Here is a 72,089-nt window from a genome sequence, read left to right as displayed (position 1 = left end):
CTACATGAGGGGTATAAAGGGTGCAGCCACCCCCGACCTCAGTTCCTTCTTACTGGACAGAGTCCAATAGAGAGGGGAAGGAGGGTAGGTTGTGGAGTAGACACCTGCAACACATACTGAACAATAGTTACAGAACAGGTAGCTGTTTTTTCTTCAAATGATTGCACATATCCATTCTACTTCAGATGACACACAAGCAGTTCAGTATGGAGGTGGGTTTTGGAGTGTACTTGAGTAATGTCTAAAGGACTACTCGTCTGAACTTGGCATCATTCTGGAATACTAAGACGTGGCACGAGTAGTAAAGGTGCATACCGATGACCAAGCTTCAGCCCTACAAATGTCTATTATAGGCACCTTAGTTAGCACACTCAGCTTCTATTATCACCCTACTTGGCAAGGTTATGTTGGCAATGTGATAGCACATATATATATATATGCAGGAAGAAATCCATGATGAGACTCTCTAAATTGAGACTGGAGCACCCTTCATCCTGTCTGCAATTACTATTAACTGTTGGGATGATAATCTAAACAATCTGCCCAAGTAAAAAGCATATCTTTCAGAAGTGTGTTAGGAGTCTTTCTTCATCCTTATGAGAATGAGGGTTATGAAAGAAAGTTGGTAAGTACATTGCTGGACTGAGCTAGAGGGATAGCTCAGTGGTTTGAGCATTGGCCTGCTAACCCCAGGGTTGTGAGTTCAATCCTTGAGGGGGCCATTTGGGGAACTGAGGTAAAAATCTGGGGATTGGTCCTGCTTTGAGGGGGGATTGGACTAGATGACCTCCTTAGGTCCCTTCCAAACCTATGATTCAACACTACTTTAGTCACAAATTTCAGATGAAGACACAAGTAAACTTTGTCTTTATAAAAGACTTTGTAAGGAGGGACAACGACCAACACTTGTAATTCCCTCACTCTTCTCATTGAGATAATAGCTACCATAAATGCTACTTTCATGGACAGAGCAGGTAACCATCAGTTGAAAGGGTGGACCCATCAACTCAACACCAGATTCAAGTCTCAGAGAGGGATAGGATCCACCTCTTGGGGATATAACTTGTCCAGACCCTTTAAAAACCTAATTGACATCAGATTGGAAAAAACAGAACATCCCATGATCAGAGGTTGGAAATGGAGATAGCTGCCAGGTGAACCCTCGTAGAACTAATGGATAGGCCTTGTTGTTTCAGTTAGAATAGTTCAGGACACTGCTGTATAGAGGCCTAGGGGGATCAAACACCTTTTTGCTGTGACCATAAGGAGTAAGTACATCTAGTAGAAGGCTTTCTGCTCTTCAGGAGAATGTTTTGCACATTCTCTGAACAGACCTCCTCCTGAGGCGTTAACCATGGAGAAGCAGCAACCCAAGAAGAAGTGTCTGTAATTAGAGTTAATGTGGGTAGGGAGAGGCGAAGGGAACTCCCATTACACACACTGGCCTGATTCGTTCACCAATTCAGGGAGGCTAACACTCCTGCAGGCACTCAAATCAGCATGTCTAATGGGTGACAAGCCAAGAAGTACACTGAACTTACCCAGCTCTACTACTTCCTGAGACTAAGTCTGGCACACCAAACCACATATGTGCATAAGGCCACTTGCCTCAGAAGTCAGTTTCTTCTAGTGGTGACTGGATAGGCTTTTAGGTCTGTGGAGATGGTTAGCACTGTCTGGCTTGAGGAAGGAAAGCCCTGGCTACTGTAGAATCCTATAAATTCTATCCTCTGAACTGGGAGAAGACTCATTTGTCCCCATTGATTGACAGACCCCAGAACACTGAAGACAGACCAGAATCTTGGACATACTGAATTCACCCTGGCTCTTGGACCAACCTCACACCAGCCAGTCCTCCAGCTAGAGAGAGAAATACTTGCACCCTATGTTCCTTAGAAATTTGTCCACCACCACGACGCAAATACTTGTGGTGCTTTGGGAAGGCCAAAGGGCAGGATTGTAAATGAATAATATATATTGATGAGGAATTTTAGAAATTGCCTGTGGCTTTGATGGATAGCCACATGGAAATATGCGTCCCTCAAGTTGAGGAAAGTGTATCAGTCGCTGGGTTCCAGGGAGGAGATAATGGAGGCTAGGGTGATCATAACCTGTATTTTCTTTATATATCTGTTTAGCTCTTGCAGGCCTAGGATGGGTCTGAGACTTTTACCTTTGGAATCAGGAAGTAGCATGAATAAAACCCTTTCCCTTGGTAAAGAGGAGGAGCCTGGAGGACAGCCTCGTGAAAGTGGTTCCTGAAGAGGGATGGGGTTGTGAGGGAGGAACTGAAAAACTCCAGTTCCCCTTGCTTAGAACCCAATGATCTGTGTTAATATGGGCCCAAGCACATAGGAAGTGGGATAACCTGCTGGAAAAAATCAGGCTAGGAGGAACTGGTGTAAGAGAAACTGGTACACTGCCCTCAACCAGACAGTCAGACTGTTTGGCATTCCCAGGCTGCCTAGAAGAACTCATTGAATAAGAAGAATGAGGAAGTAGAGATCTCCTCTTATGATTTTTCCCATTCTTTCTGGGCTGGTCAGGTTGTCTAGGAGTGAAAGGCAGCTATCACTGAAACAAGTGAGAGCAGAATTATTTCTTTTTAGGAAATGGAGTGTAAATCCCAAAATACTTCAACATAGCCCTCAAGTCTGAGATTGAAGTTTCTTATCAGTCTGCTGTGAAAAGAGGGTTAGACCCTCAAAGGGGAGATCCTGTATAGTCTGCTGGACCTCCTGTGGAAGACTCGATGACTGAAGCCATAAACATCTGTGCATCATTATTGTGGATGTCATGGCCTTGGCTGCCACATCCACTCCATCCAAGGCAGCTGGGAGAGAGCTCCTAGCCACCAACTTGCCCTCTTCCAACATGGCCTGAAACTCCTGCCTGGCATCCTCTGGTAATTTGTCCACAAACTTGACAACACTGTCCCAAGGGGAAAAATTTTATCTGACCAGAAAGGCTTGCTGGTTCGAGAGATGAAACTGCAGGTCAGCCATAGAACAAACCTTTCTACTGAAAAGGCTATGTCTATTTGCACCTTTCACCTGTATGGTAGAAGGCTGTGCTGATGTTCCCCTTCATTTACTGCTGAGACAACCAACAAACCAGAGAAGGGAAGGTGTAGACTTGTTCATATCCCTGTGAAGGAATGTGGTACGTCCCGTTGGTCCTCTCAGCTGTTTGTGGTAGAGATGATGGCATTTGCCACAATATTTTTCTGGGCTTCAATATGGCATCATTTATAGGCAGAGCCACACGGGGAGGTCCTGCTGACCCCAGTCTATAGGAGCTCTTTTCACTACCTCAACCTGAATGTCCAGAGAGGAAGCAACCTTCTTTAGCAGGTCTTGGTAGGCTCTGAGGTTGTCCTGAAGAGGGCAGGATACCCCAGACACCATTGCCTCATCAGATGAGGAGGAGGAGCACAAAGGAGGCTGAAATGGAGCCTCTTGTTCCTCGTCTGAGGAAGGCTCTGGTAGGCAAGGTTGATTCTGTTTGGTACCAATCTCAGTCCCTGTATTAACATCCTAAGTCTCTTCATGATAATATCCTGACATATGCTTAGGGACCTAGAAGGAGGAAGAACCAGGGAGGACCTGGTGGGAGGAAATCCCCATGTGTTCCAGTACTGCCAGTGGTAGGACATAGGATCCCACCTCTACCAGAGGAAGGATCTGGGTCCCTAGACCACAAGGGGACCTTTGCCCAGTACCGAGGGCAGAATCCTCTTGATGCAGGAGAGGCACCTTCTAGATTGGGAGCAAGTGGCATAGCAGCCTATTTCCAATTCTGACCAAGAGTCCAAGTTGCCAGAGCAGGGAGTTGTGGTACCCTGCAGCACCAAGGACCGGTCATGTGTCTTTGGAGACATCAATACTGACAACAGCTTGCTGGGCTTTTATGTGGGTGGCACTGGGTGAAAAGATGCAGGACGGTATGGAGTCAGCTGCAGTATTGAAGGCTGGATGCTACTCAGAAGTAAGCCCGAAGTCTGGGGAAAAATTGGTACAAGACAACTTGTCTCATACAGTTGGGGAATCTGGTACCAAGAGGCACAGGAGATTCTCTGATGATGTTGGTGCTGAAAGGTTACCTGGTATTGCTGATCTTGCGCTAAAGGGGTCGACCTCAATGGCACAGGCACTGTTGCTGGAGCAGAGGACCTTGTGTGAGACAAAGCATCTCTTCTTCAAGGACAGTATGTCCTGCCTTCCAGCCTGTTTGCTGATCAAGGTTCCTGGTACAATTTATCTCCTGGAGGAGGTTGGCGCCTTTGAAGCATGTTGTCTATGCTTCTTACTTCTTGCTGTCTATTGCTCCCCTTACCTGATACTGAATCTCCACAATGTCCAGAGTGGCACTTCTGAGTGAGGTCCTTGGTGCCCACCCCAAGCAGGTAGGCTCTGATGATGGACATAACACTGTTTCCATGAGAAGGTGACCTCTCTATCTTTCTTAGTCCGGGGCTTGAAGTTTCTACAGATCTGATACCTGTCCCAGATGTGATCCTAACTGAGGCACTTCAGAAACTTAGAATGATGGTCCTTCACCACCATTCACTTTTTGTAGCCATTGCAAGGCTTAAAGCTCAAAGACCAAGGCAGTACTGTGAGCCAGTACCCAGAACAAACAGGAACCAACTAAGTAAAAGTAAATAAAATAACAAAAGAAACTTATTCTAAAGCTCTACTAACTGTCTGATGAGTACACTAACTATATACACAAGAGAAAAATTCCCTGAAAGGGAGAACACTTGCAAATCAAGCCAAGAAGCTCTGACGACTGATCACGGGAGCTAAGAAAGAATGAAGGAGGGCTGGGAGTGGCTGTGCCCTTTATGTCATTGTGCAGCAGTGGATGCAGGCGCCGCATGAATGGGCATTGCTAAGGTAAAAATCTCTAGCTTCAGTGCATTGGGCATGCACACACGTGAAATTGAATGGACATATGCAATCACTTGAAAAAGATAGATTTATCATTAAAAAGACTCCAGCATTGTGGAAAGATTTGTTACTAATACAATTCTTGATAGTCGATATACTTGTAGAACTACGTATTTCTTTAGCTTTCAAACTCAGACATGAGATTCTGAAGTGGAGAGCAAGCAAAAAATTAGAACCCAGGGTAAAAATCATAGTTCCTGTGACCGGAGGGTCTTGCTAGATCAGAGCCAGATGCTAATTCCCTTTCAACCAATGACCCCCATGACAGTAATCCTTCCCCCACAAACCCATTTCACCACACAGAATTCTTAATTTCTAAGAGGAGACTCTAGATTAGCATAATTACTTAGAAATTAAGAATTTCAGGCACAGTAATCCAATCCAATCTCCTGCAAACTACCATATATTGAGAGGTCTCCTTATATTACTAAATATTTAGAAATGAAAAAAAGTAGTCAGGAAAAACATTTCCCAGGGAGACTAGAAAAATCATTCCCTAGAATGTTGGCATAGTGTAACCCAGGGGTTCTCAAACTTCATTGCACTGTGCCCCCCTTCTGACAACAAAAATTACATGACCCCAGAAGAGGTCAAACATATGATACTAAGGGCTGCTCCATTGTTTTTGTATTGCGTAAGTTTTTTTAAAATTCCAGTTGCATGAGAAAATGTCTTTTTTGGAAATGGGTTTGTTACCACTTTTCTTTGCCAATTTTTGTTGAGAAATAGTAATGTTTTCATTTAGCAAAAATTGGCAAAGAAAAATGGTAAACCCATTTCCAAAAAAGACATTTTCTCATGCAACTGGAATTTTAAAATAACTTACGCAATACAAAAAAAGAAAGCGATCCACTACAGAGTAATAAAATTGGAAAACAATGGAGCAGCCCTTAGTATCGTATGTTTGGAGACACACTGGACATGGATAAAATTACATGCCCAAATTTTTCAAACCTAGGTGACTAAAGTAAGGCTCCTAAATCAGAGTGGTCTGAATCTCAGATGTACTGAATGACTCCAGTAGGAGCTGTGAACAATGGTAAGAGGCAGAATGTAACTATCTTTTCACATCTGGGGGGCGGGGGGGGGGAGCTCCTTCCAAATAAGGGTAGAAACATTAGCAGTACCATGCAGCAAAGATAGTACTGTTATTCACAGTGTTCCTGTTCTGTGGATAGCAGACTCTAATACCTCTGATGCAGTGTCTTGCACAAGCATTAAGTTCACTAAATACACCATGCTATACATGAACATTGTGTTTGTAACATGGCAAACTAGTTTTCAGAGAGATGCAACTTGAGAAATTATTTTGAGAATAAATTGTGGGACATTTTTCTCTACATCTCTATGGCTTTTTAACACAACAGATAAAAACCCTGTAGCTCCCAGTCTATTGATATGAAATTCAGAGTGTGGAAGTCTGTTTGAATTCCTAATCTTTTGGACATCTGATTTCTAGAAGTCAGAAATATCCCCACACATCCTCATTTCCAAGATAGCAATATGGAACCTGGTAATATTAAATTCCTAAAGAGAGTATCCATGTACATGGGTTTTCCAACCTTTATGGAATGCATCTGAATATTCATTTGGACAGGCAGCACATGAAAGTATATGCCTCAACTGAGATTATCTACTTGAACCCACCAAATCCAGCCTCTGTTGGGAATTCTATCATGTGAAAGCAAACTGTCTGAGATGGTTGTGACCACTGACATCCTTCACGTGTACTGTAGAATAGAGTTGTCCTGGTTCAATCCAAAAATTCAAAGTGTAATATTCCCATTGTCTTTGAGCAGGTCATAAGGCATTTCATAAGCCTTATGTGCTGATCAGAGTCCAAAATAGGCACACAAAATTAAAAGATGTCTCCTGTGACAAGCATATGCCTCATTCTTAGCTGGCTATGAGGCATATGCCAGTATGTCCATATGAGTATTAGGCCTGGTCTACACTATGATTTTAGATCAAATTTAGCAGCTTTACCTCGATTTAACCCTGGACCCGTACACATAACAAAGCCCTTTTTTTGACTTAAAGGGCTCTTTTAAATCGATTTATTTACTCCACCTCCGACAAGGGGATTAGCACTGAAAATCAGCCTTGCTGAGTCAAATTTGGGGTAGTGTGGACACAATTTGACAGTATTGGCCTCCAGGAGCTATCCCAGAGTGCTCCATTGTGACCACTCTGGACAGTGCTCTCAATTCAGATGCACTAGCCAAGTAGACAGGAAAAGGCCCATGAACTTTTGAATTTCATTTCCTGTTTGGCCAGTGTGGCGAGCTGATCAGCACAGGTGACCATGGAGTCCCAGAATCGCGAAAGAGCTCCAGCATGGACTGAATGGGAGGTACAGGATCTGATCGCTGTATGGGGAGATGAATCCGTGCTAGCTGAACTCCGTTCCAGTAAACAAAATGCCAAAACATTTGAAAAAGTCTCCAAGGGCATGAAGGACAGAGGCTATAACAGGGACTCACGGCAGTGCCGCATGAAAATTAAGGAGCTCAGGCAAGCCTACCAAAAAACCAGAGAGGCAAATGGCCGCTCCGGGTCACAGCCTGAAACATGCCACTTCTATGATGAGCTACATGCCATTCTAGGGGGTGCAACCACCAGTACCCCAACCCTGTGCTTTGACTCCATCAATGGAGTAGGATGCAACACGGAAGCAGGTTTTGAGGACGAGGAAGATGATGATGAGGTTGAAGATAACTCACAGCAAGGAAATGGAGAAACCGGTTTCCTAAACAGCCAGGATCTGTTTCTCACCCTGGACCTGGAGCCAATAACCCCCAAACCCACGCAAGGCTGCCTCCTGGACCCGCCAGGCGGAGAAGGGACCTCTGGTGAGTGTACCTTTGTTAATATTAGACATGGTTTAAAAGAAAGCGTGTTTAATGATTAATTTGCCCTGGCATTTGCGGCCAGTACAGCTACTGGAAAAGTCTGATAACGTGTCTAGGGATGGAGTGGAAATCCTCCAGGGACATCTCCATGAAGCTCTCCTGGATGTACTCCCAAAGCCTTTGCAAAAGGTTTCTGGGGAGGGCAGCCTTATTCTGTAGTCCATGGTAGGACACTTTACCACGCCAGGCCAGCAGCATGTACTCGGGAATCATTGCAGAACAAAGCATTGCAGCGTATGGTCCCGGTGTTTTCTGGCATTCAAACAACATCCGTTCTTTATCTCTCTGTGTTATCCTCAGGAGAGTGATATCATTCATGGTCACCTGGTTGAAATAGGGTGGTTTTATTAAGTGGACATTCAGAGGTGCCCGTTCCTGCTGGGCAGTTTGCCTGTGGCTGAACAGAAATGTTCCCTGCTGTTAGCCACGTGATGGGGGGAGGGGTGAAGCCATCAAAATGCGACCTTGTACTGAAAGCACATGTCCTATGTAATGTTAATAGCAAGGTTTACCATGAAAGAAACAGTCTACCCACTGTTCTATAAAATATATCTTTTTAACTACCTCTTTTTTTTTAAAAAAAAACTCCAACAACTGCATATGTTACTCCTTCCCAGAGGCTAGCAAAGATTAGAAGGCCAAAAAAAAAATGCACTTGGGATGAAATGTCCTCTGAGCTCATGCTGTCCTCCCACACTGACAGAGCACAGCAGAATGTGTGGAGGCAGACAATGTCAGAGTGCAGGAAAGCACAATATGAATGCGAGGAGGTGGTGGGCTGAAGATGATAGGTGGCGTCAGCTTGCTGACAGAAGACAGGAGTCAATGCTCAAGCTGCTGGAGGATCAAATTCTTATGCTCCAGTGTATGGTTGAGCTGCAGGAAAGGCAGCAGGAGCACAGACCACCGCTACAGCCCCTGTGTAACCAACAGCCCTCCTCCCCAAGTTCCATAGCTTCCTCACCCAGGCGCCCAAGAATGTGGTGGGGGGGCCACCGGCCACCCAGCCACTCCACCCCAGAGGATTGCCCAAGGAACAGAAGACTGGCATTCAATAAGTTTTAAAGTGCAGTGTGGCCTTGTCCTTCCCTCCTCCCCCACCCCTTCCGGGTTACCTTGGCAGTTATCCCTCTATTTGTGTGATGAATTAATAAAGAATGCATGAATGTGAAGCAACAATAACTTTATTGCCTCTGCAAGTGGTGATTGAAGGGGGGAGGGTGGTTAGCTTACAGGGAAGTAGAGTGAATCAGAACTTTCACACCGTAGCCTGGCCAGTCATAAAACTGGTTTTCAAAGCTTCTCTGGTGTGCACCACGCCCACCTGTACTCTTCTAACTGCCCTGGTGTCTGGCTGGGCATAATCAGTGGCCAGGTGATTTGCATCTACCTCCCACCCCACCATAAACCTCTCTCCCTTACTCTCACTGATATTGTGGAGTGCACAGCAAGTAGTAATAACAATGGGAATATTAGTTTTGCTGAAGTCTATCTGAGTCAGTAAACTGCGCCAGTTTGCTTTTAAACATCCAAATGCACATTCTACCACCATTCTGCACTTGCTCAGCCTATAGTTGAACAGCTCCTGATTACCGTCCAGGATGCCTGTGTTTGGCTTCATGAGCCATGGCATTAAGGGGTAGGCTGGGTCCCCAAGGCTAACTATAGGCATTTCAACATCCCCAATGGTTATTTTCTGGTCTGGGAAGAAAGTCCCTTCCTGCAGCTTTTGAAACAGACCAGAGTTCCTGAAGATGCGAGCGTTATGCACCTTTCCTGGCCATCCCACATTGATGTTGGAAAAACGTCCCTTGTGATCCACCAGTGCTTTCAGCACCATGGAAAAGTACCCCTTTCGGTTTATGTACTCGCTGGCTTGGTGCTCTGGTGCCAAGATAGGGATATGTGTTCCGTCTATTGCCCCACCACAGTTAGGGAATCCCATTGCAGCAAAGCCATCCATTATGGCCTGCACATTTCCCAGAGTCACTACCCTTAATATCAGCAGCTCTTTGATTGCGTTGGCTACTTGGATCACAGCAGCCCCCACAGTAGATTTGCCCACTCCAAATTGATGACCAACTGACAGGTAGCTGTCTGGCGTTGCAAGCTTCCAGAGGCCTAGCGCCACTCGCTTCTCAACTGTGAGGGCTGTGCTCATCTTGCTATTCTGGCGCTTCAGGGCAGGGGAAAACAAGTCGCAAAGTTCCATGAAAGTGCCCTTACGCATGCCAAAGTTCTGCAGCCACTGGGAATTGTCCCAGACCTGCAACACTATGTGATCCCACCAGTCTGTGCTTGTTTCCCAGGCCCAGAATTGACGTTCCACGACATGAACCTGCCCCATTAACACCATGATGTGCACATTGCTGGGGCCCGTACTTTGTGAGAAGTCTATGTCCATGTCTATGTCCTCACCGCTCTCGTCACCATGCTGCCATTGCCTCCTCGCCAGGTTTCGCTTTGGCAGATTCTGGTTCTGTATATCCTACAGGATAATGCGCGTGTTTACAGTGCTCATAATTGCTGTGATCTGAGCGGGCTCCATGTTCCCAGTGCTATGGTGTCTGCGCTGAAAAAAGGCACGAGACAATTGTCTGCCGCTGCTCTGACGGAGGGAGGGGCGACTGATGACATGGCTTACAGGGAATTAAAATCAAAGGGGTAGCTTTGGATCAAGGAGAAACACAACTGTCACACAGAATGGCCCCCTCAAGGATTGAACTCAAAACCCTGGGTTTAGCAGGCTGTTGATTTCATGGAGGGGGTGGGGGTGGGGAGAGCAAATGAATAAAAAACAAAATCGGGTCTATTTCTTGTTTTGATCCACTCTATCTATGTTTTACATCTTAGGCTGGCAGCGGACCGTGCAGTACGACTGCTAGCCATCGTCATCTCCTGGGTGCTCGGCCGAAGATGGGAATGACCTGGCTGAGTCACTCCCATGTCCGCCCAGGTGCCCCTGACCGACCTCACTGAGGTTGGCTAAAAGAGCACCCAGGAGTATGATGACGGATAACAGTCATAATGCACCATCTGCTGCCAAAAGACAATGAGCTGCTGCTGTGTAGCAATGCAGTCCCACATCTGCCAGCACCCAGGAGACGTACGGTGACGGTGAGCTGAGTGGGCTCCATGCTTGTCGTGGTATGGCGTCTGCACAGGTAACCCAGGAAAAAAAGGTGCAAAACGATTGTCTGCTGTTGCTTTCACGGGGGGGGGGGGGGGGCCTGACGACATGTACCCAGAACCACCCGCAACAGTTTTTGCCCCATCAGGCACTGGGATCTCAACCTAGAATTCCAATGGGCGGTGGAGACTGCAGGAACTGTGGGATAGCTACCCACAGGGCAATGCTCTGGAAGTTGACACTAGCCTCGGTACTGGGGCGCAGTCCACCAACTTAATGCACTTAGAGCATTTTGTGTGGGGACACACAATCGACTGTATAAAAACGATTTCTAAAAAATGACTTCTATAAATTTGACCTAATTTCGTAGTGTAGACATGCCCTTACATGCCTATTGCACATAACTATTTCAAAGGAAATGCTGTTCCTAGAAATTGAAGACTTGTTAAGACAACACCCTAGGTAACCATGATGCCAAGTAAAAAAAAAAAAAAGCCTTATTGCAGCCTATTATTGCACCACATAAGCCATGGAAAGCACAGGTAGTTCACAGTGTGCCAGGAAGTGTCAGCCTTTTGGTTCCAAAACCCATAAGTGTACCTGAGCATAGAAAGCAGGAACAGTAAAGTGGTGTCAGTGCTACTGCAAGAAAAGTGCACTGAACTGCACTGAACCGTTTAGACATTCTGATATTTACTGAGCTGAGAAGGCATCAGAACATCTGCATACACCAGCATGTTAAGAAAAGCAATGAAGCCAGCACAGGCATCAAGGGGCTTGTATTGGGCCATCCATGTAAGAAAGTTCTAAGTCAGGCTAAGGCAACAACACACCTTGCTACACCTCAGCTAGAGAAGATGACGACCTGAAAAAAATGTTGGCAAACCTTTGAGACAGCATGAAATTTCTTCACCATTCAAATCTAATGTGCCACTCTGTATGAAGTCCCTGGTATTCAAAGGAGCTCTTCCCATTCTCTGAAGTTACATTCTTCTCTCCCTCTCCAATGCATAGTTTAGAACTGCATGCTAACTATCCACTTTCAGCTGGAAGATGACAAAGCAATAATGCACCAGACTGCAACAAAGTTTTGCAGGTTGTGACAAACTAGAAGATGTCATTTATGAATAAGGTGTATGGCTATGGGTGTTTGTTCATGATGAATTACTTGCTATGCTACTTCAAAAGGTGTGTTAGAGGAACCAAGTAGAAAAGATCAAACAATAGCCAAGAAAAGGAACATCCCACACAAACAAAAGCCAGGATATCAGGGAAAAGGCAACTCCTTGGCCCCAGCCCTGGTGACATAACTGTTTGGCCAAAGCTGAGAGGAGAGGGACCAAAGGGAACACTAAAATATTAGAAAGCTTCAAAGATCCTAGAAAAGGGAGGGGATTGTATTAGCTGGGGGACATTGTCAGGAGGTGGGGCTCAGTGAAAAGAGGACAGATGACAACTGACTGAGACACACAGGGTACAACTACAGAGCAAAACAAACCCCGTGGCAGCAAGTCTCAGAGGTCAGGTCAACTGACTCGGGCTTGCTGGGCTCACACTGTGGGGCTAGAAACAGACATTTGGGCTTGGGCTAGAGCCCATGTTCTGAGATCCAGGGTGGGTGGGGGAGGGAGGAAGGTCTCAGAGCCTGGGCTCCAGCTCGATCCCAAACACCCACAAGGCTAATTTTAGCCTCAGAGCCTGAGCCCTGGGAGCAAGAGTCAGTTGACCCAGGCTCTGAGACTGGCAGTTTTTTGCTTTTGCTATGTAACATGCCCAGAGTGAGACAGGTTTGCTGCAAATGTGCAATTTGCATTCTAGGCCAGACCAAAGAGAGAGCTGCCTAACTAAGCAAGGACAGTTATACGCTGAGATTTTGCTTTACTATTTTAACTCAATGTACCTAAAGACTGTATTCCTGTTGTCTAATAAATCTCCTGTTTTGAAAAGGCTGTCCTGCGTCAATGCAAACATCTGCTGTTTGCATAGCTCCCAAATGGCTAAGTCTCCAACCGGTGTCCAAATGCCTAGACTACTATAGTGAAAAACCAAACAATTCAAAAGCTCAAGGGATGTCTGGTCATTTTCAATTTACCTACAACGTTAGGAAACAAATTTGCCAAACTTTCACAAAAGCATTAAAAAAAAATCTGATTGGGGGGGGGGAGGAGGGAGTGTAGAGGAGAGGGAGACAAGAAAAAACATTTCTACTCTGCTCAAATTGCCAAAAGGTAAAATAATGAACATTCCCCAAATCTAGACCTAGTTAGAGGAAAATTCATGTCGTGTCCAAATGCTGTATTTTCCTTTCTAACTACAGGTTATTATCCTAAGCAATTCCAGCCTCACTTTCACAGGACTAAGCAGAATTATGCTGGGGAAAAAAAGAAACTATCCTATAAAACATACTATCCTGTCCAGTAAATATTGAGGATTGATCTGGGAACACTCACATCTTAGAGATTAAAAATATTCAAATTTTGAAAGAAACCAACAATTACCTACAGCAAGTTATAAATTTACATGAAAGCTGGAAGTGTGTGTCCTGGTTCTTACTCCAAGTCAACTTTCCCCATAAAACAGGAAACTATTTTTAAAATTCCATATGACAAGAATAAGAGTGGAAAAATTATCCACAAGACTGGAGTAAATTTTCTTCAAGTGTCAGTGCAGCATGTATCATGTTTTGTATAAAGAAGAGCCCACTGATAAAGTAAGATCTGAGCTGGAAAAGTTTGTAAATGGTGACTATTCTTGCCATTCTGTCAGTCAAGAAGAATTATAAATCAAATTAGGAATTGCAGCGCAATCATAATGAGAAAACTAATTTACCCCAGCAACATACAAAAATCATTGAAGCATACACACGGAGGAATTATTTAAAGCAAAGATGATTCAACCATACCAGTATCTAGAGATGTATATGTGGCAACACAATATTAAAATCAGTTGGATTCAGGTTTATAAAATTTTAGTGATCATTTGGCTTTATGGTGGGGGATTTAAAGGATCCAATTTTCCAAAGCCATTTCCTTTTGATGGTTGTGTGTTTGCCCTTCATTTATGATCAGTAGGAATTCAAGAACAAGTTGAAAAAAAACTTTGTTATTTTCAAATGTAGGAAAAAATTCACATTTAAGTACATCTCAGTTGTGGGTAAAAATGTTACAGCTTATGGGTATCTGGTTTCTAAATAGACACAAGTATAAGCTCCCTCACTTGCTTTGGCATTAAAGTGCATAATAGAATTTGCTCTGTTCTTACAAGGCTGAGATTTTGCTTTTATGCACATCTAATTTGGAAGATCACTGTTTTATTCTGGATGTAGTGCTTGTTAGGCTAGAATGATCAAGACAAAAGTTGCCGAAAACTATTCTTACAACAAGCATCCACTATTTTCCTTTAACTCCTCCAGCTAATATTTACCTGAGAAAAATCTCTTTTCTGCCTCTACCTCTGCATGTTAGCTAAGGTAGCTGAATTGTCTGGGAAGAGGGCATATTGATAGTAATAAGTTTAAAGTTAACAGAATTGACACCAGCACATACAATGCACCACTGGCACCAGGATTTTCAAGAGCAGGCTTAAGGAAGCCTACATATGTTGGCATCTACTACCAGCAACATAGATGGGCTAAGATTGTCTTTTCCGTGGAGACGTCACGGGACTTTTGCTGATGTTACAGGATCCACATGGTAAACAGAAAGACTAGTATCAAATACCAACCAAAATGGTATACCAGAAGAATATCCTTTTCCTGGAGGAGCAGTAGTAATATTTGTTCCTCACATTTAACTCATTTTGCACTACTGAAAAGCAAAATTGGAAACTTTAGGACCAACAGTCTGACATCAGTTATATGTCCAATGGTCTGTGATGGGATGTTAGCTGGGGTGGGATCTGAGTTACTACAGAGAATTCTTTCCTGACTGCTGGCTGGTAAGTCTTGCCCACATGCTCAGGGTTTAACTGATTGCCACATTTGGGGTTGGGAAGGAATTTTCCTCCAGGGAAGATTGGCAGAGGCCCTGGAGGTTTTTTGCCTTCCTCTGGAGCGTGGGGCACAGGTCACTTGCAGGAGGATTCTCTGCACCTTGAGGTCTTTAAACCACGATTTGAGGACTTCAGTAACTCAGACATGGGTTAGGGGTTTGTTACAGGAGTGTGTGGGTGAGATTCTGTGGCCTGCATTGTGCAGGAGGTCAGACTAGATGATCATAATGGTCCCTTCTGACCTTAAAGTCTATGAGTCTATCAGCCTGCCTTTGTCAGGCAATGACTCTTTCATATGTAATGAGAACAGCAAAATGCTAGTTAGGCTGCCAGTCTCAAGTTTGAGGTTATTTTCAGTTATGCTGTTTCCTGTTCTAGCATTTCTTCTAACACTTTAGTTCCAGAAGTATCATCATCATTAGAATAATTTCCTGAATCTCGAGTGCTCTGTTTTGAGTGTTTGTAGTCTTTAAAATCAGTTTGATCTGTTTCCTCTATAACAATACTCTCAATTATACAACAATTTTCTGTTGGCTCCTCTGAAGTTGACAGATATGGACTGTTGAAAGGTTGTCCACCAAGGCACTGCAGATGGGGAGAATGGAAGGAGAGAGGAAAAACAAAATTATTAGTTATAAGCTTAAATATGGCTTTGGTTAATGCAGCTGCTTTGCAATCTTGTTCCCATTAGATTCTGTGGTACAATGATGCCTCTACTTATAGTGATAGTATGGCACCTTTTTTTTTTTTTTTTTGGAGTTAGTAACTTAGCTATAAAAGTTGCTTTGGTATGTAAATACAGACAAGTATTACAAAATGTATTTAGATATGTTTCTAAACTAATGTAAATGGTGTAAATGGTGGATTCTTGGTAACTTGAAGTCTTTAGATCATGATTTGAGGACTTCAATAACCCAGAGGTTATGGGTCTATCACAGGAGTGGGCGGGTGAGGTTCTGTGGCCTGCAATGTGCAGGTCAGACTAGATGATCATGGTGGTTCCTTCTGGCCTTACAGTCTATCAATCTATATGGCCATAATTAATTTCTCATTTTTTTACTTTGCTAACAGTGTGCTCAGCAAAATACAAAAGACTATACAGACTCTAGCCCTTTGGAGCAGGGAGCTACTACACCAACACAAGTACACACTTTGAGACTCAGAGAAAGAACTTAGTGCATTTGGGGACAGGGCAGTGGTGGTAATAAGTAGGTACGTTTTTTGTTTTAAACTGATGTGGATTAGCATTTGCATGCTTTGCAAGGGAAGAAAAGGTTCTGAGGAAAAATTTGAAAGAGAGAGACAGTGGGTGCTGGGGCACTTAGATAAGGGAAGGAGTTCCATCCAGTCTTATGCCCCTCAGTACTTTACAAATAGTGAACTGTTAACTCAACCCTAGACTAAAATATTTTAAATCGTTTCCTCTGAAGGGGACACTTATAAATAAAAAAGCATTACATGAACTGTGTTGCCAGTCTACAGTTGACACAAACAGCTGAAATTTTGCCTTGCAATTCAATTTTCAGATAATTTGATCGTAGATATATTGTTTAATTCACAACTTGACTGATACTAATGTTTGTAAAGCACTATGTACCGTATGTGCTAAGGGCTTCATTGCAGCAGAAGTGCACTGGGAACAAGGTTCACTGTCCAAGTGACATTCCACCTTGTCAACAGCATAACGTTCTCAGAGGCAACTGGGAGAGTCCTGTGAAAGCTGATTCTTGCAACACTTCAGCATTTGAACGCTGTGAGCCATAACGTGTGCACCTTGTGAAGGTGCATGTGGAGGAAAAGGGCGCTCTCAAGCAAACCTAAGTTTTATGTGAACAACAATACAACTTCAAAAAGTATTTTTCCATACAAACACTACTTGAACATGTGCAGACTGAAGACAGTTTATAGGAACTACCCCATGACGGTGGGAACTATTTTGAGGTAAAAGTGGAGCTTATGATTTGGAAGGAAGAAAAAGGCTTCCTTTTGTTCCATGATTACTTGTATACAGTCCTCAACGTAGTTACCCCTGAGCCTGACCTACTCCTGGTTTCAGTCACTGCAGCTTAAATGACGACAGGGTTATGGTTTGGGTGGGAGAAAGTGCCAGTGGCATCCCTCCCTTACAAGATATTTGTGCTCTATCATTTCATATACTAGAGGATAGTAAGGGGATGTAACCACATTCCTTTCATCATACTGTTCCAGAACTGGACAGATGGGTGAAGTCAAAGAACTTCATCTCATCAACCCAGAAGGGAAAAAATGAAAATTACTTAATTGTAACTGGAGTTTGAGATGGATTCTGCATATTCACACCCCTGGGATGCACTGACTGGTGCAACTTGGACAGTGGATCTTCTCGTGGCAGTGCCAGAGTGCTTGTATGCCCTTCCTAAGCCTCCCATCAGCATTTGAGCATGTTCTGAGAGGGAGGCTATAAAAAGGGACACAGTCCCACCTATCCCCCATAGAGCAAGGAATTAATTGGGACTCCACAGAAGGGGGAAGGCGGGCAGGGAGTGTGAGTATACAGAATCCATGTCAAAGAACTTTGGTTATAAGTAACCAAATTTTTTTTTTTTAAATTTATTTTCCACTGAACATTCCCTCATGAGATTGTTAAATACTGCTTGCCAAACTAAGGATGGAGGCACACAGCGTCCTAATTAAATAAAGATTGAAACACTGCTCTATCAAACTGAGCGTGAGATCTAGATACCAAATTTAAACTATAATGTTTAATGAAAGTGAGACATGAACCCCAAATGGCAGCTTACATATTTCAAAAAGAGGAACATGCCTAACATGCCACAGAGGTACCAACCACTTTAGTTGAGAGAGTTCTGAGACCAGCAGGAGGAGAGAGAAGAGATCTTAACTCTACTCTATATGCTGTCTAGACCATCTAGACAAGGGCTGTGCAGAAACAGCTCAGCCCTTAAAGTTTCCAGCACAGGAAATGAACAATTTGGGAAAGGCCTAAACTCCCTAGTTCTAGCCAGATAACAATAAAACTATGTCTGAACGCTAATCTACACTCACCCTTATGAGCATGAGATCCAGGAAAGATAACCAGTATACTGATTAACATGAAAATCTGAAATTTGGGATAAACTTGGGGTGAGGTCTAGGTACAACCTTGTCCTTATGAAAAACAGTAGAAAGAGTCTACCATCAAAACACACAGTCTATCTAGAAGAATTATGGAACTGCAACTCCCATTATAAAGTTGTTTTTATGGAGAGAGGTTTGAATGGTGGAGATAACTGCATTAATACAAAGTTTAGATCCCATGGAGGAACTGGATTTCCTACTGGCAGCTACAAGTTCAATAAACCCTGCAAAACCTTTTAACAGTAATATGAAAAAAATATGTATCATTAATAGGTAAATGAAAAATTGCTACTGCTGCCAAGTGGACTAAGTGAGGAAACAGATTAACCCATAGATTTTAAGTGTAATAAATATTCTAAAATATATTGAATAGGAATGGATACAGGATCAATATCCTAGTCAGTCAGCCATAAAAAAATTTCTCCATTTAAAATCATAACATTTTTCTAGTCTACTTTTCTAGAATTGATTATTACATGTTGCACACCTACAGAACAAGGTTTCTTAAAATCTGTTTTAAGTCCTATCATCCATCACACTAGATATAGTGATTTTGGATCTGGATGAAAGATCCTCCCTCTACTGGGACAGCAAGTCCATCATTACTGGTAGAGGTTTGTATTTCCCTCTGCAGGAGTAGAAGGTTCATGTACTATTGCTGTCTTGGCCATGCTACAGTGACTGGTATCATTTTGGCCGAGTCTTGTGTTAACTTTTTCACTACCTTCAGCATTAGCAGGAAGGGAGAAAAAGTATACATTAAACCAATCCCTCACCTGAGTAAACAGGTAAAAATGGAACTAAGATGAATGAAGGAGCTAAAGACGGAAAACAGAGCTGTCTACAACAGCTACAAAAATTAAGCTCCTCATCCATCAACCACAGTGCAATTAGGAGTGTTCAGGGGCAGAGGAGAATGGAACATGAGTTGGAGACTCAGAGGAACTCATGGGAAAGGAGCACTCCTCATGAACTTCCTTCATTCTCATCTACTCCACTTATTCTTTATCCATCAGCTACTAGATGATGTAATGTCCTATAAAAAGTAGGTTTTTTTAAAGCAAAACCTGAAGCTTGGAAGAAAAACATTTGCACAAAGGTATTCCTTTATTTAAAACTAAAATTTGAAACGGACTTTTCCCCTTCTTTGGGTCAGCTTGACAAGGTAGAAATCTTAAAATGTTATTTTGTAACGGCTTTCAATAGGCTTTTCCCTTTTTTCCATACAAATTGAAATATCTGCTTATCACAGATTTAGAGAAATCAGTAATAATCACAAGATATCAGACTAATTCACATACTTTCACTAAACTCTTGGTATCTAATCTGGCAAGTCTCCCTGACACTATTCTTTAGAATAATGAATCAGATATATTATGTGATGACATTCTAGTGTTCTTTGATCCTTGAAAAGTTACATTCTTGGAAAGATAGTCAAAACCTTACCTCTATGTTTGAAGGAGGTTTGCATGATGGAAAGAATGCATATCTGATCCGTCTAGATATATAATATATACCAAAAATCAAAAATGATGCAAAAAAGAAGAAGGCAATCATGGCGATTACAAAGGTTTTCAAAATAGTCAGAGGTGAAGTTTTATCTAAAAAAAATAAGGAAATAATCATTAATCTAGATATTCATGAAGTGCCCTATCACCAAGATCTTTACATTTAAAGATCATATACAATGTAAAGGCTACACCATAAAACTTCACATTTACACAGTGTTTTACTTCTTGAAATCATTACATGAACATGAATAAATCTTCACACCATCCCAATAGCTTAGAGCAATCTACTGAAACAAAGCAAAAGATTTTCAGCACCAAATATAGGTACACAGAAACTGCCATTTTGAATCAAAGCCAAGGTCCATCTAGTCCAGTTCCCTGTCCGACAGTGGCCAGTATAGATGCTCCAGAGCAAAATATAAGAACCACACAGTAGGAAGATGTGGGACAATCTGCCTCTCACATAGGTGTCTTCCTGATTAATAGTTGAGATTGCCCTAAACTTTGAAGCATGAAGTTTAATACCCCTTCCAAAATTTGTCATCAACAACAATTCTGGATATTTTTTATATCAAATCCCTTTTGGAAACTTGTTAAATTCTTGGCTTCAGTGACTTCCCGTGGCAACAAATTCCACAATAATTTAGTTTAAGCATTAATGAGACAAACGTATTTTAAGAAATTCACCTGCTGAAGAAATACAAACTTAAAGAAATTAAGTTTAAGCTCAGATGGAAAGGGGTAGCACAGAGTCTCACAGCTCTAGGTATCCCCAGCAGTTTGTCACAGGACCATATTCTGCTGCCTTTAATCAGGATATTGTTTTCTCTATTTAAGGCTTCATCTCATCAGGTGCCTCAATCAGCAAAGCACTGCAGTGTGTGCTTAACTTTAAGCAGGTATGTAGATCATTGAAACAATCAGGGCTAGAATTCTCAGCACCTTGCAAGATCAAGTGGATTTTCCACTGGCATCAAGTAGATTTGTGGAGTAAGATACTAAGTGTTTTAACATGAGTAAGGGTGGCAGAATCCAGCTCTTAATTCCAAAGAATTGTAAGCATCAGAGAATAAGCTCTCTTTTGAGGAACCTGGGATTTACTAAAGTGTTTCATCCATTCTATATAAAAATTTCTGAACCGAGTTTCAATATATCCCAAACATATATTTAAACTTTTCATACCATTAAGCGTTTTAATACATTCCACATCACTAAAATGACCATCTTTTTTATATGCTGGTGAAAATGCTTGCACTTTCAAACAATATAAAACCAAGGGTGTCAAGTCAGAGATTGTGAATAATAACTGTTCTTCTTCTTTGATTTTCTCCTGAAAGAAAAATAAGAAATGCAAGTAAAAAACAGTACAAGACTGATTCAACTGTATTAAAAATTGTAGGCAATGCAATACTGAAAAAATAATTTTTGTATAATTTTAATTATACTTCACTCTCAAATCAAAAAAGTTTCAATTTGTAAACCACTGTGGAAGAGCTCTGAACTTGCTCCCGTGGGTCCTGCGCTTCTAGATGGTTTATGCTAGTCTCAGTGGCTCACTGTGACCCTCTACGTAGCCCTTCTCTCTCTAGGGCCAGGGTTACAGTCTACTGAGCCCTTTTCATCATAGGCTGCAAGGAGGTTGGTGAGAGAACTCCCACAGTCTCTGTTCAGCCTCCTGTCCTGACAGGGACCTGGCTTCCCCTTCCAGGAGCTGTTCCTGTAGTGGTGGGTTGGGGGGAACCTGGGCCCGCCCTCTACTCCAGGTTCCGGCCCAGGGACCCTAATGGTAGCAGTTGTTGGCAGCCAACCTTTCACTGCCAGAGTTGCTACATTTCCCTGGGCCACTTCCCCACAGCTCTCCTGCTTCTCCCTTCTTCACCCTTACCTTAGGGCTCCTTTAACGATGGTTTGAGGGTGTCTTCATTAACCAGCCCTTCAGCCGCACTTCCTCTCCCCTGGCTCTCCTCTGCCTGACTGGAGTGAGCCCTTTTTATAGCATCAGCAGGGCCTTAATTAGAGTCAGGTGGTCACATTAACTGAATGGCCTCACCTGACTCGTTACAGGTTAATTAGAGTCAGGTGTTCTCATTAGCCTGGAGCAGCCCCTGCTCTGGTCAGTCAGGGAACAGAAAACTCTTAATCCAGTGGTCAGTATATCTGCCTTCTGCTACTCTGCTGTACCCAACTGGCGTGGGTCTATCACACCACATTTAGAAAGTATTAATCCACAAACTAACCATTTTCACTATTTTGCAAAGGTACTTGCAAAAGTACACTTCAAACTTTGTGCTGTACAGACATCAAACTTTCTGGTATGTTTAAAGTGTTCTGATCTCTTTTCATATGTGCATTCTTATTGTAGTCTTGTAAAACAAAGTTAAAGAGTTTATTACACAAGTTTAAAAATGGAAAATCACATCAAAATGTCAACTAAAAATAATGTGTGAATTTATAAATGCAGAGAAATTCAGTCTAACCTTAGCTCTGAATTAACTAGAAATGCTATACAAACTTCAGTGCTGAGAATTTAAAAAAAGAATATCAATGGGAGCGTTTTCAATTACTTCAACGTGCACAGCGTCAGATCCTAAATAAACTGCTTCCAGAGAGCCATGCAGTCAACTATTCAAAAATGATCCCTCAGCAGCCATTCATGCAAGATTCCTAAAATGACTGTACAGATGCAATATCATGAAGGATAACTGTCATCAACCAACCAATATTACCATCTCTTTGCCTACTTTATGATGTATATATCCCAGCAAGATTTTACATTTTATGTGAGCTCTGCAACAAGAAAATCATATGCAAGGCTTTTTTTAAATTAAAAATTTTTAAGGGGGAAGGTAACATTAAATAGTGTAACATTAAAATCATGCTACTTATTACACCTTTTTAATTAAAAAAGTTTGAAAAAGTTTTTGTTACCTCAGTATCTGAAGAATTTTTCCAGTACAGAACGCGGTAAGATAAGTCATAAAATTCACTCATGGACTTATTTTCAGACTCTCCTGGAGGAGTGAGCTGGATACGAAGTGAATCCTTATTGGAGCTTACTGTTACGCTTGGAGGGCCAATTTCATCTTTAAAAGATTTCACACACACACACAAAAAAGTTAAAAATCTGTTAGCTAAAACAAGTAAGTAAAAAATGTTACGGCTGTGATTAAACCCATAACAGCAAAGGTTTTCAGATTTATGGCTAGAAATCTGGCTTTTACTAGTACCTTTACAAAAACAAATAGGGGGAAATGGGAAAGCAGGCACAATGATGTAAACGTTTAACCCTAATGTTTCAGCGTTAATATTGTATTTGTTGTTTTTGAGCTTTCGGTCACACTCTGAATGATATTTTGAAGTTGTGATATATATCAGTCAAAATAGAGCTATTGAAATTTTAAAACATGCATTGCAATATCGACTGGATAGTTTAATTTAATAGGGAGAGCTAATGAAAACATTTTTATTTATACTAGCATGATAAAAACAAGTATGAGTCACCAGATGGCACTGTTAGACTTAGTTATTTTTTCCTTAATGTGCAAACACTATCCATTCTTTGAAGAATTGCTGTATTATTGTTAATTTTTGAGGTAAAGTATGTATTCTGTTGGGGAAGCTGTTGCAAACAGCAGGAGAGTTTGCACTCTTGTCTTATTTCCTCTGTCTAAAGTCAATTCTTGGGGCAGAGCTTCTTCCTGAAAACCAGACACTGATCTATATACTGCGATTTCTGAAAGGGGACATGCACGCTATTTGTGATCACCTGTGTTCAAAAGACTGGTGTATATAGCATAAAACAAACAAGTTGAACTAATATACCCAGACTCCATACCACCAATTTCTTCTCCAATGGGAAGCCCGCATGCAAAGCTCTCAAATCTACCACTCAGCAACAATTACAAGGACTATGACAGTCTTTGTGCTTCTTAAACTGATCAACTGGATTAGGAACAGTTCCTTTTTTACCCCCAGAGGTATAAGTCAGGTGAGAAGCATTATTGATTTTCAGCCTTCAGTAAAAGGGCAAGAAAAGCCAAATCTTATAAGGCAGTGAGTTCCAACCTTTTTATGCCCAAGATCACTTTTTGAATCTAAGGGCAACCCAGGATCTATCCCACCCCTTTCCCAAGGCCCCACCCCTTCCCCAAAGCCCTGCCCTGCTCACTCCATCCCCCACCCTCACTTTCACTGGGCTGGGGGGTTAGGGTGCAGGAGAGGGCTGGAGGTTCACGGTGCAGGAAGGGGCATGGGGTGCTGGCTCCGGGAGGGGGCTCGAGGCTGGGGGTTGGGGTGTGGCCTCCTGCCGGGCAGCACTTTCCTCCGGCAGCTCCCAGTTGGTGGCAGCTGCCTACCCCAGTCTCACACCGCTCCTGGAAGGGGCAAATGCACCCCTGCGGCCCCTGTGGGGGATGTGGCTCTGCGTGCTGCCCCTCTCTGTAAGCACCGACCCCACAGCTCTTCCAGCCAATGGGAGCTACAGGGGAGGTGCTTCCAGGCAGGAGCAGCGTGCAGAAGGAGACCTCTACCTCCCCACCCCTGGGTCCGCAGATCTGCACTGGCTGCTTCCGGGAGCAGGTTGGGGCCAGAGTAGGCAGAGGGAGTGCCTTAGCAGCAACCACACTGCACTGCCGGTGATCGCGGCCAACCGGTTGGTGACCACTGTTATAAGGTAATGTTTTCTCAGCCTTTACAGGTTGAAACTCCTTAACTCGAAGTATAAAACACTTTTATAGTAAATGTAAAGGTGTTGAAAAAAATTAACAAATGATAAAACTGATAAGCCTATATAATTTGTTTGTGCATTGAAAGGTTGACAAAATAGAGGACACTGAAAAGTAAGGTGTGCAAGGAGTGCCAGAGCAAGATTTTCTTTATTTTAGATCAGCAGTCTTCAAACTGTGGGTCTGTGACCCCATTTTAATGGGGTTGCCAGAGCCAAAGCCTGAGCACAACCACCTGGGGCTGAAACCCCGGGATTTTGGGCTTCCACATCCAGGGCAGTGGGGTTTGGGCAGACTCAGGCTTCAGACTCCTGGAGTCATGTAGTAATTTTTGTTGTCAGAAGGGGGTCGCGGTGCAATGAAGTTTGAGAACCCGTTTTAGATCGTAGTAAAGTTTTCAGTGCCTTGCAACCCTCTCTCCAGTCGTCATTTTTATAACTTCCCTGGGAGTTGCAAACCACTAGTTAGAAATAAAAATTTTATTAAAGCTAATGTTAAAAAAAATATATAATACATTGGTTGAGAAAAAGAGTGTCTGTACATCTGGGTATAGTGCTTAGATTACCCACAAATACAAAGTTTCTTTTTAAAGTCATAAGATACATATAGTGCATAATCAGCAATAACCCAAATTTTGGTGAATGAATTTCAGAATACAGTTTAGATATTTAGCATCCATGCATTCGGGTACATTACTCATGAAAAACATTATACAGAGAGTTCGTGGTGAAAAGTAAAATATATCATTGAGATTTTAGGATAGGTTGTCCATTTAGAGAAAAACAGAGTCCACCAGGAAAGTATGAGATTTACTTTCCCAACTGTGCCTACTTTAGAGCATAAACTAGCATACATATGAGGACCAGATCTGTAAGGAATCCCTTCTCCCACATTTACAGCACACCACAATTAACTGGTTTTCTAGTTTCCCCCTTCTCTGACATCAGGAACTCACCCTGCATCCAAAGCAAATGCCAGATTAGAGGGACTCCTGCTATGATCTGGTATGCTAAGATTTACATAACAAAATGATTAATGTAATATAGTTAATGAATGAGGAAAGTTAAAGTATGCAAAAAGTGCAGAAGATGCTGTGCATCTCAATTTTAGTAAGTAATTTGCTATTTTCAAGCCAGGAGTGAAATCCCAGCTCCACTGGTATCAATGGAAAAAGTTCCCGCTGGCTTCAGTGGTGCCAGTTTTTCACCCAGTGTTTCTACAGGGGAACTATAAAAATAAGAAATATATTAAAGATGAAAATGAATATACTGAATGCAGATAATAACGATGTATAAACCAACTGAGAAACAAAAAATGGTGAAGAAAATATATCCACTTACTTACTACACAAGGATCCACTTTTATTTCATTAGACCAACGTGATTTATTATATCCATTCATAGCTTGTACACGGAGAAAGTAAATTCCACTAATGGTTATGTCAGATGAGAAGTCACACTGTGCAGTAGTGATGTTTTCACATCCAGAAATAGTGATCCATTTATCTGAATAGTCTTCAGGAAGACTCTTTAAAAATCCACTAGAATAAATGACATGTTGTGGTCAATATGAACTCCCCAGTCTAATCAAACTGACAATATTTTTCCATTTAATTTACAGTTGAATGACTACGTCCATTCCTGTTCACTGTTTCTAGGCAAACACATGCAATGAATGTGTAAATTTATGTCAAAGACTTCTTCAAAGTCCAAAGCTGTATCATGCAGCTCTGTGTCAACTATTTTGCTGACATGCTCAAAGCATTCCATCAGAACTCAACCTTTTCTATGGAATGTTCATTCTTAATTATAATGAAGAGTGGGGAAAATAAATTAAATGCAACATTTTCAGTGAAAAACTGAACCAATCAGGACATTTAAATTTAGATGAGGACAGCAACATTTGTGCACTCACTGCACATACCCCAAATATATTAAGTTACACATTTGCAGCCTAACCATTAATAGTGTTTGAAAATCCCAGAGTATATGTAATGTGGGTATGTTAAAATTTCTTTGAGGACTCTAACATTTGCATTTTCTGACTTTCACATGTTTAAGTTCTCAACTTCAACTCACCGATTTCCTTGGTGTTAAGACAGATTAGGAAATGTGAGTGTTCATCTTATCGAAATAGTATCTGGTACACATTTAGAAGCCTAGCCTGCAGGTATTCAAAACTTCAGAGAGAAACTGAGTGCTGTGAACGTCAATGATCAAACATTGGTATTATTCTTGTAAGCACACCACATGGGTGACTGGATGAAGTACCCATTACCTCAGTGAGTACATCAACATACTTTTCCGAATATCATACTTGAATTTCTAGGAATACTTAGCTTCATAGGCCTAATCAAGGGCAATTTAGAACAGTCAAGTTTAAAGTCTATTTAAGCAGCAAAGCTTTAAAAACTATTTAACTTACCTGAGATATTGTACAGTAAAGCTCACATTTTGATCATATTGATTATCCCAGGATAGAAGAAACTTCATGTTCAAAGCATGAACTTCCACATTCATTGGATAAGGTAGTACATTCCACGCTAAAATGCAAAGAAAACAAAACTCACCATCGTCAATAAGTCTTAAGTCATGTATACTTATTTTTCCCCACAGTAAGAAAATCTGTATAGTATATTTTAAATAACTGTGTGAATAGAACTTTAAAATATTCGGTGATTTGCCATCATAGCAGTGGGCGCACACAGCTGATTAAGTCATAGTGGTATGTAACTCTCGAAGGGTTCTGTAGGAAAGCATCAGTTTTTAAAATCAACAGAGAATATTAGACAGCCCAAAAATGTTAGAATATGGAAATATGCTGAGAAGTCAGTGTCACTGAGAATCTGGCTGGAATAATGTACATGAATACAAGTTTACAAAATTACATATTCTGGAAGATCTGCAAATAAAGAACACTATGATGCAACTGATGATGTTCTCATCATAGCATTATCTCAAATCTGGGGGATTTTACACCGTGCAAAATTTAGCTATATAAAAGTAAGGAATCTGGAACAATAGACAATTCACTTTAAGCAAAACAAACTGAAACTGAGGTTAGCAATAAATATATTCTATATTACCATATAAAAAGTAGTTTCGGATTCCAATTCCTTGGCTGCCGTCTGTGACAAACCACAGCAATAGCATACTTTAAACATAAAATCATGAATTCCATTGTTAATTAATGGACCAGAGTAAGAAACCCCATAGCAAACCAATAAAAGACAGCATAGCTAGTGGACTTTTTCTAAAGATGTCACAAATTAAGCAGGATAGAACTTGGTCTGCACTTGGATAGGATACCAGCAAGGAAAATCTTGCTGCTACATGAAAGTGTGTTGGAGATGAACACGCTCCCCCTCCCGAGGGACAGTACTGAACCAAATATTCAACAGTGGTATTATGAGGCGGGGCACTCTGGTGGAGGTACATAAAACCATGTCCAGACCTTTGTTGTCATTAAAGGTCTCATGTCACTTTTTTGAATGATGCTATTTATTGGTTTTAAAGAAGTCTACTATATGTACAACACAGTAATGCTGATAATTTAACCAAAGTTTACAAGCTGAAAAATATAAGCCTTACACAGTTGAACATTACCATGACACTTTCTGCAAGAAGAGGGATGTTAATCTTATTAAAATTCCAAATTAGATAACTGCATTAGAAATTCTTCTTGAGAAGACAGCTAACTAACTAAATATTATTTCCTGGTCTTTTCTCTCTTACCAGAATGAAAGCAGCATTTATCAATATATGTTAGTTTTATTTGTTCAGTAAGCCCTAACTCAGATCTACCACGTTTCCTGCAAGTTCCACTGAACTAGGGCATTGGCACTAAGAGGATAATTCTTTTTTGAAACTCGTACTTGTTTCTGCTTTGAGGTAGCAGATTTAGTACTGTTCTTCTACTGCTTTAACTGTTTATTTTTGTAATCCATGAAAAAAATCATTTATTTGGGTTTCATCAGTTACTTGAAACTTTTAAAATAAGTGTTTCAAGGATAAATCAGCTCCAGCTTCTGGAAAAAAGGAGGAAACCTTCCCTGGGGAAAGTTATCCCATAACTGTCTCCAAAAGGATTTCTTCTACCTCTCCTGAATCATCTGGGACTGATCACACTCTGACTGGATTCTGGGCCAGGTGGGCCACTCGTCTAATTCAGTACTAAAAGTCCTATATTCCTACATACACAATTGGAAGGATTTTACACTCTTCATAGGTCTATTTTAAAAAAAATAAGTCACTTGGACAGATGATAAATGCACTTTGCAAGACAATTCATGAGCTGCAAGCAAATACATTCTAAATCACTTTTTGGGGCTTCAGAACAAAAAAAGTCAGGGTTTGCACAAAAATAGCATGTTAACTTGGCAAAATCATACATTTCAACTAAATGGATTCAATTTTTCCACATATGCACAACAATATCTTACAGGAATTGAACAGTTTTATCCTAAACCAAACTCACAAATATGGGAATATTTGTTTCTGCATCTAGGAGCACAATAGAACCATGATAATCTAAATGTAATGGTGGACACTGAATATGTTTGGGTAACTGAAAATTCCTTTCACTATCAAAAGCCTCAGTAGATGCTGAAAGACATTAAGCTGTCCATAACGGAGTTTAGATAATTGATGTTCAGATTATCAAGGTTACATGGAAATCAGTTGAAATGTTGGTAATTTTGCACAGTTCTACTACTTTGGAGCAATGGATTTTGCAATCTATCAAGCTAGTTGTAGGATTTGATTACTAGAGAGTTTAAAGGATTTTTATTCCTTACCTTTATCTGTAGTTTTAATGCAGTACACTGGACTGAAGGAACCTACTTTTCTTTCAGAAGTTATGCGTGCTTGAACCTTCAGACAGTAAGTAGTCTCTGGTGCAAGATCATAAATTGTGTCTCTGCGATTAATAGTTTTGCTTTTTGGCTGTAATATATAAAGAAACAGTTGTAAACAACATATTAAGGAAATTGTTCTTGACATCACCCGCACATATGACATTTGGATACATTCAGACATTAGGGATAAGATAATATTTCATTCATACTATATTACTGGCATGCTAATGTAGTTTTGCACATTTAATTTGTGGGAATTAATTGTGAACCATCTTAAGATACAGTATACTCAAAACTCACCTGAAACTTACAAGGAGTACAGAATGGAAAGAAAAAAAGCTTTAAATGTCTGAACAAAATAAACTGACCCCATGTTTTTGTAATGCTTTCTGCAAATTTGAAGTGAATTTAAATAGTTCCCTATTTGATAATAGTTTGCTATAGAAAGTAATCCCAGCAATAGATTCATATTTTTCTTATGCTGTAGTGTTTTTTTGCATTTTAAACGATACATAATTTCTCTCTACTCTTAATATTCTGAAAGGTAATTTCTTATCTGATAATTGAGATTTTCCCAACTTTCCTATACCAGTCAGACAAATGTATAAATCCTTTCCCTGCACAAAGCAGGAAGATAGAAGAGAAAATAAAAAATGAGGAAAAGGTCAGCCTGTACTGTTCAGCGAAATAATGGTAACAAATTACCTTAAAATGTATAGACCTTCCATATACCCAATTCATATACCTCTCTTCTAAAGATAAGAAATGGGATTTTACTTTCAGAAGTGGTAAGATCTTGCATCCTTTCACCCTGAGTGTTATGGCATGCTAGCTATAGAGGATCTGTGCTCCAGTTTTCCAGTGTGTAAAATGAGGATAATGATACTTATTCTCCTCTGCAAAGTCCTTTAAGCTCTACTGAGAAAGGCTTTGTCTACACTGGAACCTGAACAACAAAACTTTTGTCATTCATATGTGTGGAACCCCCTCCCCAAAACAAAAACAAAAAACACCACAAGTTTTGCCGACAAAAAGCGCCAGTGTGCACAGTGCTTTGTCAGGAGAGCTCTCTTGCTGACAAAGCTACTGCCACTCGTTGGGATCCTGCCGGCAAACAGCAGCTACACTGTGTGCCTTTTAGTGGCATGGCTGTAGCAGCACAGTTGTGTCACTGAAAGGTGCGTAGTGTAGACACAGCCGAAGAGTGGTGCTGTAGCCACGTCGGTCCCAGGAAATCAGAGGCCATATCTACACTAGCGAGCTTACAGAGGTACCAATGCAACTTTGCCGCTGTAAGATCACTCATTTAGCTGCTCTATGCTGATGGGAGAGAGCTCTCCCATCAACACAGCGCTGTGCACACTACCGCTTATGCCAGCAAAACTTATGTCACTCAGGGGTGGTTTTTTTCCACTCCCCTGAAATACATTTTGCTGGTGTAAGTGGTAGTGTAGACAAGGCAAGAGAGACAAGGTAGGTGAAGTAATCTCTTTTATTGAACCAACTTCTGTTGGTGAGACAAGCTTTCGAGCTTACACAGAGCTCTTCTTCAGGTCTGGGAAATGTACTCAGTGTCACAGCTAAATACAAGGTGGAACAGATTGTTCAGCATAAGCAGTTAACATACATTTCAAGGGACCATTCAAGGCAAAACTGCCTGTTAACACCACTCCAGTCATAGGGGGGAATGAAAAAAAAAAGGGGGGGAAGCAGCTGGGGGGTGTTACTGAATTATAGATTGTTGTAATAAGCCATAACATCTCTATTCAGTCCTTGATATTTAGTGTCTAGCAAAGTTATGAATTTAAGCTCCCTGCCTCATCTTATTTGAGAGAGTGTAGGGATTGTCTGGCTTCACCCACATAGTTGTTATTGGGGCATTTGAGTTGGGTTCCAGTGTGGGGTGGTAGCTGACAACTAGAAGTGTGCAGACAGATGAGGTTTTATATATAACCCCCTAGTTGTCACTTGCCACCCCACCTTGGAACCCATATGGGGTATCAAACAACAACCACCCATACTTGATGGGGACCCCTAGCCTGAAATAAATGCCTTCCTGAACCCCCTCTTCTGGCATTCGAACAACCCCCCCCAAATCCTCTCCAAGCTCATCATCAGAAGCAAGCTCCCCACAAACCAGGACACCAACTCAGGTGGCGCCAGACCCTGTCAGAACAGATGCAAAATCTGCAGACATATCTGCTCTGCTATGATGATCAACACACCTTTCAAGATCCATGGATCCTAAACATGCCTACCACAACATATGGTGTACCTCATCCAGTGCACTAAATACCCCAACAACAACTATGTGGGTGAAACCAGACGATCACTACGCTCTTGAATGAACTCTCACAAGAAAATGATAAAAAACAAAAATACCCCACTGTCTGTGGGTGAACATTTCAAAAAGTGATCACTCTATATCTGAGAATGAGGACTGAAAGGTCAAAGAAAACCTGCACAATACCTTAAAATGAGGAGGCTGGGAGCTTAAATTCATAACTTTGCTAGACACTAAAAATTAAGGACTCAATAGACACTTTATAGCTTATTACAACAATCTATAACCCACTAACAAATCCTCCAAGCTGCCCCCCACCCTCTTCCTTTCCCCCATTTCTGGAGGCCTGTTAACAGGCCACATCACCTTTAATAGTCCCTTGAAACGTGTGTTAACTACTTATGCTAAACAATTTGTTCCACCTTTTATTTAGCTGTGACACTTGAAGTACCCTTCCCAGACGGGAAGAAGAACTCTGTGTAAGCTTGAAAGCATGGGTTAAGTCTACACTGGCAACGCTAAAGCACTGCTGTGTGGCAGCACTTTAACATGGCTTGTGTGGTCACGGCAGAGAGTCACTAAAAAAACCCACCCTTACAAGAGGCGTGGCTCACAGCCCCGCTGCACTGTTTACACTGGTGCTTTACAGCGCTGAAACTTGCTGTGCTCAGGAGGGTGTTTTTTCACACCCGAGTGAGAAAGTTGCAGCGCTGTAAATTGCCAGTGTAGACAAGCCCTATGTCTCTCTAATCAACAGAAGTTGATTCAATAAAAGTTGAAATTGATCACCTTCCCTGTCCCTCTAATGCTAGGTACGTTGATCATCACCAACACACCACTGACGGACTAACTGGTCAAGACTGCCCAATCCCCATTTACCACTTCTAGCCAAAGAATAATTGAAGTCAAGAAGAGTCCACTACAAAAAGTCTAGATGACATTTTTGGGCAGGGTCTGAGGAAGATCTGAGTCTTCAACTTTGCAGATATATCATCCTTAAAACATTGTTCATGGAAGTGTTTTCACATTAAGCCTGGCTCTACCTTCTAGTTCAGGGATCGGCAACCTTTGGGCGGCAGGAAGCCGTGGCCAGCACATCCCTTGGGCCGCACCACTTCCCACAGCCCCCATTGGCCTGGAGAGGCGAACTGCAGCCAATGGGAGCCACAATCGGCCAAACCTGCGGATGCAGCAGGTAAACAAAGCGGCCCAGCCTGCCAAGGTACTTACCCTGGCGAACCGCATGCCAAAGGTTGCCGATCCCTGTTCTAGTTCATTAACTATTTAGAGTAACATAAAATCCACTCTTCTATAGAAATTATAGGCTCCATACTGAGGACAAGATTTACTGCACTGGTCTCACTAAACTTTTTAGTAAAAGTTCAGCTAACTGGACTGACAGATTTGTCACTCACCTTTTCTTGAATGCAAGAATGTATTGGGAGGGCCTTGGGATTTTTTCCTTTAAAAATGCCCAAACACAGTAGGTCTCCCAAATGGACATACGCATAATCTCAGTATGTATCTAATCTGACCGGCACTTGTTCTGGTACTGTTGTGTGGAGTTGGGAGATAAGTATTGTGTATATTGATTCTAAAGAATACATTAATGATCACTTGCCTCAGACATGCAGGGAAACTGGGCAAAGTTTTCAAATTCCCTTCTTAAGCCTCACAGAGAGCTCTAAAAGCCTGCTAAGAGCTGTGAGTTCATCACAGTAGCATTAATTTCAGAGAGGGGAACTACACAAAAATGAAGAAGCTAGTTAAACAGAAATTGAAAGGTTCAGTTCCTAAAGTAAAATGCCTACAAGCTGCATGGAAATGTTTTAAAAATACCATAATAGAGGCTTAAATTAAGTGTGTACCCCAAATTAAAAAACATAGTAAGATGACCAAAAAAGTGCTACCATGGCTAAACAAAGTTAAAGAAGCAGTTAGAGGCAAAAAGGCATCTTTTAAAAATTGGAAATTAAATTCTATTGAGGAAAATAGAAAGGCCCATAAATGTCAGCAAATCAAGTGTAAAAGTATAATTAGGCAGGACAAAAAAGAATCTGAAGAGCAATTAGCCAAAGACTGAAAAACTAGCAGTAAAATTTTTTGTATACTAGAAGCAGGAAGCCTACTGAACAATCAGTGGGGCCACTGGACAATTGAGGTGCTAAAGGAGCATTCAAGGAAGATAAAGTCATTGTGGAGAAGCTAAATGAATTCTTTGCATCTTTACTGTAAACAATGTGAGGGAGATTTCCACACTTGCGCCATTCTTTTTAGGTGACAAATCTGAGGAACTGTCTTAGACTGCAAAAAGAACAGGAGTACTTGTGGCACCTTAGACTAACAAATTTATTTGAGCACACACTTTCGTGGGCTACGGCCCACTCCATCGGATGCATAGAATGAAACATATAGTGAGGAGCTATATATACATACAGAGAACATGAAAAGGTAGAAGTTGCCCTACCAATCTTGCTGTCAATCTATTAGAAGTCTTTAAGGGGGGTCAACAAACGTGGATAAGGGTGATCCAGTGGATTATAGTGGTATTTAGATTTTGAGAAAGCGTTTGATAAGGTCCCTCACCAAAGGCTCTTAAGCAAAGTAAGCAGTCATGGGATAAGAGGAAAGGTTCTCTCATGGATCAATAACTGGCTAAACGATATGAAACAAAGGGCAGGAATAAATGGTCAGTTTACAGAATGGAGAGCAGTAAATATTGGGGTTCCCCAGTGGTCTGTACTGGGAGGAGTGCTGTTCAACAAATTCATAAATTACTAGAAAAAGGAGTAAACATTGAGGTGGCTAAATTTGCAGATGATACAAAACTCCTCAAGATAGTTAAATCCAAAGCAGTCTGCGAAGAGTTACAAAGGAATCTCACAAAACTGGGTGACTGGGAAACAAAATGGCAGATGAAATTCAATGTTGATAAATGCAAAGTAAAACACATTGAGATAATGTTTTCCAATTACACATACAAAATTATGGGATCTAAATTAGCTGTTACCTCTGAAGAATTATCTTGGAGTCATCATGGATAGTTCTCTGAAAACAACCACTCAATGTGCAGCGGCAGTTAAAAAAGCTAACAGAATGATAGGAACCATTAGGAAAAGGATAAAACAGAAAGTATCAATTCCGCTATATAAATCCATGGCAAGCCCACATCTTGAATACTGTGTGCAGATTTGGTCACCTCATCTCAAAAAAGATGTATTAGAATTGGAAAAGGTACAGAGAATGGCAACAAAAAATGACTAGGGGTATGGAACAGTTTCCATATGAAGGAGAGGTTAAAAGACTGGGACTTTTCAGCTTGGAAAAGTGACGTCCAAGGGGGGATATGATAGAGGTCTATAAAAATCTTGACTGGTGTGGAGATAGTGTATAACACTTCCTTATTCACCTCTTCACATAACAGAAGAACTAAGGGTCACCCAATGAAATTAATAGACAGCAGGTTTAAAACAAACAAAAGGAAATACTTCTTCACACAATGCACAGTCAACCTATGAAACACGTTGCCAGTGGATGTCATGAAGACCAAAACTGTAACAGGATTCAAAAAAGAACTATGTAAGTTCATGGAGGATAGGCCCATCAACGGCTATTAGCCAGGACAGTCAGGGCTAGAACACCATGATCTGAGTGTCCTAGTCTCTGTCTGCCAGAAGCTGGGAATGGGCAACAGGAGATGGATCATTCAACGATTGCCTGTTCTGTTCATTCCCTCTGAAGCACCTGGCATTGGCCACTGTTGGAAGACAGGATACTGGGCTAGAGTGACCGTTGGTCTGACCAAGTATGGCTGTTATGTTCTTAAGCAACTAAGCATGGACCAGCTTAATGACATTAGCAACCGAACCAAAACTTTGAGCAAGAGATGTAATACAGTCTAGCAAATCAATGCACTTTATTTTTTAACAGTGAATGTATCAAGCTACACACAGAAATTAGGATATATCATATGTATAAAATAATAAAAAGCAGAATGTAATTCTAGGAAGTGGCTCAGCAACTGAAGTAAATAAAACAATATTTTAAACTTAATTTTAATCCCTATCATACCTCTGCATTTGATGAGTTCTCCCAGAACACTGCATTGTAGGTAAAACTTATATCATTTGTCCACATTTTTCTGTTCTGATTTTCTTCTGGAGGGGAAATGTTGATTTTCACCACTCCATCTATGGATTCTAACTGCACTCCTGGAGGACCAATTTTAGCTGCAAAAATTAAACATTATCATGAAGCACAACAACTGTTGAAAAATCAGAAGTTACATGTTTAAACAAGTCAACTACAAGGAACTGCCTACAGTACTTAATTTTAAGTTCTTCAGGTAGAATCTAACAGTAGTTTAACTGAATAAACTCCAAGTGTTATCTGGGACTGAAGATAGTTAAAATAATACTTACTGGCTGTAACAATATCACAGTAACTGCCTGATTCTGAAATGAAGAGTCATAAATTTGTGGAATAAGGTTATAAGAAAGACTTACTTTAAAAAAAGCTCATTCCCCAAGAACAAACCCAATATTAATGGAAGGATTCAGCTGTATATAGGTTATCATTCGTGGTAAATTAAAGGTAGAAGGTAGGACTGCTGGAACGCTAGCTTCTCAAATACATTTGCCAATATCAGCACAGGGGCAATGACAAACATGGTACTCAGGGAATTGGCTTGCCCCCAATCTGGACCATCCTGCCTCTTTCCTAATGTTAGGCATGAAATTCATTGGGGTGGGTACAGCATAGAGATGGCCACCATAGAAAACCATGACCTGCAAAAACAATGGGCCCTACATCACACTTTACCACTGGAGTGCTGCATAGCTCAAAAGTTGGGAAGAATAATTGACACACATTATGTATGGTGGACTCATCGGTCATAAATTTTCCATGACAATCACTTAAAGCTGCTTATAACATTAGATATGTTCTAGCAATGTTAAGCTTATAACTTTAAGCATGCAAGTCAGAATAGTCAGAGCTAAGGGTCTCAAAATAATCTTAATTTACATACTTCACAGGTATTTTGATTACTAATTAGATTAAATGTAAATATTTAATTACATATTTGATAATAGAAATAACATGGTCCAAGCAATATAAAAGGCTATTCACTGCATATTTCATACAGTGCTATAATTTAGTAAAGGTTGGGAAATTTGAAAATCTCACCCATAATTGCTAAGGCACAAATGGGATTTAGCCATCCTTATGGAAGGGGTTTGTACTGCTTTAGTCAAGTTATTTAAAACAGCACAACTTGTGTTTGGACAAGATCTCAGGAAAGTTACTATATAAATACTACTATTAAAAGCATAAAAGGAAGTTGCTCTATAAAACAGCAGAGCTGATAATAAAATAAAATAATAATAATAATAGGGAATACAAATATCTACACTGTATTTTATATTGTGCTATAACACCGTTAAGTTGAAAAATAATTAACCTGTTTAATAACAAAGTACATATGTAGTACATACCTATTGAATATGGTACAAATGATAAAGTAGTAGACCACAGAGATTTTTCTTCCCCTTTTTCAGCTCTTATACGCACATTATAGGAATCTAAATAAGCTGTCATTGCTGAGGAGAAGTCGCATTCTAGGACAGTGACATTCTGACAGCCAGATATCTCTTTCCAATCTGTTTCTTCTTCTTCTTCCTCATAATTCTCAAATCTTCTTCAAGTAAAAAAATAAAATTAGGTTTCTATTGGTGATAAAAGAAAATGTAAACATTCATTTTGTATTTTGATCAGCACCATCTGGTGGTCAAAAAGATATTCAATTGGTCTCAGAATTCTAGAATACCTAATTTATTTGTTAGTCTCTAAGGTGCCACCAGGACTCCTAGTTGTTTTTGCTGATACAGACTAACATGGCTACCATTCTGAAACCTGCCTAACTTAGGTTACTTTATGAATGCTAGTCTGGGTTAATTATTGAATAAGGAATCCCCAAGACATGCTGGCAATTTGCTTTTCTAGTCCAACACTTAAACACAACAGCTCATTTTAATTAAGTATCAGAGGGGTAGCCATGTTAGTCTGGATCTGTAAAAGCAGCAGAGAGTCCTGTGGCACCTTATAGACTAACAGACATATTGGAGCATGAGCTTTCGTGGGTGAATACCCACTTTGTCGGATGCACGCGTGGGTATTCACCCACGAAAGCTCATGCTCCAATACGTCTATTAGTCTATAAGGTGCCACAGGACTCTTTGCTCATTTTAATTAATTAGCCTCTTAGAATTGGTAGGGCAACTCCCACCTTTTCATGTTCTCTGTATGTATATATCTCTCCTCACTATATGTTCCATTCCATGCATCCAATGAAGTGGGCTGTAGCCCACAAATGCTTATGCTCAAATAAATGTGTTAGTCTCTAAGGTGCCACAAGTACTCCTGTTCTTTTTGAGGGGGGGGGAGATCATTTCAGGATTATCATTTCTGGGATTAAACCCTGAGTGCACTACCAAACTGGGGTGTATTTTATTACCCCTCAGGTGCACTCATAGAATAGGGGGTGCAAAAAGTGCTTGGAGGAGACCTAAGTGGCAAAGGAAAGGGATGGGGGAACAACGAGTGAGAGCTGTGAATAGTAAAGAGTATAGCTGAGGGGAGAGTAGACTGGAGGAGGGAAGGAGAGAAATGAAGGAAAGGAGACAGAATAGGAAATCAGAAACAACAATTGGGAAAAAGAAAACCGAATAAAATGAAAACACAGGAGAGTGAACTATTCTATCCTATCAGAACTGGGCTTCTCACCAAAAACCACCTGTCTCCAAAAGACAATTCAGACATCAGGAAGTGGCAGAAACAATAGGGGAGAGATGAGACATAATTAAAAGAGGAAAAAACTGGAAAACTGAGAGAAAACTTGTATAACCACTATATTTTGTATTCAACAGTTGCATGTTTCTGAGGTAAACCTGTATTTTTGAAGCCACCTTTCTCCCACCCAAAAAATAAAGAGAAGCACACCAAATCTTCATGTTCAAATACATAATATGATTCTTTCTCTGACATCTTAATTACGGAGTTGCTATTAAGCCAGACAAATTTGTGAATTTATTTGTTGGGAAAGGGTAATGAGAAATAGTAGTCACATTAGAAAGAAGCAAGAAGCACAAACTAAAAAAAAAAAAAAAAGGAGCTAACTGAAAATAAGGATATACAAACAGTTTAATCTGATGACCAAAGTTTGTAAATTAAGACCAACCAGCCAATGTTTCTCTTTCTGTATGCACCGTTACTACTGAATGTGTTTTTACAAATGATATGCATACCAATACTGGGGAACATCTACACAGGAAATATATGATTTGCAGGAACTATGCCACGGTTGCTTCATAGGCGTGCATCAGTTTAGGAATGAATTTTCAGACACTTAATTCTACTGTGTTTCCCAAACACAAAGTAGTACCACGAGTCAGTGTCCTGGCTGCAATGGGAACCATAATTTTGTGTTTTCATAGTGAAATTCTCAAGTTCCTAGCATTCGCTATTTTGCACTTTTTCAATATGTTGAGAACATTCAAATTATCACAGGTACAGACCTACAGATATACACAGGGATACATAATTAGGGCCCTACCAAATTCAGTGTCCATTTTGGTCAATTTCACAGTCCTAGGATTTTAAAAGTAGTCAATTTCATGATTTCAGATACTTGCATCTGAAATTTCAGGGTGCTATAAGCATGGGGGTCCCAACCAATAAGATGATTGTGGGGGAGGGGTATCACAAGGCTATTGTGGGGGGAGGGGGGTCGCAGCATTGCCACCCTTACATCTGAGCTGTTGCTGATGGAGATGCTGCCTTCAGACCTAGGCAGCTGGAGAACAGGGGGCAGCGCTGATGTGAAGGTTGCATGGTATGGTGGGGACCATCACTTTGGGGGGGTGGCAGGGCCAGCATTATGGGTGGGTAACTGCCCAGGGCCCTGTGGTTGAGGGGCACCATGCCCCCCCCCCCCCAACCAGCCCAATGCCCCTTTAACTCATGAGCACTGGGCTTGGAGATGGGAAGGGGCAGGGCTGGGGACAGGAGTGCCAGAACCTTTTTAGAAGTGTGGGGGAGGCACCAGTGCTGCAACTGCAGGACTGGGAGCCATGTCCCCCCCACCTTTTTAACAAGGGCATAGTTTGGGGGCAGGGGACAGCAACTGCACACTGTAGGCAGCAGGGGAGCTGATAACTATGCAAGTCTTGCAGTTTGTGGGGGCAATGCTGCCCTCTGCCCCCCAAACTATGCCCACATTAAACAGTGGAGGGGCATGGCCCCCTAGCCACCCCAGTTCTGATGCTGTTGGCTGGGGACACCCCAGCTGGGGGGGTCCTACTATCCATCAGGCTCCAGCTGCTAGTCTTGGCCAGGCTGGAGAGGGATAGGACTTTTTTTTCTCCTGCAGGGGCTGCTCCCAGGGCTGGGTCAGATCCACCTCTGGGACCCACCCTCCCCCCGCAATCTGCAAGAAACTCTGCTGCTGCTCCATGTACAATGACTCCTCTGCCCACCGCTGGGGAGCGACGGGGGAAGGACACAGTGGAGGTGTGGGGCTTCCTGCAGCTGGGGGAGGTTCCCAGAGGTGGGTCTCACCAGCCCCAGGAGCACCCTGAAAGAGAAAAGCAAGCAAGTCCCCAGCCCCACCAGGACTAGCAGCCAGAGTCTGGTGCATGATAGAAGCCCAGGCTGGGGTGCCCCCAGCCCTGCCCCTCCCTGGCAGATTTCACAGAGGAGAGCAGACTTCATGGCTGTGAGGGCCCCACACATAAGTCATCACATCATCCAACTATGACCCTAAGAGCTCCTTTATGGCAACTGGCAAAGGGCACATGGTTATGTAACAATAAATCCCAACAGGTCTGGTAAACTCACTACAACCAACACAGAGTCAGAATAATTAGCCCAACAATGTCTTGTAATGTATCATATGAAAACTGGTGACACTTGTCATGAATATCATTGTGTGATGTACGTATGAGTTGTGTATAAGGAGTTCATATATATATATGCTGGAAATATGTTCTTAATATGCTCTTGCAGAGGACAGGTTCATCAGTGGCTATTAGCCAAGGTGGTCAGGGACACAACCCCATGCTCCGAGTGTCTATAATGAAGTCCTTGATGGTTCCTCGCTTAGGCAGTGGGGGAACCTGACCACATCCAGTGAACTACACTGGGTGGTCACAACCCAGGCCCCACTTCCCCACTATTACCAGGGGGGTTCTATCCCTTTGTGGAGCTCCTTAAGTCTCTCTGACTGGAAGATCAAAATGAAAGTCAAGAACTCCCACACATTCAAGGATACTCCCTCCTTGTGATCCCAGCAAATGGGGGTGGGGGAAGTGGCAAGTCTATAGTGCTGCCAACAATCCAGTCCCTGTGCAATGGGTTTGGGGAAATCGCTCTGGCTTGGTTTCTGGGATGGGCTCAGCTTGTCTGTCTTGCCCTGAGAGTCCACTGCACTCTCCTCAGGGTCAGTTTGAAGGTTTCCTGCCCAGAAGCTCCCTCCACAGCTTCAGGAGTCACTCCTGCATTCTGCTGCTTAGGGTGATCCTGCTCTTTCCCCCACTGCTGATTGCAGCTTCCTCCTTTTTAAAGACCCTCCTCCCTATCAGCCATGATTGACAGGGCCAGAGTGGTGGGGTTAACCCTCCTGCCAGATCCTCTCTGGCCCCTTCCTCATCCGTGTGCAGCCTTTACACCCAATCACAGTGTCACTAATCATCAAAATGCCAAAAGCTGGGAATGGAGGACAGGGGATGGATCACTTGATATCTTCCCTGTTCTGTTCATTCCCTCCCAAGCATCTGGCACCAGCTACTGTCAGAAGATAGGATCCTGTGCTAGATGGACCACGGTCTGACCCAGTATGGCCATTCTTATGTTAAATATGTTGTGGAGGCATTTGATAAACAAGCTTGTCCTAGATCAGGGATTGGCAAGCCAAAGGTTGCCGATACCTGCCCTAGATAAAGGAATGTGGATTTGCCTGTCTCCATGGATCAAGCTAACAGGCAGATGAGAAAAACAGTATGGCTTGATTACAAGAAAAGGACAATAAAAGTACATTTGCATCTAAGGTAAACAAAATGATCAAGTCAATTGAATAAGCAGGTTGACCAGAGAATGAAGGGGCTTGGCACCTGCACCATGAAGAACAAGAAACAGGAGAGAGGAACTTTTCCTAGGTTTATTTTTCAAATACGTTTCAAAGGTTTTCTAGATTATAAAAGGAAAGAAAGGGGACTCCTTTGTGCATCCATCACTTAAGAGACAAAAAGGGGCCAAACACACTTGGAATCTGAAAGGTAGATCCCCCAACAACATGGGTTGAGGATGCTGAAAATGGACTGTAGGTGAGAAATTGCCTGAGACCAGGATTGTAATTTGTTAAATTATAGACACTAGGAAGCGTGTTTTATTTGTTTTACTTGTATTCTTTTCTATTTATATTATCTGTTTAGTGTCACTTAAATCTCTGTTCATTACATAAAACTAAAATTAAATTTATTAATCACATCAGTGCTGTTATATTAAAGTGAAGTGTGCAATCTCAGCTGAGCCAACAGACTGGTGCGTAGTCTGTCTTTTTTGAGACAGCACACTTGGTATTTCTGTGGGCACCAAGTGACAGGGTCTGGATGCTGTAGGGGAATGGTTTTCTAGGGGGTTAGGAACTGGGATTCTCTGCATTTTACCCCTCAGCAAGGGAGAGTTTTGCTGGAGCTTAAACTGTGTGTCAGCTCCCTGCCACATCAGTCTATCGGCTTCACCAGCATACACCTTGAGACTCTGCTAAGTCTTAACCTTGCCTTGCAGGTAACAGTGGCTTATGGTTCTGGATACCCCAAGTGTTGCAACAAACATGCATAGTCTACTGAGGACTACTGCACCAGCCAGAGTCACAACAGTTGATGATGTTGACTAGGCACTGTGTAGTGAAATTCCCCTAAAATGCTTGTAGATTCCCAAATTTAGCAGTTCACACTTTGGGACAGCCTGGGTGTAAGGATGCACTGCTAGAAGGCCAGGACTCCCAAAGCTCCGTGAATTAAAGAAGATTAGCACCACTTCAAAACACTAACATCAGTGTTTTGAAACTCTTGTAACCAAAAACAGTTACAATGTTAAAAACGTGGCTATATGCTCAAACTATACACAGTGATGAAAAGAAGCGCACAAACCACTATAAAAGCATCACTTTTCTTGGATCACCAGTGTGCTCTTCTGCTTATTTTAAAGAATTTTTATACCAATAAACAAACAAACCGCAGTGGTGGGTTTTTATTTTGTTTTTTCCCCTTCTTACCTTCTGTAGAAATGGATGTCAAATAATTTTGGCTCACAGTAAAATAGTAAGCTTACCGTTGGTATTGAGCTGAAAATGTCACACTGAAGTCATTCTCACTACCCCAGCTCCATCTTAGAGTGAAATTTGTGTTTACAACATCGACTTGAACATTCTGAGGGCTCGTCAGATTCATCTGGCCTACAAAAATGTTGGGGCAGGGAGAGGGGGAGAGACAGGAAGAGGTTGGGGAAAATGTTATTGTACACAAAGTTTAAGGATGTGTGACATCAGTTCCACAACAGTAATCTTTACATGTTAAAAATTAAAATAGAATACCAAGTTTAGTACAGTTAAAAAGTACTCAAGCCTATTGAAATAGCAAGATAATTCACGGCTTCTTAGCCTGTTACAGAGGAGAAATCTCTATTAATTGGGATTCATTTTTTTCTCTTTTTATACAGAGTTTCAAGACTTAGTGCATGGAAGAATTCACTGGTTCTGAATGCATGTCAGCCAAAGCATTTAAAAAGCAAGTGCAGTGCCAGCTTTCAACACTTGGATCTCTGGGCAGAAGCTCTACTAGATGTGCCTCTGCTGCTTTCTACCATTCCACAGCTGTAAAATGGACCCAGAAGATCTATGAGCTTTCTCCCTGCTACAATATACTTTGAGATGCAATCACCACAAAGACTTCTCCACACAGTATGACCCTGGGATTCCTTTGCAGCAATGCAACATTTCCTCTTGAGCAAGAGTAGCGCAGATTAGTCTCCTCCATAAAAAGGGTAAAAATGCATCAAGACACAAACAAGAATGAGCAGAGACTGAAGATGGACCAATACTTTGCATCTTTTTATTTCAGGAGGTTGGAGATGGTGAGGAAATGGGAATCAGTCTTGAACAGATTTTTTTGTTATTTTGAAGAAAGGAAAATAGTGGCAGGCAAAGGGAAGACACACTTATTGTGTGTGCGTAAGAGTGGCGATAAACAAAATGAAACTTGCAGGCTTTCTATTTTATTTGTTTTATACATAACATATGGTAACTCTTCAGACAGCAACTATCCCACTTTTTTAATAAAATATTCCTTTAAGAAATGGAAGGAAAGACTGTTACCTAATTCTATAGTGCAAGGCAGGGATCGGCAACCTTTGGTACATGGCCCGCCAGGATAAGCCCCCTGGCTAGCCGGGCCGGTTTGTTTATCTGCCGCATCCTCAGGTTCAGCCAATCGCAGCTCTCACTGGCCGCAGTTCACCGCTCCAGGCCAATGGGGTCTGCGGGAAGCGGCAGCCAGCACATCCCTCGGCCTGTGCTTCTTCCCGCAGCCCCCATTGGCCTGGAGCGGTGAACCGCGGCCAGTGGGAGCCGCGATCAGCCAAACCTGCGGACGCAGGAGGTAAACAAACCGGCCCGGCCCACCAGGGGGCTTACCCTGGCGTGCCGCGTGCCAAAGGTTGCCGATCCCTGGTGCAGAGCATGCATGGCACAAGAACATACCACCCTGCCAGTACACAGGAAGTAGAGGATTTCCAGAAAGCTGCCTCCATTTTCAGATGTCAAAAAAAAGAAGTTGCATAGTTGATGAGATAAAAATCTAATCTGTTTTCAGATCAAAACTTAAGTGTTTCCACTCTGAAGGGTGAGTGTGTAAAAATGGCTCCTTTTTCCTCAGCTGATCTGTACTCTGTATGTATGCAAGATCATATGAGCACAATTTTGTGAAAAAGATCACATTTTTTACTACTGTCTGCTCTGAAAAAGTAACATAACAGAGAATGAAAGATTATTTTTTTACTCATGTAACATTACAGTGGTTAAATAAATTCCATTTGCAAGACCACTTTTGCAACATCATTGTCTTTGAATTATGCAACCCTCAGTGAAAGGAATAGGGTAGCAGAGGTTTAACTATGGGCATTAATTGAAGTCAATGGGGTCACAGGTGTAATAGAGGGCAGCAGCTGAACTGAATATTTATTACTGGTAATGACCTGTGAGCCAAAAAGAACGTAGTCTTGACTTTTGACTTGGCTTCCAAGCTTAGACTGCAGGGGCTGACAGGAAGGGCAGGGAATAGGTAGGGGGAGACACAAACTGAGCAATTCTGAGCTGGAATTCACTGAAGCAGTAAATCAGGAATCTCAAAAAAATTCTCAGCCACTTTTCAGAATAGAAATACACTTTAAGTTTCTAATGGGATATCAGTAATAAAGCTTAGTTTAATATACAAATATTGATTGTATCCCTTTTACTTTGTTATAACAATTTTTAAAATCTATTTTAGAAAACATGCTTGTCCAATGTAACACTCATAAGTTCAACCAAGTATCCCACAAGAAAAATCTGCCAAATTATTATTTTATTTTTTTAAAGGGAGGAGGGTGCTAAAGATGTCAAGTGCTATCAGCAGAAAAGTGTTAGCTCCTGGGGCCATAATTCATGAGATCACAGGAATTGGAGAGAAAGAAGTTCAGTGACCCTTCATGGACTATATCAGTGGTTCTCAAAGTTTTGTACAGGTGATCTCTTTCACACAGCAAGCCTCTGAGAGCAACCCCCCTTTTAGATTAAAAACACTTTTTTATATATTTAACACTATTATAAATGATGGAGGCAAAGCAGGGTTTGGGGTGGAGGCTGACAGCTCACAACCGCCCATGTAATAACCTCGTGACCCCGAATCTGAGAATCCCTGGACTATATCTAAGAAATTCTGCAACACATTCAAACTCACCACTCTTTTCAGTTAACCATATACAGTATGCTAAGAAGCTTATGTTGTATGATGATCAGGAAGGAAGAAAAGGAGGAAATAACGTTCTTACTAATCAAACATCTGTCTAGCAGAGCAGCTCCAGCCACAAACATATGCTCTTACTTTAGCTAGACACCATGTTATGGCAAAGACTAGTTACAGTGGAAGAGGAAAAACTGTAGCTAAAGAGTGACTGGATATTTCCAGGGCCAGAGAGCAGAGGTGTAAAAAGGGAGGGCTATTTATGATTTGGGTGAAAAGAACAACATGAAATTTAGCATATTGTTTTCTTCAACAAAAGCATTCACGTTCTAACACTATAAAGGTTTTACTTTTTAAAAAAATAAAAGCATTGTCTATTTTAACACAAGCAGATTAAAGTGGCTCATGTGATCTTTAAAGGGACATTGTCAACTTTAATGTTTTTAAATGATTATTTTAAAAAAATCCAGTTTCTGATAGAGCACTCTTTATTTTTCAAAATTATTCTCCTCTTAATGTTTACAATTTTTTTTCAGCTAAGGTGAAAATGATCAAAACCTCAAATTATGTAAACACATACACATTTAGCCTCGTGCACATGAGTAGTTCCATTGAATTCACAACTAACTCAACTGGATACTCCTGGTGTGAAGTTAAATATAAATGTGAATGTTTGCAGGACTAGGAGCTAGCTGGCTATCCAAGAGAATCAGTAAAACTAACTATACACAGTGCTGTCAAATGCAAAACTAAATAGAAAAAATGTTTCATTGACTTTTTACTTATAAGTTACTCCCTAAGATTACTATAACGGTAGGTGGTACAAAACTCCAGACAGAAGTGTGATTTTGAAGTTGGCCATGTCCTTTTGACTTCAAAGGAACTGCCACTTATCTCACTCCATTTGTACATATGTACACATGGAAAGTCCCCAAACTCAGGGCCGCCCAGAGGATTCAGGAGGCCTGGGGTCTTCGGCGGCAGGGGGCCCCCGCCGCTGAATTGCCGAAGACCTGGCACTTCGGCGGCGGATCCCGGAGCGGAAGGACCCCCCTGCCGCCAAATTGCTGCTGAAAACCCGGAGCAGAAGAAGCTCCGGGGGCCTGGGCCCTGAGAGAGTTTTCTGGGGCCCCCGGAGCGAGTGAAGGACCCTGCTCCAGGGCCCCCGAAAAACTCTTGTGGGGGCCCCTGCGGGACCTGGGGCAAATTGCCCCACTTGCCCTCCCCCTCTGGGCAGCCCTGCCCAAACCATGCGCCCTTAAGTTCACTTCAGAGAAATCCTCAAAGCACTTTCATAACAAACATTTATTTGAGGGTTCCCTTTTGTTCTCTCACACACAAATAGTTTATTTCACTGGAAAATATTACAGTCATACATTAACACATCATGGAAAAGAAACTTCAGACAACCACAAGAAACTATTTTCACATCTAAAGTTATCTTGTGTTTGTTTTCAGTCTCAGCCCCAGTTTTAAAGGTTATTTCATCTATTCATAGGACGACTAAAGAGTTTATCTTTGTAAAAGACGACACACACAAGATTGAGTGTGTCACCAAACACAAGTGTAGCAGTAATCTCTAAGGAATGTCACTGGTGGCCAGCTCCCCAGATAGGCAGACCACCCTTGTACACCCCTTTCCATATGCCTCTTTCCCCTCTTAACACCCAATGAAACACACATCCTTTCCCATAAACTCCAACTCTTTCAGTAAAGACCTGAGAATTCCCATTTCTTTTCTCCACTGCAACAGAGATACACTCACAAATGCCAACAATAGTTGTACACTAAAATAAATGTAAGAAAAAATAATAGTATTTTGTGTGATCAAGACGTTTTTTGTTTTTTATTTCAAACTCTGAGTTGTATCTGTCTTTATTAATATCACTTTTTACATTAATATTGTGAACAAGTGGAAGAACATGAAAGTGCTCAGTGTCCCTATATGAACACTAGCTGAGAGTTATTTTACAATAAGAATAGCCAATAAAGTATACAGACAGGAGTGCCAAATCATTAAAGGGGGGGGGGGGGGAGAGAAAGCTGTCAGTCTCAGTCCTAATTCAAACAGATTGATAATTCACATGATGATTATCACTCTGCATTACATAACCATCCACGGTTGCATGGATTTTTTTTTAAATCCCTTCATCTGCTCAATCTATATTCAAATATTCCCTTGTGATAAAATAATATAGCCAGCCCTATGTTAAAGTGCACTAGGAAACCTTTAATGAGCCCCAGCAGGGTCTACACGGACCAAGATGCTGGTGTGCAATATGTTAGTGTGGTTCAGAAACTGCACACTATAGTGTGCATTACCCCGCCATGCACACAAGCCCTTGCCTGAACACAATTCAAAAGCCCTCTTAGAGCACATCTACCCCAGGAAAAATGGAGTTGTTTTTACAAGGTGATACCTAGCACACGATAGCTGACACGTCATAAAACATGAGTGCAGACCAAGCAATCTGTAGCTTTACCTTGATGTAGCTGGCTACAGTGAACAGGGGGATGGAGGAGTCAAGGATGTCTCCAATGGGGCTTGTGTTACTGGTTTACAGTGGACAGAGAATCATAGGGCTTGTCTACACAAGGACACTCAAGAAAAATCAATCTGAATTCAAGTGTGAATTTGAAGTGCATAAGTTAAACCACATTAAACCCCAGTGTGGTTGCCCTCAATGAGAACTGAAGTAGCCTTAATTCAGTTTATGCACTGGTATTGTAGACATGTTGATGTCAGGATATTAGAGAGACAAGATGGGTGAGGTAATATCTTTTACTGGATCAACTTCTGTTGGTGAGAGACACAAGCTTTTGAGCTTATACAGAGCTCTTCTTCAGGTCTGGGAAAGGTACTACATTGCCAAGTTGTCCACAAAACTTTTGTCTTTCATGGGTGCTTAAAAAAGCTTCTCCCGAAAGATAAAAGTTTTGCCGCAGCAAGTGGCAGTGTGAACGCAGCTTTGTCAGCAGGAGCGCTCTCCTGCCGACAAACTGAATGCCACTTGCAGGGGTGGAAGTATTTTGATGGCAAAGGTGATGACAAAGTGTCACTAAAATTTGGCTTGCGTAAACACCCTTTTTTGGCAAGGCTGTGTCGACACAGCCCTGTCGCTAAAAGCTGCATGGTGTAGACAAGCCCTCAGAGTGGCACAGCAAAATACAAGAGGAAACAGATTGTTCAGCATAGGTAGTCACCACATATCTCAAGGGACCATTCAAGGTGAAGTGGCCTGTTAACAACTCTCCAGTCCTAAGGGGAAAAAGGAACTAAGTTACCACCTATCATCCCACAATGGAACCTATATGGGGTATCAAACAATTACAACTCATACTTCAATCTTTCCTGAACCTCCTCTTCTGGCCTTCAAACATCCTCTCCCCAGCAACACACACACACACACACCTCATCAGAAGCAAGTTCTCAGCAGATCAGGACACATCAACTCAAAGCAGCACCAGTCCCTGCCAGAACAACAGATGCAAAACCTGCAGACATCTCTCTACTGGTACAATGACCAACAACCTCGACAACGCTCCTTTCAAGATCCATGGGTCCCATACATGCCTATCACATGTGATGTACCTCATCCAGTGCACTAAATACCCAAACAACAACTACGTGGGTGAAATCAGACAATCACTACACTCTCGAATGAACTCACACAGAAAATAAGACAAAAATACCACATCACCCTGTGGGTGCACACTTTTCACAAAGTGATCACTCCATATCTGACCTCTCTGTCCTCATTCTCAAAGGAAACCTACACAACACCTTCAAAAGACAAGCCTGGGAGCTTAAATTTAGAACGTTGCTAAACATTAAAAATCATCGACTGTACAGGGCCACTGGATTTATGGCTTATTACAAAATTCAGTAACCTGCTAACCTTCCCACTCCAGCATCTTTCCTCCCTTCCTTCCCCACCATGACTGCTCCATCTTGTAATTAAGTGTGACACTGAGTACCTGTCCCAGACCAGAAGAGCTCTGTGTAAGCTTGTCTATCTCACCAAAATTAATTGGTCCAATAAAACATATTACCTCACCCACCTTGTGTCACAGAGCCCGGCCTACACAACAGGACTAGGTCAACGTAAGTTGCTTTGTGTTGACCTAGCTGTGAAAGTGTTTTCACTTAAATTTGGCTCCTGCCAATGCAAGTGCCTCTTTACTCCAATATAGTAACACCACCTCCCTGAGCAGTGTGGCATCACGGTCGATGTAATCAGAGGCGACACTTAACTCTTGATAATGGGCTGGGCATAATTTAAAGGTTGTTGGGGGCACATGTCCGCCTCACGCCTCGCCTCTGGGCCCTTTCCCACTCCTCCTGTGCCCAGGGGCAGCTCTAGCAATTGCGCCGCCCCAAGCAGGGCAGCACGCCGCAGGGGACGCTCTGGCGGTCGCCGATCCCGCGGCTCCGGTGGACCTCCTGCAGACGTGCCTGCGGAGGGTCTGCTGGTCTCGCGGCTCCGGTGGAGCATCCGCAGGCACGCCTGCGGGAGGTCCACCCGAACCGCGGGACCAGCGGACCCTCCACAGGCATGCCTGTGGCAGGTCCACTGGAGTCGCGGGATAACCGGACCCTCCACAGGCACGCCTGCGGCAGATCCACCGGAACCGCCTGCCGCCCACCTGGCGGCAGGCTGCCCCAAACGCGCGCTTGGCGCGCTGGGGTCTAGAGCCGGCCCTGCCTGTGCCTCCCACAACCGCTCCAAGCTGGCACCAACTTGTCTCCACTCTCATTACAGCTCCTTCCTCACTTCTCCCATTGCCTCCCTGCTGCGGGCAGAGGCTCCAGCCACCTACTGCCAAGCATCGGTAACTGCAGCTGTGGGTGAGGAAGGGATGGGATGCAGTGGGCTTCCCTGTGCTCCCTCTGGCGGAGCTGTGATGCCCACCCAGCAGGGGCAGCTCTAGGCATTTTGCCGCCCCAAGCACGGCAGGCAGGCTGCCTTCGGCGGCTTGCCTGTGGAGGGTCCGCTGGTCCCGTGGCTTCGGCGGACCTCCCGCAGGCAGGACCAGCGGAGCCTCTGCAGGCAAGCCGCCGAAGGCAGCCTGCCTGCTGCCCTCGCGGTGCCGGCAGAGTGCCCCCCGCGGTGTGCCGCCTCAAGCATGCGCTTGGCGTGCTGGGGCCTGGAGCCGCCCAGACTCTCCTCGCTGCCCCAGGCACCTCCTAGCAGGGCTCAGCAGGAGCACTAGGTGCTGGTGCCTCTCCTAAGCATGTCACTTCACTTCAGCCACACTCAGCCCAACGCCTATCCTGGCAAAAATCTGGGGGTTGTTTGAGCCCGCTCCCCCAACACGTCACCTCGGGATGTAATTAGGGTCAAGGCAGCCTCAGTGTAGACACAGGGTTGCTCACCTCTATGGTTACAGGCTTTCAGGAGCTACCCCGCAATTTCCCCACACTGACAATACAATGATACACAGGCTCCTGGTGAAGACCCTCACCGCCCACACAAAGGGCCAAGGCTGCACACACACACACACACACACACGATTTAATAACTGCGCTGGCTGTACGCCGACAGAAGCGAGGTGCTCAATCCTGTAGTGTAGACACAGCCTGATTCGGTTTAGTTTAATTCACTCCCCAATGAACGGCACGGACCCACATTGCGGCCCCTGTCACGCTAAATAAAAGGCACCGCAGGGCAGTTTAAGGAACCCACTTTAACAGCCCGTTGGGCCCATCGCTCCTGGCGCCCGGGGCCGCCCTGTTTCTCCGCTTCTATGGGGGCTGCTCCCGCTGGCGGCCCGGGGCGGGGCGCGGCAGACCCAGCCCGGCCAGGCAGAGCCGGGGGGGCTCTGAGGCCGCAGGCTGGACACGCGGCTACGGCGGGCGCAGATCGGCCGGGCGGGGGCGCCGCAGACCCCACAACCCGCCCCCCGGCGAAGCCGCCGCGCTCACCTGCACCGAGGGGCGCCGGCCCCAGCAGCAGCAGCAGCGGGAGCAGCAGCAGCTCCGGCGGCGCCATCCTCCCGCGGGGGCTCCAGCGAGCGGGCTCGTGCTGCCGTCGGCCGCGCGCCTCGCGCCACCGCCCGAACGCCCCGGTCTCGCGCAGCGCAGCGCAGACGCCTCCGGGCTTCAGCGAAGCAGCGACGCTTCCCAGAAACCCGGGCAGCGCCAGCGCGAGAGCCGGCGGGGGTGGTGTGGGGAGTGACGTCATAGCCCCCCCCCCGCCCTCGCCGCCAGCTGCCGCGGTCGCGCGCCCCAGCCGGCAGCTGTGTTTGTGTGTGTGGTTCCTGCCCACGGACAGCGTGAAAACAGGCCTGGCCGGGCTCATTTCTAGGTCTGTGCAGTTTCCAGCGGAATGCCCCCACCTCAGCCTGGTCCGGGCCTCGGAGGGCAGCTGCAATGCAAATAACATGGGGCAGATTGGCCCAACCGCGGGCACTAGGTGTTTTATTGCAAACCCATCACAGTAATTAATATGTGAGAGTGTAATTTCTCAGGGGGAAGGAGGAGAAGCTGCCCCCGCCCATTTCATTACACCAATCGTTATTTCTGTTGCTAGCGCCTTGGGGCCCCAGCTGAGGTTTATGGCCCTACTGTGAGGGCTTGGCTACACTTGAGAGTTGCAGCACTGGTGGTGGCTTTACAGCACTGCAACTTACTCCCCGTCCACACTGGCAAGGCACATACAGCGCTGCATGCACTCCACCTCGGCAAGGGGAATAACGACTATAGCGCTGCTCTTGCAGCGCTGGGGTGCCAGTGTAAACTGATTAATCTTACTATGCTATAACTGACCACCAGAACCTTCCCATAATGCTTTTTAAGTAAAAATGCCTCTCTTTGTTTTGTTGTGAACTCAGGGCTCCCCCCCCAGCTGCTTATCTAAAAAACAAACAGCTCCTGTTGAGCAGAAGCAGGGAGGGGGGATCACCTAGTGTTTGCTTGAGGAGAGAAGCAGCGTGTCCATTTTGGAGCAGCTGCTTATCTGGTCTGAAGGCTATTTGCATTTAGTGAATGAGAGAGAGGTGGGGGAAGGGGTGGAAACTTTTAAAATGATTGAAGGTTGGTGCTGTGTATCTTCAAGTCCTTAGAATTTTTTTCTTTTTCTTTTCAGGGACAGGAACCATGTTTATTTCACGTGACACTGACTTACACTGGTCGATTGAACTTGCAAGGCAGGGAGCTGACACAGTGTCAGCTCCAAAAATCCACTCTCTCTTCTGTCTCCCCCACGCTCCTTGTCACACTCCACCGCACCACTCCCAACACTGCTGCAAATGTGGCCACACTGCAGCGCTGGTAGCTGTCAGTGTGGCCACACTGCAGCGCCTTCCCTACACAGCTGTATGAAGACAGCTTTAACTCCCAGCGCTGTACAGCTGCAAGTGTAGCCAAACCCACAGTCACAGTCTGTGACAAACTCAGAACAAAAAGATGCTCCTTCCCTGTCCTGAAGAACGTAATGCATCTCCTAAATGTGGGTATTTTACTCAACTGGATTGTGTTTCCTTTAAGAAGAGATTTAAAATGCACCTGATTTATTTTTAAAATTATATTTAATTTTTTTTTTACAGAGAATGAGGATGCTGAATTGGAGAAATGCCTCCCTTGTTCAACATCTTCATTAACGATCTGGATGATGGGATGGATTGCACCCTCAGCAAGTAGGCAGATGACACTAAGCTGGGGGGTGAGGTAGATACACTGAAGGGTGACCTAGAGAAATTGGAGGATTGGGCCAAAAGAAATCTGATGAGGTTCAACAAGGACAAGTGCAGAGTCCTGCACTTAGGACGGAAGAATCCCATGCACTGCTACAGGCTGGGAACCAATGAGCTAAGTGGCTGTTCTGCAGAAAAGGACCTGGGGATTACAGTGTACAGGAAGCTGGATATGAGTCAGCAGTGTGCCCTTGTTGCCAAGATGGTTAACGGCATATTTGGCTGCATTAGTAGGAGCATTGCCAGCAGATCGAGGGAAGTGATTATTCCCCTCTATTTGGCACTGGTAAGGCCACATCTGGAGTATTGCATCCAGTTTTGGGCCTCCCACTACAGAATGGATGTAGACAAATTGGAGAGAGTCCAGCGGAGGGCAATGAAAATGATTAGGGAGCTGGGGCACATGATTTATGAGGAGAGGCTAGGAGAACTGGGCTTATTTAGTCTGCAGAAGAGTGAGGAGTGATTTGATAGCAGCTTTCAACTACCGGAAGGGGGTGTGGGTTCCAAAGAGGATGGAGCTTGGCTGTTCTCAGTGATGGCAGATGACAGAACAAGGAGCAATGGTCTCAAGTTGCAGTGGGGGAGGTCTAGGTTGGATATTAGGAAAAACTATTTCACTAGGAGTGTAGTGAAGCACTGGAATGAGTTTCCAAGGGAGGTGGTGGAATCTCCCTTCTTAGAGGTTTTAAAGGCCTGGCTTGACAAAGCCCTGGCTGGGATGATTTAGTCCCGAGTATAGGACACACTTTTTTCCCCTAATGTAAGTCTTTAAACTAGGGGTGCGGCCTATAATCGGGATGTTGCCAAAAAAAAACCAATAAAAATACTTTAAATCCCAGCCGCGGCCGGGAACCAGAGGGCTCTGGGCCGCCGGCAGCCGCGGGGAGCCCAGAGCCCCCCAAATCCCAGCCGCGGCCGGGAATCAGAGGGCTCCGGGCTGCCCGCCGCGGCAGGGAGCCCAGAGCCCCCCAAATCCACGGCTGGGACTCAAAAGGCTCCGGGCCCCCCACGGCCGCAGGCAGCCCAGAGCCCTCCGATCCCCGGCCGCGGCTGGGATCCAAAGGGCCCTGGGCTGCCCGCAGCCGCGGGGAGCCCAGAGCCCTTTAAATCCCAGAGCGGCAAAGCAGGGAAAAAAAATTAAAAACACAGTGCGGCTAGAGCGGGGGGAGGGGGGACGACAAAAACCTGCGCGGCTGAAACTGCAAAGTGTGTGTGTGGGGGGGAAAACAACAACAAAAAAACTCGGTGCGGCCGGAGCAGTAAAGCGGCAGCAGGGGTGGGGGGAATAAAAACAAAAACGGTGCAGCTGAAGCGGGAAAGCAGGTGGAAAAAACAAACAAACCGGCAGCACGGCTGGAGCGGTAAAGCGGGGTGGGGGGGACAAAAAAACCGTGCGGCTGGAATGGCAAAGCAGGGGAGAGAAAAAACCTGCAGCACAGCCGGAGCAGTAAAGCAGGGGGGAGAAAAAAAAAACAACCCACGGCTGGAGCGGCAAAGGGGGGGACGAGGGGGACAACGGCGCGGCTGGCAAAGCAGGGGAAAAAACAAAACAAAAAACCCTACAGGGCGGCCGGACCTAGGGTGCAGGGGGACTCCCTGTGCTACAGAGTGCGCGCCTGGTCTAGTGGGGGGGAGGGAGAGGGAGGCGGCCAGGGGGAGGGGGGGAGAGAAGGGGAGCGGCCAGCGCTTCAGCGGGGAGCTCACCCCACAGCCCCGATTGCCATGCTGTCTTCCGGGAGGGCTCCGCGCTGCTCCGGTCGGCAGGGAGGGAAGGACGTGGGCTGCCCTGCGGAGTTTGCTGCAGGGCGCTCCCCTCCTCAGCACCCTACAAGGCAGCCAGAGCAGCAAACAAAACCAAAAAAAAAAAGCAGCCGTGCCGCCCTAGGATTGGGCGGAATGCCGCCCCCTAGAATCTGCCGCCTCAAGCACCAGCTTGCTCAGCTGGTGCCTGGAGGCGGCCCTGGCTGGAGAAGCCCACAAGTTACCGGTATGACATCCCTGTGAGGCATCCGTAGCTCCCCATGCTGACTTTGGAGCATTACGTCCCTGTGAGGTATCCATAGCTCTGCACGCTGACTTTGGAGCCAAGGGCGTTTGTTTACTTTTACCGGTATTATCTTGGGAGGATATGGTATATGGTGAGGAGGGGGTTGTGTGATGAATAAGGGGGCTGAGGGGAGGTTGTTAATAGGGTGAGTAGTGGGCACTGTGTGAGGGAGAGGGAGAGGTAGGCTGAGAGAATAAGGAGGTCTCTTCCAACCCTAATCTTCTCTGATTGTATTCGATGATTGGGTGTGTCAAGTTTTATTTGTAAAGATCTTAGAGATCAGGTACTTGCATGAAAGGCAGCACTACAGAATTTAGGATTAACATACAAACCCCAACTAAATCAGATGTTTAATTTGAGATTTAGCTACAGCCGGGGTCTCATCCTTCCAGCACTATGCAGGGAGAGCTCCTGTAAACCTCTATGCAGGGGCGGCTCCAGGCCCCAGCATGCCAAGCATGTGCTTGGGGCGGCATGCCACGGGGGGCACTCTGCTGGTCGCTGGGAGGGCGGCAGGCAGGGCTCCGGTAGACCTCCCGCAGGTGGACTACCTCCCCGAGCCGGGCACGCCTGCGGGAGGTCCACCGGAGCCGAGGGACCAGCGACCGGCAGAGTGCCCCCCGTGGCGTGCTGCCGTGCTTGGGGCGGAGAAATGTCTAAAGCCGCCCCTGCCTCTATGGAGTTTTTTCTACCTGAGGATCAGGCTGTACTTGGAACTTTCAATGCATATCTACACATACAGCGCTGCAATTTGTCTGGTGAAGAAACTGTATGTCCTGTCAGCCTAATAAAACCACCTCCATTAGGGTTGCTAACTTTCTAATCCCTGAAAACTGAATACCGCCTCTTCATCCACCTGTTACCCCCCTCCATCCCTTGCTCTCCACCCCTGCCCCTGCTGCTGTACCTGGACTGGGAGGAGCTGATGTGGAGCCTGCTCACCTGCCCAATCAGGGCACAGCAGGGCATGGCCAGGGTCAGTCCTTGGAGCAAGGGGCTGGGGTGGGGAAATCAGGGCACAGCAGAGCAGGCGGGAGGGTCAGTCCTTGGAGTGAGGGGCTGTGGTGAGGAAATCGGGGCACAGCAGGGCAGGGGGAGGGGTCCATCCCTGGAGCCAAGGGTGGGGTGGGGAAGTCGGGGCACAGTAGGGGGAAGGGTCCATCCCTGAAGCGAGGAGCTGGGGAGGGGAAATCAGGGCCAGTGGGGCAGGGGGAGGGTCTGTCCCTGGAGCCAGGGACTGGGGAGGGGAAACTGGGGCACAGCGGGGTGGGGGGAGGGTCCGTCCCTGGAGCTGGGGAGGGGAAATTGGGGCACAGCGGAGCAGGGGGGTCCCCAGAGCAAGGGGCTGGGGGAATTGAGGCACAGCAGGGTGGCGGGTTAAGACAGGTTACACCCCCCCCTCCAGATGGCACCGGTACCCACTTTGGAGGCTGGTCTGGGAGCCAGCCAGTTCTCTCTGTCAGGCTCGGGGGTGGGAAGAGCAGCATCTGCTAAGCGGAGCCGCTCCTCCATGCTCCAGCAGCAGCTGTTGCTCTTCCCACCCCCCAGCAGCGGATGCTGGCTACTGTAAGTCACCAGACTTTCAGCGTCCAGTCAGCTGTGCTGACCGGACGCTATCAGTTTCCCTTTTTGACCAGAGGTTCCAGTCAAAAACTGGACACCTGGCAACCCTAAGTCCTCCGTGAGTGCAGAAGCTATGTTGGCAGAAGCTCTTCCGCCGACATAGCACTGTCCACACCGGTGCTTATGTCTGTGTAATTAATGTTGCTCAAGCTCAAGGGAGTAGTTTATTCACATCCCTGAAGGACATAAATTCTGCTGACATAAGCTATAATGTAAACAGCTTCAGTCAATGACAGAAAAGCCTGTTGACAGGATAGCTTGTTTAAAATTGTTATTAGTAAGACTTTGTAGTTATTTGAAAACTTATTTTATTTACCTCTTACTTCTGTTTAACTTTCTTCCCATGTCTAAAGAAAATTCTAAACCAAGGTTTGAAAGAGATGAAACTCCAGTTTATATATATACAAAAGTCAGGAATCATCAAGAAGTTTCTAACAAAATCAGACCTATACAGTTCAAATTCACTTTCTTTGGGACCCAACAACCAGTTAAAAAAAAATCAATTTAGCCCAATGACTGTGTCATTCTTTAGGTTATGTGGAGAAAGCCCCTTTTTGTTCACGTTGGTGATTCATGCACTTTAACATCCACAGTGGTATCCTGGAACATGCTTTCTGCAGATGATTTAGTGCTGGGAGAAGGGCAGGAAGATGGCAAAGAAAAAGTGGAAGAAGATTGAGAGAAATGGAGACACATACTTGAAAAAAATGTCATGAAAACCAGCCAAAATAAAACAGAGTATATGGTCTCTAGATTCAGTAAATTGCAGGAAGATAACAAAATATAAGTCTGGGGGATGAGCCACTACCAAAGATACAGAAGTTAAAGTACCTAGGGTTTGATAATTTGAGATAATGGTGAACTCGATGAACCTATTAGCAGAGCAGGAAAGGCGTGGACTAAATGGAGATAAGTAAGTGGAGTAATCTGCATTAGGAGAATGTCCATCAAATTGAAAAGTAAGATCTTCAAGACATTAATTAGGCCTGCACTTTTGTACGGTTCTGAATGCTGGGCACTGAGGAGAAGATCTTGAATATAGAGGAAATGAAAATGTTAAGATGGGTGCTTGGTGTTATAAAAATGGACAATGTTTGGAATGAACAAATTAGGGGGAATGTGAAGGTGGTACAAATGATAGAAAAGCTGAGGGGATCCAAGCTTCAGTGTTGTGGCATGTAAAAAGAATATTGGAAGACTATATAGGAAACGGGGTGTTACATTTAAGCCTGGTCTACTTTACAAAGTTAGGTTGACATAAGTCGCCTTGAGTTGACCTTTGTGCATGTGTCTATACTCAAATGCCTCCAACTGACATAAGTGCCCTCTTATGGTAACACAGTAAAACCACCACCTCAATGTGTAGCCATGGTCGATCGACTGGGGCAGGTAGACACTGTGTGACCTGTGCTGACCCTAACAGTCCTCCTGCAGCTGTCCCACAATGCTTGACAGTGACTGCTCTGGGCACCATTATGAATTCCACTGCCCAGGGGTCATGGTGACTGGAAGCCCCCCCCCCCCCCCGGCTAAAGCCCTGCCCCCCACGTGCATTTTTGAAATGCCTTTTCCTGATTGTCCACCTTGGGGAGCACACCTAACAGCAGTCTTTTGGTGCGTGCAACTTCCAACTGACCATGCTAGCTCCACGGACTAGGTGCGGTACAGTCTGGAATAGACAGTAGGTATTAGATCTCCTTCACCTGTGAGGAGAAGAGGCTATGGAAGCACAGCTATGGACCAGCCACAGAAATGTGGACACCTATGAACAGATTGCCGGCAAAGGAGCATGACAGAGATCTGCAGCTGTGCAATGTGAAAGTGAAGGAATTGCATCAGTCACACCACAAAACCCAGGAACACAACAATCAATCTGTGCTGAGGTGCAGACCTGCTGCTTTTACAAGTTGCAGGCCATACTTGGCAGAGACCCCACCAGCACCCTGCAGACAATTGTGGACTAGATACCTCAAAGGAGCCCAAGACCAAGACCCTTGCTGTGAACAGCAAGGAGATGGAAGCAGAGGAGGGAGATGCAGCAGGGGGCTCCAGCGGTACCACAAGCCAGGACCTGTTCAAGACTATGCTACAGTCTAGCCAGTCCTGTCAGCCATGCATGGAGGAGCCCAATGAAGGGGAAGGGACCTTGAGTATGTGTGTACATGTGTTTTTCCTTCCAATTATTAAATTTAAAGATGTTGCCTGGCCCATCCCCAAGCTACCAAGACATAGGTATTGACTTTTCATTGTTTTATTCATACGAGGAGAGGTAGTGGTACAACAAACAGAGGTAGAGATCGTATCTGCTTTTCATTCCCCTGTTGGGTTAGGCGGCGGGTGAGGAAGGGAAGGGGAGCATGCGGAGCACTTTGTTTATGTTCATAGGGATGTTTCTTGTATCCTCTTGAGAAATCTGTATAAAACTTTCACGGAGGTACTCTGCAATCCTCTCCTTAAGGTTTCTAGGGATGGCTGTCTTTTCTTCCTTTGTAGTAGGACACTTTCCCACACCACTATGGGATGAATTTGGCTGGCACCATTGCAGTAAACAGACTGGCAGCATTTGGGCATGAGCTGCTTTAGGATGCCAGTAGCAGCTATGCTCTCTTTGGCTTTGTTACCCTCAGGAGTGAAATATCAGCTAAAACTACAAGCAGTGGTGGAAAATAGTGCCAATATTCAGTGCACTGCCATATATTCATACCCATAGTTTAGGGATTGAAATTTTATTGTTTTGTGCAACTGTCAAGGTTCCTGCCCCACTCTGAACTTTAGGGTACAGATGTGGGGACCTGCATGGACACTTCTAAGCTTAATTACTAGCTTAGATCTGGTAACACTGCCACCATCCAGAAATTTTAGTGTCTGGATCACTTTCTGTCCTCCCAAAACCTTCCCCTGCCTGGGCAGCCTTGAGAGGCTTTTTCACCAACTTCCTGGTGAACACCGATCCAACCCCTTGGATCTTAACACAAGGAGAATTTAACCAACCCCCCTTCCATCCCCCACCAATTCCTGGTGAGTCCAGATCCAATCCCCTTGGATCTTAACACAAAGAAAAAATCAATCAGGTTCTTAAAAAGAAAGCTTTTAATTAAAGAAAGAAAGGTAAAAATTATCTCTGTAAAATCAGGATGGAAAATACTTTACAGGGTAATCAGATTTATATAGCCCAGAGGAACCCCCCTTTAGCCTTAGGTTCAAAGTTACAGCAAACAGAGGTAAAATCCTCTCAGCAAAAAAGGAACATTTACAAGTCGAGAAAACAAAAATAAGACTAACACGCCTTGCCTGGCTATTACTTACAAGTTTGAAACATGAGAGACTGATTCAGAAAGATTTGGAGAGCCTGGATTAATGTCTGGTCCCGATTAGTCCCAAGAGCGAACAACCCCCAAAACAAAGAGCATAAACAAAAGACTTCCCTCTACCAAGATTTGAAAGTATCTTGTCCCCTTATTGGTCCTCTGGTCAGGTGTCAGCCAGGTTTACTGAGCTTCTTAACCCTTTACAGGTAAAAGAGACATTAACCCTTAACTATCTGTTTATGACAGCAACTGAAATTCCTTCCTTCCCCCTCACCTTACTCCTAGTGGTTATACTACGTGTCTGGGGTTGTGGAGTGGTGCTGTGCAGAGACACGCCAAAGCTGAAATGCCAATAAATATGTCTTATTAAAAGTTTTTATGGGAGTAAGGGAAGGGAGTTTTGAAATATATCTTTCCCTTTCTGTTGTGACTGTAAATCCAGTGATTCATCTGTCTGTTTTTATCAGCTGCTGTTGCTATTGTGGCCTTGAGGGGAGTGCCCTCCACATCCACAGAATGCCTGACACTGATGAGGAAAAAGAAGAGGACATAATCAGTGAGATTCCACAAGCCAATGCTGCATCAGACTGTGAACAGTGGTCCTGAAAGGCAAATATGACTGATAGCATGGAGAAAGACAGGTGAAAGGCCCAGGCATCTCACCAAGAAAAGGAGAGATAAATGCGCAAGAACATAATGGGTCTTCTTGGGCAGCAAACACAGATGCTGCAGATCCCCGTTGACCCAAAGGACCACCCTTTTCAGTCCTTGGAGAACTCCTTGCTAATAACTCTCCAATATACCATGTGGCATCACAAGGTATATCTGTACCCCCACGCTTCCACTCTAGGGGACAGCAAAGAAAACCACAGCTTCACATACAGAGACCTTTGAGAACCACGGTTGTTGCCTATGTAGTCACAACAGACTACAATTGTGAACTGAAATGGACAGAAATGTTTGCAGTCTTTCCAATTTTAAAATCCCATTTCATTCATTTATGTTAAAAGTTTGTTGTTTTTTGCACAAGTTTTGCCACTCAATAAATTTGTTTTTGGAGAATAAAATGTTATCTTTATTCATTGGGATAGCTCAGTGGTTTGAGCATTGGCCTGTTAAACCCAGGGTTGTAAGTTCAATCCTTGAGGGGGCCACTTAGGGAACTGGGGTAAAAATCTGTCTGGCGATTGGTCCTGCTTTGAGCAGAGGGTTGGACTAGATGACCTGCTGAGGTCCCTTCCAACCCTGGTATTCTATTATCTCATTCAGAGCATGTTATTGCAGAACACTTAGTGGTATTAAAAGCACAAAATGTCAGGAAGTAGAGTCTGCAGCACAGCCCATCTCCAGACAATGTAACATGCACAGCTGACCTGTAATAGGCTGCCTGTTTGGCTACACTGACTCGTCGGTTGGAAGAGGCAGCAGACCAGCTCTTAAGCACAGCTACAGCAACTGTTCAGTGGCTGCTCAAAACATTTGCCCACAGCTGTTAGAGCTCCTGTGCCTGCTTGTTCCTGCCTTGGCCCCAGTCCTGCTCCTGCCTTGCCTCTCTCCAGGTAACCTGGTTCTGACTCTTGGCTCCAATTTCTGACCTCTGACATTGGTTCCGACTCTTGGCTCTAGTATCTGCTCTCTGACTCCAGTTCTGACCCTGGCCACCAACTCCTGGCTCTGGCTGTGACCTCTGGCATCTGGCCTTTGACTCTGGCTCTCACCCTAGGCTCCAACTCCTGCTCTGACCATTAGGCCTGATTCCTGCTTTGACCACTAGGTATGGCCATCCACCTCCCTGTCTCTGACACACAGTACTTGTAAATGTACAGGGGACATCACATGACTCATGTTCAGGAACACATACACAGTCATGTTTATAAATGTACAGTAAGCACTACACAATTCCTACCTGCACCCTAGCTCCAGAACCAGAGAACAGTCCAGCACAGAACACTCTGTGGCTAAGCATTAAGGTGCTCCTTCAAAGCCTCTCTCAACTGCACAGCTCCATGCTGAGCTCCTCTAATGGCCCTTGTGTCTGGCTGTTCAAAGTCAGCAGCCAGCTACTCCACCTCTACCCTGGCAGCAGCTTTTCCCCCTTTACCTCACAGATATTATGAAGGACACAACAGGCAGCTATAACCATTGTGATGTTTTTCACACTGAGATCCAATCCTGTGAGTAAACACCATCAGCATCCTTTTAGTCTACCAATTGCACATTCAGCAGTCATTCTGTACCTGCTGAGCGGGTAGTTGAATCTTTCCTTGGTGCCGTCAATGTGGCCAGTGTATGGGTTCATGAGGCAGGGGACCACAGCATAGGCTGGGTGCCCCAGAATGACTACTTGCATTTCCATATCACCAGTGGTAATCTGCCAGTTGGGAAAGAATGTCCCTGCTTGTAGCTTTCTGAACAGTCCTGTGTTCTTAAAGATTCAAGTGTCATGCACCTTTCCTGACCAGCCCACACTGATATTGGTGAAGTACCTTTGGTAATCCACCAGCTCTTGCATAACCATAGAAAAGTAGCCCAAAGGCTTGCTCTACTATATTTGGGGGACAAATAATACACCTTGTCATCCTTCACCTAGGAAGAAAATGGGCAGAGAGTTTACTTAATGAAAGAGGGGTCAAAACCAGGCTTAGTTGAAAATGAGATGAATGATGAATGCTTTAGGTGAGATGAATGTCTTTAGACAAGAGAGTAACTAGCTAGTTAAGTTTAGTCTCTAGAAACCGTATTATGATTTTGTTTTATACATAGCCATTTGTTTTTTATATTCTTACTCATTATCACTTGAATCTCTGTTCTTTAATAACAAACTTATTCTTGTTTTCCCTATAACTGTACCCAACTACTGGAGTGTGAAGCAAAGTGGTGGTCTTGTGTTGAATCTTACAAGCTGGTGTGTACTGTTCCTTTGGGAACAGCAGGCTTGGTAATGCTGTGAGTGTTCAGTGGATAAGGGGCTGGACACTACAGGGAATGCTCTGAGGATTCAGGGTTTGGTGTGTGGCTATCACTACTTGTACAGAGAGAGCAAGGCCTGGAAGGTAATGCTTGTGCTGCCAGAGGCTGGTGGTTTCAGGGAGCTGATTCACAGCAGGCACAGACAGGACTTCCTCACGCTAAAGGCAGGTAGGTTGTGGTGAGATACCCCTGGAGAGAGTCACAGCATACTGTTTATTGCCTCACCACAAATCCATCCACTGTGTCCTCCACATTGCTGAGAGTCACAGTCCTCCATAGCAAGAGGTGATTATTGGCCCTGCACACTTGCAAACCCACAGGAAGTGCTGCAGTTATGTGTCCTGTATCAGCAACGTCATGAGAACAGTGCAGAGCTCAGTGTGCTCCATGCTTCTCTCAGAGATGACAGACACTAAAAAGTGCTGAATGGGTTTGTGGAATTTAAAAAATAAATAAATAAACAAAACACAAAAATTATGGGACAGTGATGGCATTATGGGATGGAGAAAATTGTATGCTAGGAACTTGACTCCTAGCTTCCAGAGATCCCTGTGTGAGTCATTTCCATCTCGCAATACTTTGTGAAAAGTTCCTGAAAAGCATCATGCTGGATGGCAGTGCGTGTATCACTGGGATACCTACCTCTGATGCCCTGCAGACACAGGCTTTCCTGTTGAATACCTGCAGTGTTAACGCAAGCAGTGATACACAGACTTTGGTGGAAGTACAATAACCATCATTATTAGCAGTAAATTTTTCTATTATGGTAGCAGCCAAACGCCCCAGTCAGGGTGGAAGCCTTGTTATGTTGGGTGTTGTATAAACACAGAGAAGAGACAATCCCTGCCCTGAAAACCTTGCAATTTCATGACACTGAGGGTTTATCTACATGTAAAGGATGTGCCACTTCAACTATACCAGTATAGTGGGTACAATTATACCTGTATAAAAGGATTATACCAATATAGCTTATTCTTATATAGAAAGGGAATAACTATACAAGCATAAGGCACCTTTATCCATCTGCATGTACACTGGAGCTTTTACTGATACAACAATTTTGGTAAAAATGTGTAGTCCTAACTAAAAAGTTATACTAGTGCCCTTCTGCTTCTCCTAGTGTAGGAGTTTGTCAAGAGCAGTAAGATGTGTGGCCAGAATACTTTGCACTTTGGTTAATCTGGGATGCTTGATAGCTCCATACAAAATTATTGACAGCTTCTGTAAATTAAAAAAAACAGTAGGGGCCAACCTAGCTCCTAGTTACTAGAATTCTAGAGGCATTAGTTTGATACCCTCTTTTCCTTAGATTGTGTCACACCAGAGATATGGCTCAGAATCAGAACCATAGTTCTTGATAGCTCCATGCATCTCATGGATTATATAGATCAGCTAACTTCCAGTCCTATCCAGTAAGCATGCCTCCAGAGAGAAGTGGCTTTTGGTATAAAAGAAATAAAGATTCTGAGATTGCATTAGGTGCCTTAGATATTTTACCAACACACACTCTGTTTCAAAAGAGAGTTAACAGTCTTCTTAACTCTCATGTTTTATCCCAGTTGTGGGTATGATTAGACCCCAATCCCAGATGAAACTCAAATTTCTTCCAACAAATTCACTGAAGTATGGCCCTTTATAAACCCTAGTCTACAGAACACTGAAGTTGATAAATACAGTAAACAATGGTGAAGACAACACATGGGAGAGAACTTGGGTAGGGAGTCAGAGACTATGCTTGCATAAAACCAAATTTCTATACCTAAAAGAATATATTTTAAAAGTCAGCTATTTCTCAAGAGAAAAACAAAACAAAAAGTAAAGAAAAAATAGAGCTTTGTGATTAAAGTACAAAATGAGAACATAACACGCCTAGGGTTTATTGCCAGCTTTCCCACAACTTCCTCTGTAACCTTGGGTAAGTCAGCTAATCTTTCTGTACAGAGAGACCAGGTGGGTGAGATAATATCTTTTATTCGACCAACTTCTGTTGGTGAGAAAGACAAGCTTAAAGCTGGTTAAATAAAGGATATTACCTCACCCACTTTGTCTCTCTAATATCCTGTGACCGAGACGGCTCCAATAACAACATTTCTATACATCAGTTTTTCTTTATGTAAAATAGAAATAAGATTTAACTATTGCATAAGGGGGTGAAAAGGTTCAGCATGTTAATGTTGATAAAGTGCCTTGTAATCCTTCAGAAATGATGCTATATGAGTATAAAATATTATCATAGATTCATAGACTCTAGGACTGGAAGGGACCTCGAGAGGTCATCGAGTCAAGGTAACTGTAGTGCTTGGGGTTTCACTCAGACCAGTAAGGGGTTGTTGTGATGCTTCCTGCCCTGTAACCCTGGGTGCTTCTGTGCTGTGCAGCTTTGGCCCAGAGCCCTGACAGCAGCATGCAGCTCACAGCACAATCACCTTACCCTGGCTTCCACCAGCCTGGTTACTCCTTGCAGAATGACACCATCAGCTCCTCTTACTGGACCCTCACAGAACTTATTAAATTTACTGCCTCCAAGGGGACAGAGCACACACACCAGCCTGATAGATTGGCTGAAGGCCCATACTTCAGTTTAATACACAACTTTGAGATGGTTTTGTAATAAAATAAAAATAAATATATTAACAAAGAACATAGGTTTCAGTGATTATACATCGGCGTGAAAGAGATAGGAAAGGTTACAAATAAAACAAATATTCTTTCTAATGACTAAAACTTGATTCTAGCAAGCTACAATCTTTTCTGAGTAGTTTCCTTGCTTACCTCAAGTTATCCCGCTCCAGACTAGCAGACCCAAATTTCATAGGCTCAAAGGGTCCTGTATCCGATCGTCCCTCCAATGATGGATGACAAAATGGCTTTTTGCCTCTGTTTATATCGTCCCAAAGTTCATTGACCCTGTTTTAAGAGGCAGGATGGCTTCCTGAGGGGTGCAATCTCCATCCCCTGTTAAGATGGCTAAGGGGTCATCTTCCCTCATTTGCTTGCCTGATGGCTTTGTTTACCTTGCATGCAAATGTGCTTTTTATTGTCTTAGCTCACACCTTGCCTAATTTACATTGGAGACACAGTCAAGTCTGTGAAACAGCCTTTGTGTAGGCCCAGGTCTACACTAGCGGGAGGGCGGGGGGTGTCAATCTAAGATACGCAACTTCAGTTATGCGAATAGCGTAGCTGAAGTCAGCGTATCTTAGGTCGACTTACCTGGCTGTGAGGATGGTGGTGAGTCAACTGCTGCCACTCCCCTGTTGACTCTGCTTCTGCCTCTCGCGAGCTGGAGTTCCAGAGTCGACGGGGAGCGCGATCGGGGATCGATTTTATCGCATCTACACTAGACGCGATAAATCGACCTCCGATAGATCGATCACTACCCGCTGATCCGGCGGGTAGTGAAATCCTACCCCCAGGCGAGGCTTAGGCACTGTCTGCCAAACACATTTTAAGAACAAATTTCCAGCACAGATCTGTTTCTTTATACACCATTGTACATACATCACACAGTAATATTAATTACCAATATGTTACCAATTTGCATATGACACCTTACACAACACCTTCTAGATAGAGCTTATGACAACAGTAGTTGGTGCAACGAGTGTGTCAGGTATGATATGAGTTATGGTTTGGTGGCCTTCTGCCAGTTGGTATTGAGGGGCTCCCTGGGTCACAGCAACCGACAACAGACTGTAGCAACAAAATAGCATAGTCATAGATCTCCACAGAAAGCCTTACAGCATTAAGTGCCCATAATAAAATGGACTTTACTGAAAACCCTTTTAAAACTACTTGGCAGGAAGTGGACATATTTTTTTCAGGAGAAAAACTTAATCATTTGTAGCCAGTTTCCTACTAATAGCTATCCTTTGGAGTTATTTTTTGTTGGCTTTTGATCCTTTTACTGTAACAATATGGACTATCTGTATCAAAACAACCACATTTGCTCCAATCCCTCAGACAGAGATAAACACCTACAAGATCTCTATCAAGCATTCTTAAAACTACAATATCCACCTGCTGAAGTGAAAAAACAGATTGACAGAGCCAGAAGAGTACCCAGATGCCACCTACTAGAGGACAGGCCCAACAAAGAAAATAACAGAACGCCACTAGCCATCACCTACAGCCCCCAACTAAAACCTCTCCAGCACATCATCAAAGATCTACAACCTATCCTGAAAGATGATCCCTCACTCTCACAGACCTTGGGAGACAGGCCAGTCCTTGCTTACAGACAACCTCCCAACCTGAAGCAAATACTCACCAGCAACCGCACACCATACAACATAAACACTAACCCAGGAACCTATCCTTGCAACAAAGCCCGATGCCAGCTCTGTCCACATATCTATTCAAGTGACACCATCATAGGACCTAATCACATCAGCCACGCCATCAGGGGCTCATCACGTCTACCAATGTGATATATGCCATCATGTGCCAGCAATGCCCCTCTGCCATGTATATTGGCCAAACCGGACAGTCTCTATGCAAAAGAATAAATGGACACAAATCTGACATCAGGAATCATAACATTCAAAAACCAGTGGGAGAACACTTCAACCTCTCTAACCACTCAGTGACAGACTTGAAGGTGGCAATTTTGCAACAAAAAAAACTTCAAAAACAGACTCCAAAGAGAGACTGCTGAACTCAAATTAATATGCAAATTAGATACAATTAACTTAGGTTTAAACAGAGACTGGGAATGGTTGGGTCATTACACTAATTGAATCTATTTCCCTATGTTAAGTTCTCCTCACACCTTCTATGGGTCATCTCAATTATCACAAAAAAAGGTGTTTTTTTTGTTTTTTTTCTTTTTTCTCCTGCTGATGATAGCTCATCTCAGTTGATTGGCCTCTTCCAGTTGGTATGCGTACTTCCACCTTTTCATGTTCTCTGTGTGTATAAATATCTTCTGTCTGTGTGTTCCATTCTATGCATTCGAAGAAGTGAGCTTATGCTGAAATAAATTTGTTAGTCTCTAAGGTGCCACAAGTATTCCTGTTTTTAAAACAATTTCTAGGATTCTCCAGAACTGCTGTCTCCTTAATACGAAAATCAAACTAAGGAAAGATATTAATATAGTTATACTAGAAGGTTTTATACAAGTAGGTGTTAATGGCTGGATAGCCATCTGTTTTGGATGGTTTAGGCACAACAAATCAAGAATTTTGGCAGGGGGTTAGATTATATGACCCCTGTGGTTCCTTCTAATCCTACTATTCTAAGGATGGCTGCCGTCAAGTAGATCTTTGATCTGCAGACAATCACAAACCTGGTTAAAGCCAATGATTGTGCTAAGCAACCTTCTTTCAGGCTCAGTGAAAGAAGCAATTAAGTCCTTCTGTGTAGTGAGATAGCTGGAAACTATCGAAACCATTGCCCAAGGCAAAGGGCTACATGGCAAGCCCTGATCTGAAGCTAAACCATGTGGTTTCAGGGATTCCCTTACTGCAAACTCAGGGACTAGGGAATCAGTTGCAGCTCTGTGTATATGTGTGTGTGCTTGGGGAAAAAGTGTGCAGACAGAAGGAGAAGCACTTGTTCCACTGGAACTCCACCTGTGGTTTGTTGAAAGTTTGATGAACCTGATAGGTTTCCGTGAAACATTTCAGGTTCAGTGAATTGGCATTTTCCATCCTCTGTTTCACTGGTAAATTCACAGCCAACTCTCCTCCCACTTCCTCATAAGTGCTCCATCCTTAGGGACCCTTCAGGGGAGATAAAATAGAAGAAGAATCTTAAATTTGGCAACTGAATTCTCTGCCGCAAACTGAGACGCCCTGAGAAGCGATCTATTCTTTTCCATGAAGATATCCTGAAAACAAATACGGCAGGAGACTTTCTTTCCTCCAGCACAAAGTTTGTGTGGGAGTAAATAAACCCGTGACATCGTCTTTATTTGAGATGAACTGTCAGTCTGTTAGGCAGTTTTGAATCTAGCACACATATGTGGGTTATGTAGCTGTGGGGAGGTGGCACACCTCAGCAAACCTTGGTGAGTTTCAATTCCATCATGAAATGTGAATTCTTCCTACTTACAGGGGATTTGCTATGAAGTTTTCACACAGGTCTTCATCCTACAGCTATTGGAGATTTTCCTTTAACTAAACTAGCAGGGGCCTGGCTTTTTGTAGGAGAAATTATTGCATTGCATTTTTGCTGATTACCATGATAATCCATTCAGGCACACTGTGCAGAACTGTCGTTTTGGAGTTCGCCTGGTGCCTCACTGACACCATGCGATCACATGGCAACATCTCGGGTTGGCTAGGAGACTGTCTCCTCCTGGCAGATGGTGACCTTGCTTGAGTTATCCATTCCTTTGTCATCTCTCATCATTGCTATAGTACAGATAAGAGATGACAAAGGAATATAGGTCTACTGTGAGCACATCAAATGCATCCTTCGCTCTTTAGTCTCACTTCCCTTAGAATACTGAGTCTAGTTCAAGGTTTTGGTCCTTATCTTCAAGGTGCTCAATTGCCTGGGGCCAGCATATCTAACAGATCGTGTAAAGCTCCAAGATGAAGAATATTTTTGACAGCTCTGCTTCTCGGGCACAATAGAACTTTCTACCGTAAGAGTAAATCTCACCTGTGTAGGAAACAGAGCTCTCTCAGGGGCCTGTCCGAAACCATGCAATGAACTCCCACAGGAACTAAGAACCATCATAAACTTTCCACTCCAAGGGCAAAATGCTCTTTTTCCACCTTGCATTCTCTAATATAAACACATAGCAACATGCACATCAAATAACTCCAAACAAATAAAATACAAATCCTATCAAAGACAACACTCCATTCTACACACAATTCTCCTCCTGGAGCGACAAAGAAAGAGAGAACAAATCACACATGCTCTGATGTTAGTCATGTCACATAATGCACCAGTGGAAGGTACTCGTATACTATGGTGATGAGGGTGGTATAAGACCCTATGTGCAATAGTATAGAATGGCAATCATTATCTTAAAGTCAGTGCAACCTTGGAAGCATTATAGTTAACAGATTTCCATTCCACATCGCAAGAGTGGGTGTGGGATTACTACTGAAGCCACTATAGTGTGACCTAGGCTGGGTGATAGAGAGGTGTGCCTTGCTGCAGACTAGGTATCTAGTAACAAGTTGCTTTGGAGGATGTATTATTACAGGACAGTTCTCATCTCAAGCTGAACTTCTTGGTTATATGCTTTATTTTTGTCGTCTCAGAATCTTGCATGCATTTGAATGCAAGAATCAAGATTGTAACATGAACTATTTCTCAATATGCCAGCTCAGGGCAGCTCAAAGATGCTGTATTGCCAAAATCCATATTTCAGTAAACTGAACAATATTTCCTCTCTGGAGCAATACCACAAAATTAAACAGGAAGTTTACAGGAAAACGTTACTTTTTTTTTTAAAAAAGCTAAGTGCTGTTATTTGATCTATAACACTGGAGCAACTAACTGAATGTAGAAAAAACAACATATGCTCTTGCATGCCCTGTCCCTGTTCCTATTGTTAAAAGCAAAACTTCTGTGAACTTCAATGAGAGCAGGAGCAGGACCACCCTTATGTGAAAAGAAAAATAGAAACTGAATCTCTATTGAATTTATTTCCATATGGCTGACAAATGTATGGGAAACAAATTTGTTTGTTTCTCAGATCAACTATTTTGAGCAAAATAAGAGAGACGAAAATAATGGCTCATCCTGTTTATAAGGTTTTGTATTGTTACATTATCTTATGCTCTTTCTCTGCATTTTTCTTTTGATGTCCCACTGCACCAGTACCGGGGGAAATGGCTATTTCTGATCTGTTCCTAGTACATGCAGTTTTGAAAGCTGGATAATTATTAGAGCCAACATTTCCAATGAGGGTACATTTCCAATGAGGCTCATTTCCAATGAGCTCACAAAAATACCTGTGTCCCCACCAGGACTGCAAAAACCCTGCATTTGCACAGGAAGGCCCCATTTCTACATTTGGTAGTGTGTGGGTAGACTGCTGTGCTCAGAGAGAGCCCAAGTGATTTCACAAAAGGGCACTTTTATCCTTGCATAGGAAGTGGCATGGAATCGAGTCAAGTTGTAGTTCAGACATAAATCTAATCAACTAGGAGTTAACTTACTGAGTTTGATCCTCAAGACATGTCAGGTATTCTTAGCATTTGGGGGATGTGCTCTTTCTCTGCAAGGAGCACTTCAGAAGTTATTGTGCTGGTTCACCTTGGAAGAGCCCTGAGAGCTGTCACAAAGGATCCTGGAATACCACCAAGTAGTGGTTTGAATGTTGGGGGTGGGGTTTCATGAGAAGTGAAAGGCTGAAAACACCTGTCAAAAGCACATCTTGAAAAGAAATCAGGCTTAGATCCTCTGAGATATTTGGACAGCTAACTCCAGTGAAATCAATGGGAGTTAGGTTCCTAAATACCATTGAGGAGCTGGCCCTTGCTGCATCATGGCTGGTGCTGGCTTCTGAAAGGAACTTTGCTCCCAGTGTCGCAGAAGGCAGCTACAAAATGGCAGTTTGTTTCCTCTTTCACTTAGAACTATTTTTTTCTACAAACTGTACTCCGTTTTGATGGGACACTGTCAGTGTTAGAAGCCTGTACTGCCAACAAACACAGTTCTTTACCTGTGTAACTAAAACCTTACTAGCATAGCTAAACAAAAAGATTTTTTAAAAATTCAAATTTCACACTTTATGCTGTTTCATATTTTGCATTATTTCCACTTGGACAATGAAAAGCAGTGAAGTCAGTTTCTCCTTCAGATTCTAAATCCTGCAATGTTTGTGTTGCAGACACTACAGCCGGACTGCTTATTTGTTTTAAAAGCGGTTTCCACTGATATTAAAATATACGAATAATGGCAATGTTTCTATTTGGGTTTGCATTTAATCAGAATCCGACCCAGA

At 43.5% G+C, this 72,089-nt stretch overlaps 1 protein-coding gene across 2 annotated transcripts; it reads right to left on the bottom strand.

The window, feature by feature from the left end:
• Positions 1-15,122: 15,122 nt before the first annotated feature.
• IFNAR1 (interferon alpha and beta receptor subunit 1) lies at positions 15,123-51,629 on the bottom strand. 2 transcript variants are annotated; one of them, XM_045006811.1, is made up of 11 exons: positions 51,456-51,629; positions 42,864-42,987; positions 36,971-37,173; positions 35,547-35,704; positions 29,132-29,279; positions 26,761-26,878; positions 25,677-25,876; positions 22,541-22,695; positions 20,795-20,942; positions 19,548-19,702; positions 15,123-15,569 (listed from the first exon to the last, which is right to left on the bottom strand). In XM_045006811.1, the coding sequence occupies exons 1-11, from the start codon at positions 51,520-51,522 to the stop codon at positions 15,342-15,344; spliced, it is 1,704 nt and encodes a 567-aa protein (XP_044862746.1). In that variant the 5' UTR covers positions 51,523-51,629; the 3' UTR covers positions 15,123-15,341. The 2 variants fall into 2 exon arrangements, with proteins under 2 accessions (XP_044862746.1, XP_044862753.1); XM_045006818.1 differs by having other exon boundaries at positions 36,971-37,170; positions 51,456-51,628.
• Between the last annotated feature and the right edge of the window lie 20,460 nt (positions 51,630-72,089).

This window comes from Mauremys mutica, chromosome 1 (genome assembly GCF_020497125.1).
Source record: "Mauremys mutica isolate MM-2020 ecotype Southern chromosome 1, ASM2049712v1, whole genome shotgun sequence".
Taxonomy (NCBI): Eukaryota; Metazoa; Chordata; order Testudines; family Geoemydidae; genus Mauremys; species Mauremys mutica.
Note: the sequence above shows the minus strand (reverse complement) of the source record. Positions and strands in the feature narration are given on the sequence as shown.

What these genes read in the sequence shown, in the direction of transcription:
- IFNAR1 (XM_045006811.1), bottom strand. Translation starts at nt 51,522, where the DNA reads ATGGCGCCGCCGGAGCTGCTGCTGCTCCCGCTGCTGCTGCTGCTGGGG. An exon ending in ATGTATTAAAACGCTTAATG is followed by an intron (nt 19,703 to 20,794) that starts GTATGAAAAGTT and finishes TATTTTTTTTAG; the next exon opens with ATAAAACTTCACCTCTGACT. An exon ending in AACCTCCTTCAAACATAGAG is followed by an intron (nt 15,570 to 19,547) that starts GTAAGGTTTTGA and finishes CCCCATCTGCAG; the next exon opens with TGCCTTGGTGGACAACCTTT.